Below are 72089 nucleotides of genomic sequence, written 5' to 3' on the forward strand. Positions count from 1 at the left end.
TAACCCTTCCAGCTCACTAGCAGCACCTCACCAATACCAACGGTAAAGGTGGTTTGTGACCGCCTATCGCATGGCACTCAGACTCCTCAGGGAAGTTGTGGTAGAACAGATCTAACCCCTTTCTCTCAGTGATACAAGTCTCACACACGCAAATACAAACAGAAGCAAAATCTTGGTTCAATATGTTTTATTGAAGCAACTGCATTCTATGTAAAAAGGCTGGAATTGCGATTATGAGGATGATGAAACACAACACAATTACAGCAGTTACCAGAAAAATGAAATACAGGAAGAGTCCCACCAATTTGTTACAATGTCATCCCAAAAATCTGAACCTACCTTATCTACTAAGTTTCTACATGAGAGCTGTTGGACCTGGCCCTTTTTGCAGGGTCATCCCCAAACTTTTTGCCTCCTTCCTTTTTCTGACCTATTTGTTCGGCTTTAGGACTCTGGACACTTTACCACTGGCCAGCAGTGCATATGCGCTCTGTCTAAATTGTATTGGTGATTGGTTTATCGATGATTGCCATATTTTATTTGCTGTTAAGTCCCTAGTAAAGTGCACTATGTGTGCCCAGGGCCTGTAAATCAAATGCTGCTATTGGGCCTGGAGCACTGATTGTGCCACCCAAATGAGTAGCCCTGTAAACATGTCTCAGACCTGACCCTGCAGTCTCTATGTGCTCAGTTATGTACTGCCAATTCGACTTGGCAAGTGTCCCCACTTGCCAGGCCCAAACCCTCCCTTTTACTACATGTAAGTCAACCCTAAGGTAGGCCCTAGGTAGCCACATGGGCAGGATTCAGGGTACTTAAAAGGTAGGACATCTACTGGTGTGTTTTACATATCCTGATAGTGAAATACCGCCAAATTCGTTTTTCACTATTGCAAGGCCTATCTCTCTCATAGGGTAACATAGGGATTGCCTTTAAATCTCTTTTGAGTGTAGTTTCCCACTGGGAGCAGAAAGAAATATAAAATTTGGGGTCCCTGAACTCACAATTTAAAAATACATCTTTTGGTAAAGTTGGTTTTTCGATTGTCTTTTTGAAAATGCCACTTTAGAAAGTGGACATTTTCTTGCTTAACCATTCTGTGCTTCTGCCTGGCTACTGAATACACATCTGGGTCAAACTGACAGTGGGCTGTTTGTGAATTCACTCTAGACAGTGACACAAAGGGAGCTGAGGCGTTTCCTGATGAATGTTCCTGGGCTAGATTGGGAGCGAGGAGCTGATACCTGGACTTGAAAAGGGTGTGCCTGCCGTCACACAATAAAGTCTCCACCCCCCAAAGTATGTCTGGGGCAGGGCAAGGAAGAGGCAGAGTCTTGTACACTACAAAGACTTCCCTTTGAAGTTTGCCTACTTCAAAGGCAGAAATGAGTATAAGTACTAGACTGCTGACCCAACAGCTTTAGATTACGTCTGGATCAAGAGGAACCTCTGCCGAGGAAAAGAGCTTGATGCTTGATGAGGACTTCCCACTCTGCCTGTTGCTTTGCTGCTGCTTCTGCCTGAAGAGGGAAAGGACTGAACTTTGCTTTCTGAAACCCTGCTTGCTTGTGAAGTTTCTACAAGGGCTTGGACTGAGCTTGCCCCCTGTTCTGAAGTCTCAGGGACATCGTACACTTCATCTGCCAGGGCCTGGGTGCTTCTTCTGAGAGTCTTGACTTCCTATGTTGTGCCAAGTCCAGTCCTTTGGCCCTTAGAAGTGGAAGCTGGTAACCTGCAAGGAAAAATCCATGCAGCGCTGTGTGCGCGTCAGAAACTTTTACTCAGCTCCCGTCCCATGGCTGAAAATTCGACCCAGCTCCTGTCTCGAGGCTGGATAATCGGTGCAGTGCCTGTTCTCAATGCGGACCCTTCACACAACGCATCAGAATTTTCCACGCATCATCCCTGAGGGTAAAAATCTTCAACGTCACCGCACAGACCTGAGGCTGCTTGTCCGGAAATGGACTTATCCCTTCCCTGCGAGGAAAGAATTGATGCATCGCATACCCGGCGGAGAAAGAATTGACGCACAGCCTCATTTGCCGGTAAAGAACCCGATGCATTGCTTTTCCAACACATGCTCACCCGTGCAACTTAATTTTTGATGCATACCAGGTACTTTGTGCTAAAACAACTTATCCATTGCTTTCTATGTTTTAAGACACATTTTACTTTAAAAATTTATATGTTTGCTTGTGCATGTTAGATTTTGTCATTTTGGTCTTGTTTGATTGGCCATTTTTCTAAACTGGTGTTGAGCCCTTTTGTGGCGTTTTCACTGTTTTACTGTGTGTGTTGGGATAAATACCTTACACATTGCCTCTAAGATAAGCCTGACTGCTTGTGCCAAGGTACCAAGGGGGTGAGCAGGGGTTATCAGAGCTGGGTATCATCCCTTACTCTAACTAGAGTGAGGGTCCCTACTTGGACAGGGTGTAAACTGACTGCCAACTAGAGACCCCAATTCTAACAAGAGCAAATAGCAGTGGTAGCCTTAATCTGCCCTCCTAGTCCCGGGAAGGAAGCCCCATACTTGTGTTAGAGGTAATGAAGAGGTCTGTTAATCTGCTGGGATTCCTTCCACGTAGCCAAAGAGGAAACATGAGGGTTTCAGCAGAGACTGCGATGATGTGCAGCATGAGATGGCAAGCTGGCTGGAATATCCCCTCTAAGTTGGTGGTGTGAACATGTTGTTTTATAATAAAACATCTTGTTGCTCTGAGAACTGCTCTGATTTGACAACATGCATTATTCTATATTGGGGAGACAATACTCTCTGGACTGGCAATACCCGGTAAACTATCGTGTATAGCCTTGGAGTGAGCACAGGAGGAAATGTTGTGCAGAGAAATGAATAACAATTCTGCGTGGAAAGGCAATTGATATGAAATAATAAAACATCACCACTAAAATGAAGCCTTGCTAAAATAATAGGAGGAATAAAATGACAAGCAACTAAGTGAGAGAGTACAGGACTCAGACGCAAGTTAAAATAAATGAGCCTACATAAGTGCTAAAATAACCTCAGAACACCCTTCCCATTGTCGGGTTGAGAGTGCCAAGGTCTATAAAAATATAATCTACTGCTAAAATCACTATATCTGCACCAAGTCTTATTAAAGCCAGCTCAATTAAATGTATATAAAAGGAGATAAAATGTCCATGTTGACAAGCAGGACAGACCAAGAGCAAGCCATATTCAAACAGTTAATTTAGAAGTTTGAGAAAAAAAATCTATGAAATTAAGGCCAAATGTCAGCAACAGTCATGATCTTTTAAAGAATCACCAATGTCATCAATTAAAATAGAATTCAGAAAAGACTCCACTTCGGCAGGTGACAAACTAATCAGGTCATTGACACGAAAAGTGAGGGAGCACTTATGTTCCTTTGCCTCAGCCACAGCTCAAGCTGAGTGGCAGCACCCCGTGTAGTGCCAGGTGTTGTAGCTCCAGGGGCCACTTGATCCACTAAGGGTGACTCATAGGAAACTTCTTTTTGCACCTGCAATTTAAATGTGCAAATCTGGTAATGAGTCCGCATTGAGAACATCGACAGATCTGAGTCAAAAGAATGTATGCGCTGCATAGGAAGGCACTCTTCCGGTGCATGGTAGAATGGGCAGCACAAACATTGAAAGATGGGCTGCACGCAAATCAGAAGCAATCTGAATGACAGTGACCAGTTGTACTCCAGTTCTTCCAGAAGTGGTGCTCCGAAATACGGCATCATGCATTCAGGACACAGTTGGGCTGATGGGAGTCCCAGCAGTCCTCCTTGTTGAAATGGGGCAGCCATTGCAAATGAAAAATGAATGGAAAAATGGCAACAGCAAAATACATCTAGTTAATGCCAAAGTTGAGTGTATGGAGTGTAGGGCTGAAAGCATTATGACAAATATAGTGGAGAAGAAAGAGCTGACAAAACCAGAACCAACAGCCTTAAACAAAATGTACAATCCCAGCGGTCTTAGACGCATTAAAAAAAGTGATTTATGAGTTCACTGAAATATTTAGGAAAGTTTGTATTTAAAACGGACTGTATCTCTGTGGATGACTTTGCCACTTGAAGGCCATAAGTCTCACCTGCAGATGTGATCTCCTCGTGTTTTTGAAGCAAAGGAGCTTGTCAAAATTTACATTTGAAGTAGCAATATGAGGCCATACTTCTGCTACTTTTATGTCTTATGTGGGGTGAAAAGTACATTTCTGCAACAAGTTACAGTTTGGGGGACCGAAACTATGTAGGCAATTCTGGCTTGCATTCCACAACAGCTTTCTCCATTGAGCATCACATATCTCCTGTCAAGAGCACCTGGAACCCTAGATGAATCAAAGGGACATGAACACCCTTAAGATAACAAGCTAAATTCACAGCTGATGCTTTACATGCTCTGTGCAATGACAGCTGTTTACAAGTCATCAAATGACTTACAAAAGTCTTGCTTCACTCCTGCTAAGAAAGAGCCATTTCATGCCATTGAAACATTTGTACATATAGGGTAGCTCCCACGCATCATGTACCTATCTCCTAGCTTTTCATATCTGCCTACAGGAATGTGCTTCAAACACGAGGTGAACTGAAGTGTTGAAATGAGCAAATTAATAACCTTGTGTATGAACCGAACTGCAGATGGTAAAGGCAGCTTTCTATCTTTTCGATGTTTAACATAATATAAGTTGCTTCTTTCTTAGCCATTATTTGTTCCTTTCGTGCAAATTAAACACCAAAACCAGGTCCCTGGAGCTGACATGTTGCAAGGAACTTGTAAGGTCCAACCTAACTTGAAAATGACCAAAGTTCACTCTGCCCATGGTTCAATAATGACATATCTTTTTGTACGATGTCAATTGCAGATGAAACTATATTGTCTAGGGTATAAATGTGATTGGACAAATTGTTCATACCATTATCTACAATGGCTAGAGCTTTTTGGAGGTTTTCCTGATCTATTTGCCTCAACTGGGCAGGGGCTTCTTTTTGTGAAAATTTCCAAATTTCATTATATATTGCATATAAGAAGCACTTTGTGTTTGGTATTCTTGGACCTCACAAGAAATCTTGAATGTCTGTGTTTTCTGAAAGGGGACTAAGGTGTTCTTTAACAGCTGCCAATGTGGAAGATTTCAACCATTGTTGACATCATTTGCCCACACTATGGGGGTCATTACGACCCTGGCGGAACAAGTCCGCCAGGGCCGTGGGACGCGGTGGCACCGCCGACAGGCCGGCGGTGCCCCGCGGGGCATTCTGACCGCGGCGGCTCAGCCGCGGTCAGAGAAGGGAAACCGGCGGTCTCCCGCCGGTTTCCCTCTGCCCCAAAGGAATCCTCCATGCCGGCGCAGCATGCTGCGCCGGCATGGGGATTCCGACTCCCCCTCCCGCCATCCAGTTCCTGGCGGTTCTCCCGCCGGGAACCGGATGGCGGGAGGGGGAGTCGCGGGGCCCCTGGGGGCCCCTGCCGTGCCCATGCCTATGGCATGGGCATGGCAGGGGCCCCCGTAAGAGGGCCCCTAAAAGTATTTCAGTGTCTGCAAAGCAGACACTGAAATACGCGACGGGTGCAACTGCACCCGTCGCACCTTCCCACTCCGCCGGCTCTATTACGAGCCGGCGTCATCGTGGGAAGGGAGTTTTCCCCTGGGCTGGCGGGCGGTCTTGTGAAGACCGCCCGCCAGCCCAGGGGAAAACTCGGAATACCCTCCGCGGTCTTACGACCGCGGAGCGGAATTTCGGAGGGGGGAAGCCTGGCGGGCGGCCTCCGCCGCCCGCCAGGCTCGGAATGAGGGCCTATATGTGGTGATGATATCAGAGTGTTGTGATGATATTAATGAGGATCATGTCTACTCTAAAAACTCCATTGAGTTTACAAAATGTGCATGACAACCATTGTGTCCACTGGCCACAGTAACAACTTGTTTGGACCTAAAAGTGTCAAATGAAATGTTTCATTTTGGACCCACCCGTCAAGCTGTTCTTCAGTGGCATTTAAAATCTGTTGCCATTTGTCAAATTTTGCTGGTGATGGGATACTGGGTGCATTCAGTTTCCTAATCGTTGCCAAGGCTAAACAACTTGTTTGTTACACAGTTTCATTTAAGAATATAATTTGCAACAGAATAAGACATGCTTTCCTTCTCTGTATTTGCCAATTTCTAGTTCCCCAAACACTCTTTAAGTCAACCGACTGCAACCAATATTCATAGCCTTCAATAGCCAACTGGGAAACAAAGGAATCACAATAACTTGATTTGGCGTCTGTTGACAGAATTTTCTTGAATTTCATAGAAGGCAGTTTGAAATAATAGGACTCAGCATTTTTAACCTCATGTCCAGAAAAATATGCAAACTTTTCTGCATATTTTTTAGAACTCCCCTCTGGTGGAGTTGCACAATGTTCCCATTGTTTGTAATTGTAAACAGTTCTGGGGGTGCTGGCTTTATGTATAAAGTGGTGTCCAAAATGATGGCAACAGAACATTTCCCCATAATTTGTCAATCAACTGTTTTCACATCCCAATCATTAGAAACCACCCCATTCGTTGAGACTTTAAATATATATGGAATTTGAATACTTTCCGTTTGCCTGAATATATCAAAAGGAACCTTATACCAAACAATCTCATTAGGAATTGGAATTATTGAAATGTTCACTAGGGACAAAGGTCTGCAGACCTTATGTGAGGATAGGTGAGGCTTCAAAACCTCATCAATCAGTTCAACAGCAGAGCATTCAGGAAGGTAATGATCACGTATCAGCAGAAAGAAAATGATAACAAAACCAATCTGAAGAAGGAAGGCAAGCACAGTTAACAAGACCCATATATAACTCCAGTTAAGGAGGGCATTTGTTGTAGTCTCTGCTTCATGACAGCAGCTATGTCCACCTGAGACTGCTGGAGTCCACATAGTGGGTGCCTCTGATGGCAGCGGAGTTGTCCTTATTTGGACTGAGGCACGTCCTCACTCCCTCTAGGCTGCCTGCCATGGTCTCCATCCCCACCCACACCTGCTTGGCCAACTCCAGATGGACTCCTACCACTGTCCTCTCAAAGCTAATCTCTGGGCCCTCGGAGTCCAGGGCTGTGTGAGTACTGGCTGGTGGCATGTGTTGGTGGCTGGGTGGTTCATGTGGTGACCTGCAACATTGTGTGTCCTCCCTGCAACTGGAGGTGGTGTATGGAGTGATCCTAGGACATCCTGGAGACTATGTTCATTGATTATTGGCAGCCGGCTATCCATGACATCAGAAAAATTCAGGACTGGCAGGTCGTCAGGAGGTAAGCCATCACCCCCTGCAACGAGATAGTGTAAAATCAATATTCAATTGTATTATCTGTTGACATGGGACATCATGTATTTGCCACTGGAGGCTCAGTGTCATGTCGCTGACCCAAGTTTGTGGTTGTAATTATGAGTAGCATTGTGTATCACACATGGATCAAGCTCAATAGTAAAGGAAAATGATGGAGCTCAATGCTGCACCAAAAATGGCAGCGCCCCGCTGCGTCATTTTCACAACACAGGGCTGCACCGTATTAATTTGCATACAGCGCACCCTTGTGTCATACCCTGCGCTGGCGCTAAATTGAGCTGCCTAGCAACAACGCAGGCATCCTTGCATCATCGTGCAAGGATGTCTGCACTGAAAGGTCTGATTGTTTATGTGTGAAAAGGTGTCCCTTCCTGCACTTTCACAACCACTAATAGTGATTTGGGACTTCTGTGGCAGAATGCAGCACACGCAGAAGTACCAAAACGTCTTTTTTTAAATTATTTTTTATGTGCAGTAAAGGACATTTTCCCGCACATTGACAATCATGTCTGGCATTTTGCTGTTTCTATCCATGCTGCAGAATGCATCACACATAGAAAAAGCAAAAAATTAGGAGGTATAAAAGTATACCTCCTTGTTGCGCTTTGCTAACGCCACCCCTGGGGTGGCATTAGATTTTGGCACTGCCTCAGGTTTGCTGCAACTTATAAATCTGAGGCAGCGTCAAAATGCAATATGTGTTGTTGTGGCGCGCCCACAGAAACACCCATTGCACACCCCTTCCATACAAAGGGCTGCATGTGAGGGGGCCGTATTTACAGGGTGAAATTAAGCCAAAACATGTCACTTAACGCCACCCTGTACATACGGCACGGGGCATTGTGCCACCGGAGCGTCATGAAAAGTGATGCTCCGGTGGCACTAAGGGCTCATAAATATGCCCCTAGGTATTTTGGGGCATATGTAGGTGCCCCAAGTGCTACCTGAGTGCAAATTTTGGTGAGGCTCAGGTGGCACAATGCCCTGCCCGTATGTACTAGGTGGCATATATAACTCCATGGATGAATCAGATAGTTAGTTTTAAGCCAGTTGTATAGCTTATGTGCTTTTGATACAAGTGCTTTTAAAGATGCTCAAGAATTAGAAAAGGAATCATTGATGTTGGCAAATTTTACATAAACGGTTTGTGCAAATACTGGAGCCGATATTGGAGAGGGAGACCTAGAAGATGTACCCCTTGGTGGTTAAAAAATAAACAATTCCATCAGTTTGTGTAGAGTTAGGGATAGAGAAAGATAACTCAGAACTTTGGACTTCTCTTGTTGATGATATAGAGACAGCCACTAATGAAAGTTCATTTTCCACCCTCCCCAAGCTCTGGGAAGCCTCATCATTATTGCTTAAATATTTAAGAGGTACATCCTGGCTTGCAGTGAGAGGGGTTTGGGAACAGCTTAGGAGTCCTCCTGGTCTACTGTGTAGGAGTGGTCACATGGCATAACTTGACATTGTCAATTGATACAAAACGGTTTTCTTTGCAACCAAGCAGCAGTGGTAGAATGACAGTCCTGGTACCATGTTTTCCCAGGACTGTAACCAGTGCTCGAAATGCACTAAAGAGACTTCTTTACACCAGTCTCTTCACACACTAGATCCCCAACTTTTGTGATCTAGTCAGTGGATGTTGTTGGTGAATCCTTCATTCCCAAGGGGGCAGCACATGCAGGTAAATTTTCATCACTGAACTGTTGTAATTCCTGCAAGACAGTGACAGGTTCATTTATGTCTAAAGGTGTGTCTGGGCCATCAAGGTAGGGACACACATAGGGGGTTATTCCAACTTTGGAGGAAGTGGTAATCCGTCCCAAAAGTGACGGTAAAGTGACGGATATACCACCAGCCGTATTACGAGTCCATTATATCCTATGGAACTCGTAATACGGCTGGTGGTAAATCCGTCACATTTGGGACGGATTACCACCTCCTCCAAAGTTGGAATAACCCCCATAGTTATGCTGAACAGAACCTCATATGGGGTGAACCCTCTCAAGGACCATCTGGGCAGATTATTTAGGGCTCTCTGGACTCCATATAGATGTTTAGCTAATTACGACCAGTACCTAGTACCCTTGCTGTTAAGGATTGTTTTAAGTCTCCTTTATTCCGCTCCACCACTGTGTTTCCCTCGGAGTGATAAGGTGACGAGAAATGGAGTCCGGCACCTATTAATGCCTTGGTATCCCTGAATGACCTTAAGGCAAAAGCAGGGCCCTGGTCTGAATGGAATGCTGCAAATGTGAATATCCTGTGAAGATTTGCAAATCCTTAATAACAGTTCGAAAGTCAGCTGATTGTTGTGGCCATACCCATAGAAATTTGGAGTAAGAATCAAATGCGACTAGGATGTATTTGTATGCAGCATCAGGTGTTAAGGGACCACAATGGTCGAGGTACACACATTGTAGTTGTTTGTTGGAAATTAGGAGGGGTGTCTGCGGTGGGCATTTTGCAAAGGACCCTCTTATTTGGTGGCAGATGTCACAACAAAGGACATACTGTTGGTCTGCTTGTATAGACCTGGCTACCATTAGCTTTTCTGCAATAATGAAATTGTAGCTGCTACACCTGCATGGTTTTGATCTTAAACTTGTAGCCTATTTCAGTGAAACCCATCATGATGAGGTCCACCCATTTTAGGTGTGTGACGAGGTTGTCGTCTGTCAGGTAGATGTCATCTTCATAGGACAATGCCTCACGGTCAATGTCATGTAGTACGGATGTCACATGTGCTGAGAACAGTCCAAGACTGTTCTTATACACGTGTGGGAGTCAAAAACATTTCTTTTGCAAGCCTAAAACGCTGAAGGGGGTTAGATCCCTGCTTTTAGGCACTATGGGGGTGATTCTGACCGCGGCGGACGGCGGTCGCCGCCCGCCAAGCGGTTCCCGCCGAAAGACCGCGGCGGTCATTCTGGCTTTCCCACTGGGCTGGCGGGCGACCGCCGAAAGTCCGCCCGCCAGCCCAGCGGGAAACACCCTTCCCACGAGGACGCCGGCTCAGAATGGAGCCGGCGGCGTGGGAAGGTGCGACGGGTGCAGTTGCACCCGTCGCGAATTTCAGTGTCTGCAAAGCAGACACTGAAATTCTTCGTGGGGCCCTCTTACGGGGGCCCCTGCAGTGCCCATGCCATTGGCATGGGCACTGCAGGGGCCCCCAGGGGCCCCGCGGCACCCCCTACCGCCATCCTGTTCCTGGCGGGAGACCCGCCAGGAACAGGATGGCGGTAGGGGGTGTCAGAATCCGCGCTCCGCCGCCATGGAGGATTCTCAAGGGCAGCGGGAAGTCAGCGGTACACCGCTGACTTTCCGTTTCTGGCCGCGGCTGAACCGCCACGGTCAGAATGCCCAGCGGTGCACCGCCAGCCTGTTGGCGGTGCTACCGCCGACCTCCGCCATGGCGGTAATTACCGCCAGGGTCAGAATGACCCCCTATGTTTTGTATTTGTTTGCACACTAAATTGTTGATGAGTGCTGTGCTGTGCTGTGTGCATTTTGTATAGCAAATGTGCAAGTGTGACTGTTTAAATGTTGGTAATCTAAGACTATTCAATTTGAACGGTCCAGCTTAGCTAGAGGGAACAAAGGACTGTTCATTGGTGATAAGCAGAGTTCTATTACACCCTAGTACTCAAGTTGTGTGAGTAAGTCCCTCACTGGTGCTTTAGTTGCATTTTTAATGAGGTATTGTGGTTGTGGTAATGGTGTCCATCTTATTGGTATCATGTGGGAGGGGGAATCTTTATCCCACCCTACATGGTTGTAATACAGCTCGAGGCTTGTACCAATGCCCAAACCTACTGCATAAACTTGTGTTAATTCTTCAGGAACAAGGACCGAGAAAGATGGCAGAATGACATCTTCCCAGAGTGGGTGTTTACAGATAAATTCTGGTGACCAATCTTTTTCTGTCAATAGGATGCCATACCATTACGTTCGTTTTTCCCAGAATATAACTTTAATTGTATGATCTGTGTCTCCTTCAATTTGTATTTTCGCTTTGTAAACTCTATCTTGGTGGTAGACTTGCATGTCTGCAGTTTCGACTTCTAAAAAGTTGTTAGTTGTGTCATATCCAGAAGCTCTTGAAAATTACGGCAAACTAGTGTGACCTCCGTGGTGCTGTCTAGCAGAGTTAACTTCCACATCCTGTTCTTCAGTAAAGATCTCATTAAATGTGGCATTTCTAGCTGAAATTGCTGCCACTTTTTTCTTTTTAAATTGTGCTTTCTGTTGTGGAGGTTTCTTTTCCTTTTTTATGGAAAGTTCAGATGAGCCTTGTGAATCTTTTCTCGGTTTCATATACTCGTTTCATTATTTGGAATGCCCACCTCTCTCACTGCGTTTATCTAGTGAGTCCTGGAAGGAACGAGATTGGCGTGTATCAATATGTTGGTATCTATCAGGAGTTTTTAAACTATCTCTATTTCTCAAATTATACTGTTTCTCAGAGGTCTCCAAATGCAAAGATTCTTCTCTTTGTTTTGCATTATCTTTATTTTGCTTTTGTTTCTCCCAACATATTTTAGAACCCTCAGCTGCTTGGTAGAATCCTTATTGGATTTACCTTGTAAGTGTGGTTTACCTGGTCTGGCCTGCAGACTATTACGACCTATACTGCTACATGTTTTGGTAATATTCTTTGCCAGCTCACACTCTAGATCCTGTACAGGAACATTCGGAGCTGCTGGCATATTGCCAATGGTACTGCTTCGCCTTTAAGGTTACTTAATATTATTGAGGATACTGTGGCAAAATTGCCCATTAATTGCATCCCCGGATCTAGGAATGCGGCATCCCCATATTCCTCCTGAATTAGTTTAAACAGTTCCGAAAGATTCACAAGTTTCGGTGTACCGGGTGCAGTAGTGTAGAGTGCAGCAAACACTGCACCCCAAGTGGCACAGTTGTCCACTAAGGGAACCATTCTGAATTGCAAGCACATGGTGAGAATTCAGTGTTTATCTTGGGGTCCATCCCATATGGGGAAACACTGCTTCCTAAGTGCTAATTTTTTATGCTAACCACAGCGGAACCTCTTCACATTTAGTGGGTACTTTACCCATAATTGAATGCACTGTAGCAGGATTAATGCCAGCTGTGGCCACATGTGGTTGTGCTGGAGCAGCCCTTGCTGGGGTGGTGTTCAAAGTCTGCATTGCAAATTGTATTATTTGTCTATATATTTCTACTAATTTAGCGTATAGGCGGTGTATGTCTGATACTGCCATTGTCCCCATGTTAGGATGTAGTGTATAGGTAGCCAATTCTGGCCATGTAGGTCCATCTCTACTTAATGGACCTAGTCTAACATTCTGTGGAATGTGTGACAGGGCACCATCAAGCCAATTTTGGTGTTCTTGATAAGATAGTGGTATTTCTAAATATGTGCATGGTCGGCATTGTTCGGGTGCATTTGCTGGAGTGTAGTGATGAAATGTATGTGTGGTTCCATCTGCTTCTGGAAAGGTGACCCAAGATTAAAACATTTCTGTTCCATATACTGCGTGAGCCTCAACTGCAAATTTAACTTCTCCTCCTTCACCTGTGAGGCCATTATTTCTTAAGCGTGTTGTGAGGGGGAGTCTCATGTTTTCTGCAATTATGACACTGTTTTGGTCTGTCATTTTTTTAAATGGAAATGAATGGTTTAGAGATAGAAACACCAATTGGGGAATCCTTTTGAGAGTCCTGGCTTGAACAACCTACAGCATCAAGTAGCTGAGGAGGATATTTCCTAATACCACGGAAGTCTCCCTTTAAGGTAATTAGGGTGCCTTTTCCATTAATGAGACAGAGATACTTGGGAGATCCGTAAAGTTAGTGCCTAACCAACGTTGTTGGCTCTATGTCATAGGCTTCCTGTACAGTAACAAGAATGTAAGATTTTGGGTGACAACATCACCAACTATGGGAGACTGAGTCTGATCCCACACTGTGTGACAGCTGTTGGCCTAACCCTTATGGTTAGCTACCAGCAATTCACCAGTTCCAAAGGTAAAGGTGGTTTGTGGCAGCCTATCGCCTGACACTCAGACTCCTTAGGGGAGTTGTCGTATAACAGATCGAATCCCTTTCTCTCAGTGATACAAGTCTCATACATGCAAAGACAAACAGAAGCAGAATCTTGGTTCAATAGTTTTTTTTGAAGCAACTGCATTCTATGTAAAAAGGCTGGAATTTTGATTATGATGATAATGAAACACAACACTAGTGTCCCTAATATCCCTACCTACAGTACAAAGTTTCTATAGGAGAGCAAATAGTAGTAGTAGCCCTAATCCACCCTGCTGGTCCCAGGAAGGGAGCCCAATCCCCATACCTGTGTTAGAGGTAAAGAAGAGGTCTGTTTGCCTGCTGGGAACCCTCCTATGTAGACAAAGAAGAAGTGTGAGGTTTCAGCAGAGACTGCAACAATGTGCAGCATGAGATAGAAAGCTGGCTGGAATGTCCCCTCTGAGTTGGTGGGGGCAGCATGTTGTTTTAGATTAAAACATCTTGTTACTCCGAGATCTGCCCTAATGTGACAACAGGTATTATTCTATGTTGTACTCTCTGGACCGCAATACCCAGTAAACTATTATGTATGGCCTTAGAGTGAGCGCAGGATGAAATGTTGTTCAGAGAAATGAATAACAATTTTACCTGGAAGGGCAACTGATATAAAATAATAAAACATCACCACTAAAATGAAGCCTTGCTAAATTAATAGTAGGATTACATTGACAAGCGACTAGGTGCGAGGGCACAGGCCTCATTCCCAAGCTAAAACAAATGTGCCTACATAAGCGCTAAAGTAACCTCACAACATCCCCATTGTAGCACAGCTAGCTCTGTCAGCTAACATAGGAAGAATGTATTACATTTTAATAAAGTTTGATTTTTGACATGAGTGAGCTAGAACAGTCATTCAAAGTGTCAAATTAGTTATAATAAAACAAACAGCTTGCCAAGGTTAGATTTATGATAACTATTAGAGGGAAAGAGTTTTAGAACTCCTGAGAGAAGGGCAATTTCATAGTCCAGTCTAGTGAGAATGAGAGAATGAACCACTGTTTTGAGGTCTTGTTCCGGAATCATTAGTCTGATACCCCAAAGCTGCCTAAGTTGGTGTCATGCTCAGTTGGCCATGACTACTATGTGGCTCTGGAGAGTAAGACGATTGACCAGGATGATTTTGCGTGATCTGACACTTGTGACAATGGCAGGGCAGCCTATGAAGGCAGGAAGGTTGGCCATCCATTCTTTTACTTGTGTTTTTGCATTGAGGGTTTAGATCAAAAGAAATTCTGTTTTAGCTGGGTTGAGTTTTAAATGGTGGTTAAACATTCAGTTTAGAATATTTGAGAGTGTATTTGAAAGCAGGGCAATGTACCCAGGGGATGAGATTTGCAACTATATTTGGGTATCATCAGCGTGATAGTGAGACAGCAAAGAGAATTCCAGATTTTCTGTAAATCATGCATAGTGGTTGTAGGTAGAGGTTGAAGAGGGTTGGGGAAAGGATGGAGCCTTGGGGGACACGTTGGTGAACGCTGACTGGTATCAAGAATGAGTTGCCCATTTACACAATTTGGGAATGGTGGGATAGGTAAGAGGAAAACCAGTTGAGGACCATTCCTCCATATCCCATGCGTAGTTGAAGAACACGAAGGAGGTCATGATGGTTCACAGTGTAGAATTCAGCAGATAAATCCAGGAGGATCATGAGACAGGAGTTGCCAGAGTTGAGTATTCTAAGAGAATCATCGACTATTTGGAGGATCCCAATTTCAGGGAAAAGGCCCTGATTAAGACAGAAATTAACCAAGGGGGTCCATATGGGGAGTAAGTGTGTGGCAAGAGATTTGCTGATAGATCCTGGAATAGCATCCTGATGATGGTTTGAAGGTTTTACTTTGGAGATAGTTCGTAGTAGGTCCTCCTCAGAGACTGGAGAGAAAGAAGAGCATGGTGGTATTGATTTGCACAGTGGAGATTCAACCGTTTCAAGGGAGTCGTTGATCAGAAGCAAAATATCTCCAACTTTTTTATCAAAGAAATCCACAAAGTCATTGCAATAAGCCACAGATGGCTTGGGAGCTGAAGTGATAGCAGGGTTTGTGGACTGTGCCCAAACCTCGAACAGGCATGTTGGTCTATTCTTTGCAGAGTTCACGGGGGCTCTAATATGAGATGAGTTAGCTCTGAAGATTTAGGGGGTTATTCTAACTTTGGAGGAGTGTTAATCCGTCCCAAAAGTGACGGTAAAGTGACGGATATACCACCAGCCGTATTACGAGTTCCATAGGATATAATGGACTCGTAATACGGCTGGTGGTAAATCCGTCACTTTTCCGTCACTTTTGGGACGGATTAACACCTCCTCCAAAGTTAGAATAACCCCCTTAGTGTTGTTGTACTGTTTTCTCACAATACAAAGCTTAGTCATACTCTGGAAGGATGGTGCTTTTCTCCATCCTTTATTGTATTTTCTGATAAGCTTTCGTTCTTCATAAAGCTCTTTAGAGAGCCATGGCCTAGAGAGTTTTGGTCTGGATAATTTGAACTTCACTGGTGCACATTTGTCAATAAGGGATTCCATACAGGAGTTGAACTTGTCGGTGGCCTTGTTGAAGTCAAGATGGGGTGTGATCGTAATTAAGATGGGAAGGGCATTGACGGCCATGGCTTCTCTGTCAAGGTTAGATCTTTCTCTAGACTATATTTTCTCTTTCTTGGGCTGCCCATAAGTTTTGGTGTAAGAGCCGGTTAGAAAGAATGGGGTCTGCATGTGATCAGACCAGTCGACTGGAATGGGGTTGCATGTCTTTATGTAGGGGAAATTGGAGAGTACCGGATCCAGAATGGCGCCTTTGTGGTGTGTAGGTTTATGGCAGTGTTGCTGGTGATTATTTGCATTGAGAAAGGTGGTGAAAGTGTCCACATCACTATTGTCCACATCTCCCCAGTGGATGTTGAAGTCACCAAGGGAGATATTGTTGTCAGAGCTGATAAGTTGAAAGGTGAAGAAATCTTTGCATTCATGGTTGTTTTGAGAGTCCACCAACATCAGGAAGGCAGAGCTGGTAAGGCCCCTTAAAGCTTGGGTAGAGACCCAGGTAGCAGAAACACCCTCTGAGACAGACGAGGCTCCAGAGAATGAATGAGAAAGGAAGAAAGACCCTTTAGACCTCAGTGAGGATGAGGCAAAAACATATGACCCTTAGCACCATAACTGGGGGCCTTAACACAGTAACTGAGCTAGTCAGGGGAGAGGATCCACTACAGGAGGAGTTGGACTGTCCCTCAGGCAGACAGAACCTAAGGCCTAGTTAGCCTACGTAGTTCTAAATAGCAGAAATGTGATGACATTGACGAATGGCTAGCAGCATTTGAGAGAGCTCTTAGGATGAGGAGGGTTAGCCCGCAGTATTGGGGTTCACTTTTGTGGGAGTTGATTCCAGTAGCTGGGAGGGATAGGCTCCTGACTCCAGAGGTGAAAGAGGCAGAATCGTACCTCACATTAAGAAATGTCTGATCAGGAAGATGGTCTCACCTCAGAGCAAGATAGAAAGAACTTCAGGAACACCCAGAAAGTCAGCAACCAGTCCTGGGCTAACTCTATAGACATCTCATTTAAGACACTAAAGGGTTGGAGACAAGGTAGCAAGTTCCTATGGGGGGTACTACAATTTGTTCAAACCCCCCATTTGCTGATCTACAAAATGAAGGCTGGTGCACCAAAGGCAAGTCCCTCTGCACTGTCTGTGCCTGGGCCACTCCTAGCACCAGAACTCTGGCTTTCTACACCCGCACAGATACTTTGCAGTGGACCTCATCACCCTGAACTCAGGGCACAGCAACAACTGCTACCTAGTGTCTCCTCACAGCACAGCAGGACCATTTAACCTGCATTCATTGCCTCTTCACCTCCACTGCAGTGATGTATGCCATGCCACCCCCACCAGCCGACTCCTACCCAGAGCAACTAAGCTGTATACTGATCTATGCCAGATCACGTTTCAAAAACACAATTCGAACAGGGACTCCATATTCACCCTCGCACTTGATGGAACCTTCATTGCAGAGACCTGGCTCACCCCTGCTTCCTCCTCGGAAGGCACCACTGCCACACCCAGGGGCAACAAAATGAAGCACCACAGCCACATCAACAAACACGTAGCTGTAGTCGCTATCATTCAGAAAGAATCCATCATCTGCACCACCACAGAAGACAAGACCATGCGAATTATGATATACGTGAACTCTTAGCTCCGCCCCGATGGCAACACAACTTTCAAAGGCACACTCACAAACTTGTAGGGGGCCGATCTGGCATCATCAGATGACAAATTCGTTATCCCACTTGCCATTGAATCCCAAAACAACCTCTTCCTGGGAGATTTCAACTTCAACCTTGATGACCCTACAGAAACCAACTCCACAGACCTCTTCAAACGAATATACAACTCTGGCCTCAAACAACTGGTCACAGACCCCACGCACAAAGTAGGTCACACGCTGGACCCCATCTTCACATACAGCAACAGAATCAGCTACAGCCACACCATGGAACTCACCTGGTCAGACCACTCCATTGTGCATTTCACCTTTGCTAGACCACACCATCCCCAACAACCACAGCACCCCCTACCGCAGCTGAACCATAGTCACCCAACACAACTGGAAACTGCGCCTCGGCATCACCCAACTCAACACCACCACAGACCTAAAACCGGCAGTGTAGAATTTCAATGCCTGGATCACCTGCGCCGCAGGCAGATTAGCACCCATCAAACTGGCCAGACAACACAGACCCAATAAACAGGCCAGTTGGAATACCCCAGAACTCAGCACAACTAAACGCGTATACAAGCAACAGGAAAGAAAGTGGCGGACCAGCAGAAGCAACGTGGACCGAGCAACATTCAAAACGGCCCTCACCAACTATTACCATCAGCTCAAAGCCACCAAGAAGGAGGCCCTGACATGCCGGATCAGGACCAGCGCCAACTACACAAAGAACTCTTTACCATAGACAATGAGGTCACCAACCTGTGAGCCACAGAAAACTCAATCACCCCGAGGAGCTCTGCAACGTCCTCGCTGATCACTTCCACAACAAGATTGAGACCATCTATAAGAAATTCGACCCCCTACTTACTGAGCATTCGGCACCACAACCATCACTACTGCCATCCACCCGCTCACCGCATGGGAGCTGCTAACCACACCGAACACACACAACCTCACGAAATCCATCCATTCAGGTGCACCCACCAACCCTTGCCCTCACCAACTCTTCAACCTAGCAAGTGATGTGATCAGCCTTTGGCTAATGACTATCCTCAATACCTCTATCACCACAGTCAGCTCTACCTAGGGCTCAGAAATACACGAATGTATGACCCCTCCTCAAGAAACCATCAGTAGACCCCAGTGAGCTCCAAAACTACTGTCCCACCAATCTGCTTCTGTCCCACACCAAAGTTTTGGAGAAAGCCTTCACCCTCCAACTCATGCATCACCTGTATAGAAACAACCTACTGGACCCCTCACAATCAGGATTCAGAGTCAATCTCAACACCAAGACAGTCTTCATTGCAGCTATGGATTAAATATGCACCCTGCTCGACATAGGAGAATCTGCTGCTCTAATACTACTGGCCCTTTCCACAGCCTTCAATACCGTCTTCCCCAACACACTTATCCACTGACTAAGACAGATCGGAATCACAGATGATGCGCTCAAATGGATTGCATCCTTTCTCTCAAGGTGCACCCAGAGAGTCCAGCTACCTCCCTTCACTTCACAACAGAAGCACACCATCTGCGGTGTCCCTCATTGCTCCTCCCTCAGTCCCACTCTCTTCAATATCTACATGACTCCTCTCACAGATATTGTCTGAACCCACATTAGCAACATATTCAACCCATCCCGACACATAGCTCATGTTCTTGCTCTCATCGAACCTCACAGCAATCAATACAAACTTCCACAACTGCAAGAAAAGCGCCTCCACCTGGGTGAAGAACCAATACTTGAAACTCAACATAGACAAAATCGATGAACTGATCTTTGGCAGACACCCCTCCCTCTGGGACGACTCCTGGTGGTCAGCAGAACCCAGCCCCAATCTTACCCCAAAGATTTGTCTCCATGAAACACCAGGTCAACGCAGTCACTGCATCCTGCTTCCACACCCTCCGCAAGCTCAGCAAAGTCTTCAAGTGGCTCCCAGTCAGCACAAGCAAAACGGTGAGCCAAGCTCTCATCACAAGCAGACTGGACTACCACAATGCACTCTATGCTAGTACCAACACCATAATCATGAGAAGACTCCAGCCAAGCCAGAACTCGCAGTCAGGCTGATCTTCAACTTGCCCAAAAGTACCCGCATCTCCCAGCACCTGAAAGACCTCCACTGGCTCCCCATCAAGAAAATATGTAAATTCAAGCTCCTCACCAATGCCTACAAATCCCTCCATGACCTAGGACCAGACTATCTGAACCACCACTTGAGCTCCAATCTACCTCCCAGAAACCTCTACTCCACTCACCCAGCCCTTGCAGATTTACGTCAAACCAGGCACTGCCACAACGGAGGTCCATCCTTCTCCTACTTAGCCACCCAGTCCTAAAATGCCCTCCCACTCCACCTGCGCACCTCTTCCACCCTGACCCACTTCAGGAAGGGGCATAAAACCTGGCTTTTTGACAAGCTCAGCAGCACAGTGCCTGGATACCCGTCCAGGTGTCAAGCAGCTCTCTAGAAATACAGCCTGACTGATTGATGAAGGAGCGCATTTTGAGTAATTGTACCTCAGAAAAGTTTTACCAGTATATGGTTGACTCTAAGCTGTCTAGTGCTAGGGAACTGGGCGAGACAGCTGATTAGAGGGTTTAAACCAGGGTTGCCAAGAAACACAAGAGTGGTGATCAGCATAAAAGACAGCAGATGCCCTCCCAGGGGAAAGCCCTGGATAAACAAGATAAAAAAGCAAAAGAGTCCTCTAAGGTAGAGTTTTTGACTCTTCAAAGGCAGGGAAGTGTTTTGATTGTCTCCAGTCAGGACACAAGAAGAGATGCTATCTGCACAAAGAAGCTGCCCATTGGAGGGCAATCACAAGGGATTGCTTGGGCAGGTGTGGGGGTGGAAGTTGGCCCAGAGATGGGGAAGGGATACGCAGAGGTAACCTTACTTTCTATGGGTGGGGTGGAAGTTGCAGCTCTGGGAGCCGTACCTCCAAGCATGGAGAAGTACAGACAGGGCCCTAAAGTACCCAGGACTGTAATTGAGGCTCTGAGAGATACAGGAGCCAGTGTGACCATGGTCATAGACAAAGTGGTTTCTCCAGAGCAGATTCTGCATGGGGTATTTCACCAGGTAACATATGCAAACAGCTGAGCCAAGCTCCATCCAATGGCCGTTATGAGCTTAGAATGGGGAGTTGGGACTGCCCCTATAAAGGTACTTGTGTGTCCTGCCCTCTCAGGAAAGTGTCTACTAGGAAATGATATTGAAGATTCTGATTGATCAGAGGTGGAAAGGAAGGTCCATGCACAGATGCTGGACCTCCCTGAGTTGGTATGTGCTGTGACTAGGTCACATGTGGCACATTAGGGAACTGCTGGACACTTGGACGCTGGAACAATGAGCCAAGCATCTAGAAGCAAAAGAAAGGGCACAGGCTCTGGTGAGCCAGCTCAAAGAACTCCAGAGGTATAGGAGAAATCTAACCCTTAGGGGGAGGATCTGGTCTCTGATGTAGGGACTCTAGCACTGTAAGATCTATCCAACTTGGCAAAATTGCTAGGAGCCAGTGGACCCAAAAGAGAGGAGTTGTATCAGAGACAAAGAGAGTGTTCCGCTCGTAACAGCCTGAGGCTGACTGCCTCCAGGCAAGAGCAGAGTGATGCCAGTGGATTTCAGGGATGGGTGGGAGGATGCAGACTTCTATTCTGAGGCAAGTTACTCCAAACTTGGGTCAACCAGGAGAGTGGTGGTCCCGCAGAGATACAGAGAATTCCTCCTCACTTTGAGCCATGACATCCCCTTGGCAGGACATTTGGGTTAGGCCAAGACCTGAAATAGGCTGGTCATCCATTTCTATTGGACCACCATGTCTGCCAAAGTCAAGGAGTTCTGTAACACCTGTTTCACTTATGATGCCAGCTGGAAGACGGGGGCAAGCCAAAGGCTCCTTTAGTACCACTGCCAGTTGTTAGAACTCCCTTTGAGAGGGTGGGAATCAATATTGTTGGTCCCCTAGACCCACCAACTGCCTAGACAACAGATATATCTTGGTGGTAGTAGACAATCCCACCAGATATCCAGAGGCATCACCTCTTAGGACAGTCACTGCCCCCACGGTGGCTAGAGGCCTACTTGGTGTGTTCAACAGAGTGGGTTTGCCAAAGTATGTGGTCTCAGATAGGAGCACAAACTTCATATCTGCCTATCTGAAGGTAATATGAGACTAATGTAGTGTTATCTACAAGTTCACTACCCCATATCATCCCCCAGACAAATGGTCTAATGGAAAGATTCAATAAGACCCTGAAAGACAAAATCATGGGTTTGTCTGACTCTGGAATAGATGAGATCTTTGCCTTCCATGCCTGCTGTTTGCATAAGAGATGTGCCACAGAAATACGTTGGCTTTAGCCCTTTCGCATTACTGTTTAGACACCCTGTAAGAGGGCTATTGTGTTTGGTAAGATAGTCATGGGAGAAACCTCTCACGGGATTCAACAAGAATGTCCTGGACTGTGTGCTAGGACAGAGGTCTTGCATGGCAGAGTACATAGGCAGGACAAGCAGCAATCTGGAGGCCAGCCAAGTGCCCATGAAGCTCTGCTAGGACCATAAGGCTACTATGCCTGAGTACAATCCAGGACAATTGGTATTAGTGTGGGTTTGGAGCCTGTGGCACCAAGAGACTGCCAGGAGAAATGGAATGGACCCTACCCCATTTTGGAGAAAAAAGAATGAGGTAACCTACTTGGTGGACCTTGGCACACTCCCGGGAATCCCCACCTGTAAGTCAATAGACTGAAACCCCACCAAGACAGGGCAGGCATGCCCATCTTGATGGTCTCAGAGGAAGGAAGAGAGGAGGAGAGTGAGCCTCCGCCAGACCTCCTCTCTACCAATGTGCAGGATGTGTCAGTGGAGGGAGTTGTACTCTCTCCCAAGCTGATGGACCATTAGCAAAAAGAATGAAAACAAGTGTTGGAGCAGTTTTCTGGGCTGTACTTCCTGACACCTGGACCCACCACTTAGTGTGTCTATTACTGACACTAGTGACAGCCTACCTGTCAAAAACAAGCTTTACAGCTTCAAGACTGAAGTAGCCAGGATGTGTGCAATGGGGGTAATTGAACCATCTGCTAGTTCCTGGGCCAGTCCGGTGGTACTGGTACCCAAACCAAATCCCCAAGAGGTGGAGAAAGAGTTAAGATTCTGGGGGTGATTCTGACCTCGGCGGTAAAATGCCCTTACCGCCGGTCAGAAGACCGTCATAACACCGCCGCGGCCGCGGTCAACCGCCACGGTCATTCTGACCCACAACGGCCAAACCTCCAAAAATCCGTCCTCCACTGCAGCCCGCCAAATCGGCGGGCAGCGATAAACTGGAGATGACCAAACCTCCACCGTCACGCCAACAGAAATACGCCCATGCCATTACGACCCACGAATCCACACGGCGGTCATTCAAACGCGGTATTCCATTGGCGCTACACACCGCCGCGGTCAGAATACACACACATCACCAAAACACAGCCACATTGGACAATTTGAAAAACACACACCTGATACACATACACACACCACTCCCACACAATCAACCAACTATAAAACACCCACCCACATCACCCACAAACCCCTGCGACCCCAATTACTGAGAGAAGGAGAGAGAGACACAGCAGACAATCCAAAGCAAGACACACTGAGGCACACTACACCATCACACACACCACATAGTAGCACAAAGCACCACTCACCAACACACTCCTCATCACATACACCACCCCACACCTCACCCACACCACCCCATGGCACCCCAAAGGCATCCACGATTTTCGGACCAAGAACTCCGGGTCATGGTGGAGGAAATCCTAAGAGTGGAACCCCAGCTCTTCGGCTCGCAGGTGCAGCACACCAGTATAGCCAGGAAGGCGGAGCTATGGCAGCGGATCGTGGACAGGGTCAACGCGGTGGGACAGCATCCCAGGAATAGGGAGGACATACGCAAAAGATGGAACGACCTACGGGGGAAGGTCCGATCGATGGTCTCCAGGCACAACATCGCGGTCCAGAAGACTGGCGGCGGACCCCCACCCACCCCTCCCGAATTTACATCGTGGGAGCAAGAGGTCTTGACCATCCTGCATCCTCAGGGCCTCGCAGGAGTAGCCGGAGGAATGGACTCTGGTAAGTCCCATCTCAACTACTATATCCCCCACACCCCACCAGCATGCCAACCCACACCCCCACCCTCACCCCCAACCCCCCAGCACACATCCTTCCTGACAATGTCTCACCAGCACAACCCACCCATCCCAACACCAACTCCTGCATGCCAACACAAACCATGGGCACCCATCACCTAAGCATGACCACTGCACTAACCCCTCCCCCCCACTAAATACCCTCACAACACCTCCCTCCAGGGAATGCCTGCACTGGGGGACAAGGGCACCCACAACACGCATGCTATTGCACACACAGAAACAATAACCAAACTCTCTTACCCCATGCAGGACCCGAACGACAACACACCAGCCAGGAGGGTCCAGAAGTGTCCATCCCACCACCGGAACAGGCCCACACTGAGGATAGCAGCTCTGTCGACAGTGAACCTGATGACCAGCCCGGACCATCGGGGACCTCTGGGCAGTCGGTTCCCCTCACCCAGACACAGGCCACACCAGACCCGACCCCCTCTGCCGACACCAGCACAGCTCCCACCCAGCGGGCCCATGCCTCTGTCTCTAGGACAGCTCAATCAGCGGTGTGTCTGCCACTACAGGGCACCCAGGCTAACCCGACACCCCAACAACAACAGGGACCTGGGGGCAGTGGGAGCGGGCACACCGGCCAGGGGACAGAGGCCGGGGGAAACCGGGCAGCTCGGAGGGCTGCTGTGCGACAGGGGGGGGGGGGGGGAGGAGAGGCCCAGGGAACCCACTCTCCAAGAGGCCCTCACCACCCTCATGGGGGCATACCACCACTCCCAAGAAACAATGGCGACGGTACTGGCCAGGTTCACTGAGATCCAGGCACAGCAGGAAGAACGCTACATGGGGTTCAGGGAGGAGCTGAGAATCATTGGGACCGCAATGGGGACCATCGTCCTGGCCCTCCACAGGATAGAGGACGCGTTGCGGGACCATGGTGCACCACACAGGGCCCCTGTCACTAGGCCGGACCAGGAACAGCCTACCACCTCCGGCGGCGCTAGTGGACAGGAGGTCCCAACACCTCGACAGCCCCCCAGAACCCCACCTCCTGCTGAAGAACAACCACCCCGTAAGAGGAGCCTGAGACCAAAGAAAAAGACAGAGTAGGATGTCAAGACCTCCGCCAGCAGGACATACCCCCTCAAGTCTTCCCACTGTCCCACATTGCCACCCTGTCCAACCATGAACTGCCTATGCTCCATCCTTCCACAGGCAAAAGAACAATGCACCTGTGAGACTGAGAACTGGACTCTGCCATGGATATTCCTCCACCCCCACCCATCACCCTTAGAATCACATGTACCGGTATCTAGCACTGTAAATAAATCACATTTTGCACACAAACCTGTTTTGAGTCATGCTGTATTATTAACAAATGGATAACATCTTACTGTTCAATTTCTGTTCTGTCAATTAGTCATGACAACATACCAATGTCAATACGCTGTATTTCATGGGCGAACCAAGCAGAAGTCAGGTACTGAGTCAGACAGCACTGAGAAGGGAAGGGAAAGGCATAAATTAATAAAAAACATCTGTGGGGAACTACAGAAAGTATAGATGCAGGAGGCTAGAAGCAATTGTGAAATGGCGTGGGTGATTCTTACCTGGGTGTTACTGGAAATACTGTTGTATCACTCTGTCCCTATTGTCTGTGTCGTCCTCAGAGTCTTCCTCCTCTTCACTCTCCACAGGCTCCACGGCTTCTACAACACCACCATCTGGACCATCCTCCTGCAGGAAAGGCACCTGGCGTCGCAAAGCCAGGTTGTGAAGCATACAGCACGCCACGATGATATGGCACACCTTCTTTGGTGAGTACATTAGGGATCCACCAGTCATATGCAGGCACCTAAACCTGGCCTTCAGGAGGCCAAAGGTTCGCTCAATCACCCTCCTTGTACGCCCATGGGCCTCATTGAAGCGTTCCTCTGCCCTAGTCCGGGGATTCCTTACTGGGGTCAGTAGCCACAGCAGGTTGGGGTAACCAGAGTCACCTATTAGCCACACACGTTGTCTCTGTAGCTGCTCCATCACATAGGGGATGCTGCTATTTCGCATCACATACGCGTCATGCACTGACCCTGGGAACTTGGCATTTACATGGGAGATGTACTGGTCAGCCAAACAGACCACCTGGACATTCATCGAATGATAATTCTTTCTGTTTCGGTACACCTGCTCATCGTCTTTTGGGGGTACCAAAGCCACATGGGTCCCATCAATGGCACCAATGATGTTGGGGTTATGTCCAAGGGCATAGAAATCACCTTTCACTGTGGGCAAGTCACCCTCCTCGGGGAAAATGATGTAGCTCCGCATGAGTTTCATCAGGGCAGACAACACTCTGCTCAAAATCTTAGAAAACATAGGCTGAGACATTCCAGATGACATGGCCACTGTGGTCTGGAATGACCCACTGGCCAAAAAATGGAGGACTGACAAAACCTGCACCAGAGGGGGAATCCCTGTGGGTTGGCGGATGGGGGACATCAGGGCTGGCTCCAGCTGGGCACACAGTTCATGGATAGTGGCACGGTCAAGTCGGTATCGAAGTATTATATGGCGTTCTTCCATTGTCGACAGGTCCACCAGCGGTCGGTACACGCGAGGATTCCTCCTTCTCATCCCAAGTCCCAGCGGACGGTGCCTAGGAAGGCCAACATGGAGCACAGAGTCAGCCAAACCACAGGTACGTACAGACAGCTTGCACAGTTAAAGAATGGCAATGGGTTGAAAGGCGTGTATGTGTGTCAATGCAAGGCCTAGGCCTGTGTGTCGCAGTCAAAATTAAGCCATGTGGGCCCTTGAAATGGCGGCTGCATGACCTGTGAAGTGGGACAATGGGATGTGAGGTCACTGCGCTGGCGGGGCACACCGTGGCGGTAGGCGGTCGAAGACCGCGGCGCAAAGCCGCATTGGTTAACATTGAAGCCTATGGGTTTCAGGAGCCAATAACGAAGTGCGCCGGCGGTCGCGGTACGCACCGCCGCGGTACGCACCGCCGCGGACGTGACCGCCATTTTCTATCTGCTTAATCACTCGAGACCTGATCATCCACAGGAGAGGACCTATACTGCAAGTGCTACTGTGACCTCGGTCTGGAAGATACAATGGCTGCTGCGACTGGGGAAAGGGCCCCTGCCTTCACGTCTGAAGAATTGGACAAGCTCGTGGATGGGGTCCTCCCCCAGTATGCGCTACTCTACGGTCCTCCAGACCAACAAGTGAGTACCCCGGGTGCTAATGGAATGGGCTATGCCTGTGTGGATTGGGGTGGATGTAAGTTGGTGGGGTGGGGGGCGAATGAGGAGTGCAACGCCCGTCAGATGAGAGCATGTGCCATATGGCAAAGTGGGTGGGGGGGGGCAATTACATCTAACATGCAGGCCATTGATGATTTCCTCCTTTCCACCCTGTACATGTCTAATAGGTCAGCGCCCATCAGAAGATCGACATTTGGCGTGCCATCGCCAAGGAAGTCCGGACCTTGGGGGTCCACAACAGACGGGGCACCCACTGCCGCAAGAGGTGGGAGGACATCCGCCGCGGAACAAGGAAGACCGCAGAAACACTGCTGGGGATGGCCTCCCAACCTAGGAGGGGTGCCAGTCGCACATGACCCCCCTGATGTCCCGGATCCTGGCGGTGGCCTACCCTGAATTGGATGGGCGCTTTAAGACATCACAGCAGACACAAGGGGGTGAGTATCAGCACATTCTCCTATCTTTCTGCGCAGTGGAGGCGTCTGGGTGGGGGAGGAGGGCTGTGGGTGACATTAGGCCAGGGCGCTTTCTGTAGTGTAGTCCTCTCCCTTAGGCATGGCCCTGTGCCCCCGGCCCCCACCTCTGTAGGGTGACAAGTACAGCCATTGAAGGTCCAGCATCTCCCATGTGCGCGTTTGACGTCTCTTGGCCTGTTGTCTTAGTCAGTAGTACTGAGTAGTGTACCCCGAATGCGCGGCTTAGTGCATTAGGCACCTGTGTCTGTCCTCTCCGCCAACGGTGTTGACATTGCATGCACTCAACCTGGTCTTCTTTTTTCTCCCCCCACCCTTTCTCTTCATCTTCTTGTGCATGTGTGCATTAGCATCATCAGGCGGAGGAGATATGGCATCGGAGCACGAGGGAGCTGCAGGACACAAGGCCCCGGTGGGCCCAGGAACAGACACCGAGGGCACCAGTGATCCGGAGGGCGAGGGGAGCACCACGACAGGGACCGCTGGTGAGAGCAGCGAAAGCGACACGTCCTCGGATGGGAGCTCCCTAGGGGTGGCGGCAACATCCGTGCCCCCCGCCTCTACAGGTACAGCCGCCACCCAGCGCACCAGCCCCGCCCTCCCAGCAGCCCCTCAGTCTTCGCTCCGTGCCGGTTCGCCCAGGAAGGCGCGCGTCTCCTTCGCCCCAGGCACCTCAGCCCCTGCCCCTGTTGCCCCTGCTGCCCTCAGTGCGGAGCTCATTGACCTGGTAAGGACGCTCATTGTTGGGCAGACGACCCTTTTGAATGCCATCCAGGGTGTGCAAAGGGAGGTGCAACAGAGCAATGCGTACCTGGAGGGCATTCATTCGGGTCAGGCTGCCCATCAACGAGCGTTCACTGCTCTGGCCTCAGCACTGACGGCAGCCATTGTCCCTGTTTCCAGCCTCCCTCTTCTGACTGCCTCCAGCCTGTCTATGTCTCCTGTTCCTCAGCCTATCCCATCCACACCATCAGACCAGCCTGCACACACCTCAACACCCAAGAGCAGCTCATCCAAACACAAGCACCACAGATCCCGCAAACACTCACCCGAGCAACACCCAGATGCAGACATGCCAACAGCCACTGCCACCCCTGTGTCCCCCTCCTCCTCGTCTCCCTCCTCCCTCCCTGTGACGTCTACACTCACACCTGCATGCACCCCAACATCAGCCAGTGCTTCCATCACCACCTCACCCTCCAGTACAGTCCACACTCGTGCAGTCACCACCCCCACTGCCATGTACACGTCCCCTGTGTCCTCTCCCACTGTGTCTGTCACCCCCTCTTCCAAGACACACAAACGCAGGCAGCCACCCACCCAACAGCCATCCACCTCACGACAGCCTACAGCACCAGCACCTTCACCCAATGACAGCACACCTGACTCTCCTACAACCACCTCCTCTACCTCCACTTCCATCTCCACTTCTCCTACCCTTTACCTTGGCCCTAAAAAACTTTTCCTGGCTAACCTTAACCTCTTTCCCCCTGATGACCTCCCCCATCCATCTTCAAAGAGTCCCAAGAGCACCGCAGCTACCACCAGCCCAGCTTCGGGTGTCACTGTTGTGCCTGGGTTCTGGAGCCCACCCTTTGCCAGCAGTGACACATCGATCAGCAGCAAGGACACGTCCAGCCCCCCCCCGGGCAAGAGGACCCGCAAAACCAAGGACCGCCGTGCGAGGACCGACAGGGCTGCCCCCAAGGAGCAATGTGCGGCCACTTCACCACCCACACCATCTGGGGGAGGCAAGAGCCCGAGAGCCCCATCAAAGGAGCGGAAGGGCAGCAGGAGCGCGGAGAAGGTGGACCCCACATGCCACATCCCAGCTGGGAAGGAGGACACTAAGGAGGCCAGGAGTCCGTCCCCGAAGGGTCCAGAAACGTCACGGTCCGAGGGCGACTGAACAGGGAGTCCAGGCCAGGTCTGGCTCCCTTGACCTGCTGGATGAGCACCGCTGAACAGGGCCCGCGGTGCAGAAGAGGACCGCTGAACAGGGCCCCGCCGTGGAGATAGGCACCGCTGAACAGGGCCCCGCCGTGGAGATAGGCACCGCTGAACAGGGCCCGCGGTGCAGAAGAGCACCGCTGAACAGGGCCCCGCCGTGGAGATAGGCACCGCTGAACAGGGCCCGCGGTGCAGAAGAGTACCGCTGAACAGGGCCCCGCCGTGGAGATAGGCACCGCTGAACAGGGCCCGCGGTGCAGAAGAGCACCGCTGAACAGGGCCCCGCCGTGGAGATAGGCACCGCTGAACAGGGCCCGCGGTGCAGAAGAGCACCGCTGAACAGGGCCCCGCCGTGGAGATAGGCACCGCTGAACAGGGCCCCGCCGTGGAGATAGGCACCGCTGAACAGGGCCCGCGGTGCAGAAGAGCACCGCTGAACAGGGCCCCGCCATGGAGATAGGCACCGCTGAACAGGGCCCCGCCATCTCAAGCACCGCTCCGCTGGGCCCCGCCATCTCAAGCACCGCTCCGCTGGGCCCTTCCTGTCAAGCACCGCTCCGCTGGGCCCCGCCGTCTCAAGCACCGCTCCGCTGGGCCCTTCCTGTCAAGCACCGCTCCGCTGGGCCCTTCCTCTCAAGCACCGCTCCGCTGGGCCCCGCCGTCTCAAGCACCGCTCCGCTGGGCTCTTCCTCTCAAGCACCGCTCCGCTGGGCCCCGCCGTCTCAAGCACCGCTCCGCTGGGCCCTTCCTGTCAAGCACCGCTCCGCTGGGCCCCGCCGTCTCAAGCACCGCTCCGCTGGGCCCTTCCTCTCAAGCACCGCTCCGCTGGGCCCTTCCTCTCAAGCACCGCTCCGCTGGGCCCCGCCGTCTCAAGCACCGCTCCGGTGGGCCCTTCCTCTCAAGCACCGCTCCGCTTGGCCCCGCCGTCTCAAGCACCGCTCCGCTGGGCCCTTCCTGTCAAGCACCGCTCCGCTGGGCCCCGCCGTCTCAAGCACCGCTCCGCTGGGCCCTTCCTCTCAAGCACCGCTCCGCTGGGCCCTTCCTCTCAAGCACCGCTCCGCTGGGCCCCGCCGTCTCAAGCACCGCTCCGCTGGGCCCTTCCTCTCAAGCACCGCTCCGCTGGGCCCCGCCGTCTCAAGCACCGCTCCGCTGGGCCCTTCCTCTCAAGCACCGCTCCGCTGGGCCCTTCCTCTCAATCACCGCTCCGCTGGGCCCTTCCTCTCAAGCACCGCTCCGCTGGGCCCCGCCGTCTCAAGCACCGCTCCGCTGGGCTCCGCCGTCTCAAGCACCGCTGAACAGGGCACCGCCGTCTCAAGCACCGTTGATGGTTCACTGTGCCCACCATGCCTCCTCCTTGACCAGTGGAGACTGTCATCCACCTGATGGACTGTGGCTTTGCACTCCCCAGGATGGTCCAGTGGGCAGCCCACCCACTGTAGAGACATTGAGAGACTGTGGCTTTGCACTCCCCAGGATGGTCCAGTGGGCAGCCCACCCACTGTAGAGACATTGAGAGACTGTGGCTTTGCACTCCCCAGGATGGTCCAGTGGGCAGCCCACCCACTGTAGAGACATTGAGAGACTGTGGCTTTGCACTCCCCAGGATGGTCCAGTGGGCAATCCACCCACTGCAGAGACTTGAGAGACTGTGGCTTTGCACTCCCCAGGATGGCCCAGTGGGCAGCCCACCCACTGTAGAGACATTGAGAGACTGTGGCTTTGCACTCCCCAGGATGGTCCCATGGGCATGGTGGCTCCTCGTGGATCTGGCGTCGTGGACTCATGTGGCTGTGGTGCCCCCCCCTTCCCTTCCCCCTAAGGTGCCTGTAGTTTTTACATCTGATGCCCCTGCAGTGTTCTCTCCAAAGGACTCAGGTCCCCTGTGTGGGCTTTGCCCTTGTTTCTCAAGACTTTGGCCCACGGACATGCTGAATTCGTAGGATGTGCAGGACTTGGTACTTCAGTTATACACTGATGTGTATGTCATTTGTTTTGTTGTGGATATCTTTCATGGTTGTACGCTAATTTTCTGGAGCTTTTTGGTACATAAATATTTATTCCAAATATGATTATGTCCTAGCATTTTTCAGGGGTGTTTGGGTGGTGTCACTGTGACTTGGTGCTCTGCATTGGTGAGTACATGATTGGGGGGGGGGGGGGTCGCATATGCGTGTGCCCGTAACCTTTCGTCCTCCCCCTCCCGTGTGTCGTAGGTGCAGTACTCACCGTTGTCGTCTGCGCCGGACTTCGTACTCGTGGTAGATGAGAAGGTAGACGAGAGCAGGTAGGATGTTTAATTCGGGTTCCATGCTGTCCTCCGTACTCGTGGAGTGTGTTTTGGTGAGCGTTTTCCCGTTCGTAGTCTGTTTCCGCCGTGTTTTTATCGGCGGTGCTCCCGCCCCGGAAAAGGTGGCGGATTGGTGAGTTATGATAGTGTGGGCGGTACATTGTCTGCCCCCTGCCTGTTGGCGGTGACCGCCGCGCTGTTTGTCTGTACAGCCGCGGCGGTCGGAGTGTTAAGTTGGCGGGCTGTGTTGGCGGTTCCCGCCAGGGTCAGAATTCCATTTTTTGGACCGCCAGCCTGTTGGCGGGTTGGCCACCGCTTTAACACCGACCGCCAGGGTTAGAATCACCCCCTCTGTGTGGACTATAGAAGTTTGAAAGCAGTCACCAAGGCTGATCTCACCACATACCTAGACATCATGAGCTCATTGAGAGGGTTGGTGGGCTGCAAAGTAACTGCTTACATTTGATCTGACTTCAGGTTATAAGCAGATTGCCCTACGCCTGGCAGCAAATGAGAGGTCAGCATTTTCCACTCCAGAGGGCAACTTTCAATTTAAGGTCTGAATAATGTCTCTGCCACCTTCCAAAGGTTGTTGAACAGAGTCCAATCTGGGTTGAGATATTTTACTTCAGCTTATTTTGATGATGTAGCTGTATTAAGTTCCACCTGAGAAGATCACCTGGTCTACCTCCAGGATGTGCTTCAGGCCCTGCAACAAGCAGGCCTGACTATCAAGGAAAGCAAATGCCAGATAGGGCAGAGTTCAGTTATGTTCCTGGGACACCGTGTGGGGGTAGGCCATGTGCAACCTCTCCAGCCCAAGATCTAGACCCTTCAGTATAGGGATGCTCCTAAAACCCAGACACAGGTCAAGGCCTTTCTCGGCCTGGCTGGGTACTACAGAAGGTTTGTGAAGAATTATGGGATCAGTGTAGCTCCCCTGACAGAACTCACCTCAAAGAAGCAACCCAAAAAGGTAATTTGGGCCCCAGAGTGTCAGAAGGCCTTTGATACTCTGAAGGAAGCTATGTGTTCAGCACCAGTATTAATGGCCCCTGGCTACAATAAGAACTATATTGTACAGACAGATGCTTCAGTGAGAGTAAGGGACAAATATAGTGTTGGCACAGGTAAATGAAGAGGGCCAGGATCAGCCATTTGCCTTCATTAACAGATGACTACTGCCCAGCAAACAAAGATGGTGTGCCATTGAGAGGGAAGCTTTTGCTGTGGTCTGACCCTGATGAAACTGAGACCATACCTGTTTAGTATTCACTTTCATGTTTAAACTGACTACAATCCTCTCAGATGGCTCATGCAGATGAGGGGGGAAAATCCAAAACTGTTGAGGTGGGCCATTTTCCTACAGGGGAATGGACATTGCAGTGGAGCACAGACCTGGAAGTGCCCATGCCAATGCAAATGGCCTTTCCAGGTTTTTCCACTTTGCCGATGAGGACTACCATGGTGTAGGTTAGTTACTCATTACCTTTCGTTTGAGTGGGGTGTGGAAGACAGTCATCCTTTTTGCCCTGATCACCCCCATTTTTTGACTGATACTGATGGTTACTCACTCTGACTTTGCCCTGGGCTCTGCTAACCAGGCCCATGGCCACTTTTCTATATTAAAAGGTATATGGTAATTAAGCATAATAACAATTATCTCTGACAACCTACCTGTAAGTCTCTAGTATATAAGGGCATATAGATGTAGAGGCCCAGTAGATTTAATTCTCTTAATTGTGCACTACGGTGTTACCTGCTTTCATTTCAAAAGCCAGCCCTGCCTTGCAGGCTGCTAGGACCAAATTCAGCTTCGGAATTAAAGGTACTTTCAAAGGTTTAAACTACCTTACTTTTACAAATGTCACACAAAGTCTACCTTAGGTACTACATGGGGAGGGTGCATTGTATTAATAAGCAGGGACCTTATAAAATATGTTTACTATTCCCTGGTGGGGGTAAAAAATGGCAATTTTGTTTTCCCAAATCTAGCAATTCTAGCTCCATGGGCTAACAAGGGAAGACTTTATTGTACTTTAGTAAAGTCTAATTGTTGACAGGAGTGAGCTAGAACAGTCATTCAAAGTGTCCAATTAATAATTACAATAAATCCAACAACTTGCATGATTAAATGTATTATAACTATGACAGGAACAGAGTTTTAGAAGTCCTTCCTAAAGTTATCTAAAATCAGTCCTGTGGCAGCTACTTCTGATTGGTCAGCCTTTGACAGGCTGAGTCAAGCTGCTCTGATGAGGTGTGAAATGGCCTGGGCTGAGACAAAGGAAACATCTAGAAGGAGAAGATCTGTGGTAGCAGATGCCAGGACAGAAATGGGGATGGGTAGCCAAACTGTTCTTCAAATGGAGAAGGACAGATAGTGAAGTACCCAGGCACACCCCCACTTCCTTCACCCCCTGTCAATTGGGAGCCCTTGTAACTGAATTAGGAGAGGGCCTGGAAGGGAAGTGCAGGAGAAATTCGCCACACCTGTGGTGCGACCAGATAGCCGTGGTTGGTACTTCCACTTTTAGGCTCTAGAAAGCACATCTTTGAATTATTATTTAAAAATGTATATCTCTGATTCCCTACAATAGATTTTTGTTGTTTTGGTGTCATTTTAATATTCCTTATCTTCATAAATTGGTGTTGGATTTTTATTGTGTGTTGTGTTTTACTCATTTGCTCTTTTGTTGGTATTAAATGCTTTACACACCTGTCTCCAAGGTTGAGCCTGACTACTCATGGGCCAAGCTACCAAGGGTTGAGGAAGAGTTAAGTCATTGAGATGTTGACTGGACATTATTTATGATTGTGGCGTTATTGCTAAGTGTAGGTACCTACCTGGACTTATTAAGAAACCACTTTCCAACAAAGAGTTTGTATTTACCTATGTGAATAGTGCACAAAATGTTTTAGGAAGTGTTTCTGTATATATCTGTGTGTTTGATGAACATGGAAAGAGAGGAAGAAAAAGAGAAGAAGAGGGAGAAAGAAAGAAAAAAGGACCCAATTAAGGATTACATTGATTTGTGTATTAAAATATAGATATATGTGTTTCGGAAGTTGTGAGATGTTTGTATTGAAGATTATTGTAAGTGCTGTTTGTGAGAAAATAGGTTGTTGGTTGAGGGTGGGTATGAGCCCTTCTCAAGCAACAATCAGGGTTCAATGTGAATCACAAAAATCACTAACCTAATCCATGCTTAACCTTCTGGTTGCTTGGCACAAAAGCAGTCAGGCTTAATTTAGATGCAAGGTGCAAATTATTTATGCAGCACTTCAACAGCAATAAAGTGAGAAGATAACACTAGGAAAATTCTGCACCAATTTAGAAAAATAGAGTAAGATTCAGTAAATTATTTGACACTAAAACAACAAACATTCAATCAGTAGAACCAGAGCTATGCAATTTTAAAGATTTAAAGTGAGTATAGCACCTAAAAGCACAAAGCACTACTTGCAGTTATCTGGTCATGCCGGACCGTGTGAAAGTCACAGATTCAGGCTAACCACAGTGAAGCGTGGGTCGGATACAGGGACTAGGTTAGCCTTACTGAAAATGCTACCTCCTAAATTCTAGCACAAAGAGTCCAACTCACGGTGTAGTATGCTGTAAGAAGCAGTGATAGTGTCATGGATGGTCCTCGCTGAAGAGTGAAGAGTAGGCCGGGCGTCATGGACAACCATCGTCGTACTGCAGAGATCATGTAAGGCATTGCAGAGGGTTGTTTCTGGAGATTCATGCTAACGGTCACCATAGGCTGCCTATGCTATTGCATGAAGTGCAGATCTTGTGTTGCCGGTCATCGCTAGCAGTTGCTGTAGCGTGTTCATTGGAGCTTCGTGTTAGCAGTCAGTGGAGGCGGCAACATCATGGTACGAACGGGCCCAAAACTTAAGGATTTCTTACTTTTTTCATGGAGAAGCTCAAATGATGCCGCATCAAGTGTACAGGACCTGGGATGCACCTCTTGGGAATCAGGAGCTCAGTCCAGCAAAAGCCAGCAGGGATCAGGCAACTCCATTTGAAGGTTCAGGCAGATCCAGTGCAGCAGGTCATCTGGACAGCTGCATGAAGGACTTTGAATCGTGTTGTGTCCCTGTTGCTCAGAACAGGAGGTCAGTCAGCTGAGCCTTGGAGTCACTTCAGCCTGGGATGAGGGGAGCAGGTCTAGACTTCCTCAGCAGGTCAGGCCTCCAGCAGGTCTAGTTGCAGGTTCAGTGCAGCAGGTCAGCTCAGTAGTCTTTCTTCTGTAGTAATCATAGGTCCAGGACTGTACTTAATGGTGGGTCATTTTTATAGCTGATGCCCCATTTGAAGTGGGAGAATGCTGGAAATGGTCTTCTATGTAGGATCACCGCTAAACTTTTTACCTTCCTCCTTCCCTTTTTTCCTGAATTCATTTTTGTTGACCTTAGGACTCTGTGTACTTTATCACTGCTAACCAGAGCTAAATGGCTTGTGCTTTCTACTTAACAGATGGTAACATTGGTGTATACCCAACTGGCATATTTAATTTACTTGTAAGCCCTTAATAAAGTAGCACTAAATGTGCTGGGGTATGCAATGTAGATGCTACTAATAGGCATGCAGCACTGATTATGCCACCTACTTTAGTAGCCCTTTCAGCATGTCTCAGTCATGTTATTACATAGCCAGTGTGTACACTTTAAACTGTCATGACAACCCAGCAAGATAAACCTTTTGGAAGGCCCCAACCTTCATTTTTAAATACATATGTCACCCCTACGGTAGGCACTGGACACCCCAGAGGGCAGAGTGCAATGTATTTAAAAGTTCAACATGTACTTGTAAATGTTATATGTCTTGGTAGTGAAAAACATTCAAATTAATTTTTCACCTCAGGAAGGTCTATCTCTCCCATAGGACAACATTGGATTTGCCTTATTTCCTTTAATAAGTATAATTTCCAAATGAGAAGAGACTACTGGTTCATGTTTGGTATCCCTGGAATCATGATTTAAAATCCTAACTTATGGCGAAGTTCCATTTTAAATTACAATTCTGAAAATGACCTTTTTAAAAAGTTGTCATTTTCTAGCTATTTGGTGCCTACAGCCTGTCTCTGGGTCACAAGACTGGGTGGCAGTTGGGCTATGTGTATTCCTCCTAGACAGCCGCACACAATGGCAGCTTAGATGCGATTGAATGGGCCATCACTGGCAAGATGGGAGAGAGAAGCTGAGCCCAGACTCACTTACACCTGAATAGGCTGTGTCCTGCTCCACACAAAGGGCTTAACAACCCTGCATTGTCACTACCACAAGCTTGGAGCCAGGGCAGGGGAGGTAGGGAATTCCATGCACTTCAAAGACACTGTCTGGCAGCCTCTCTCATCTCCAAGAACCAGGGCATCTGTTTATAAAAGAAGGACCTCAGACATTACCTCTTCGGTATACTCCTGAACCTGTGGATACTCTGCCAGGAAGAAGGACTACTGTGCTTCTGAAAGGACTGCCACTCTACTGGCCTGCTACTCGGAAGGAGCTGCTGCGTTGCTGTGCTGACTTGCTGCCAGCTGCACTCCTGCCTGGAGCGGAAGAGCTGGACCTGCAACTCATCTTGAACCTAGGATCCCACAGTGGCTTAAAGAGCTAGTCTGCTGGCCTCCTGATCTGAACCTCCGGGGAATACAACAGCTCCCCAACAGCTCCTAGACTTGTTTTCAGAGGGCCCCTGACCCCAAAGAGGTGGCTTTCAGGTTCTGGACAATTGGTGTGGGTCTTGAACATTTACATTAAAGCTTTTGGGCTCTTCGTGACTTTGAACGTGTCAGTTCACACTGAAACTGCATCGCTCACATTGAAATTCAGCACGATCACCTGCACAGCCCGCCAATGCAAGGCTCCAACCCGGCCCTCTGCAACACCCTGCCTGCTTTTCATGTCATGCCAGTCACCGCTAATGGTCCTCTTCTAGCTCCCAGTGACTTTCTTCAACATGAATGGGACTTTTGCCACAAAAGTTAAAAGGTAAACCTTCAGTTGGACTAATCTGAAACTGTATCTGACCTGCATTCTATCGTGGTCTGCTTGAAATTTTAAGGCCCATATTTATACTTTTTTAGCACCGCCTGTGTGTAATTTTTTAACGCAAAAATTTTGCAAACTTCCAAAATGCAATTGTAGTTTGTATGTTTGCGCTGTTTTTGCATCAAAAGGTGGCACAAATGCTGCACTAAAGAAGTATAAATATGGCCTTAGTTTTTACCTGGTTCAGTGTGACCAGATATACTCGGCTGGGGCTTTATGTTTTTAGCTGCTATTTTATAGTTTATTCTTACAAGATTACTTCAATTGATCAGGTTTTTTTCATTTCAGTCTTGCTTTATTTATTACATTAAGAGCTATTTTTCTTACCTGGTGTGAGATGCATTTTGTGTGTTGTTTCCTCTGTTTTACTGTTTGAAGTAGTGCACAAATACTTTACACATTGCCTCTAAGTTAAGCCTCAGTGCTCTGTACCACCTTTGTAGGGGGTTCATCACAGGTTCATATGCGGTTTGCTTGTGTCTTAGCCTGACTAGGATTGTGGTTGATGCGTGACCTGCGCTCCCATCCCAGTTAACCAGTAACCCATTTTCTAACAGAGAAGCATCTGGAGATTTTCCCCTACGGAAATGTCTGAGAATTCCTGCGTCCCTGTCTTGGTCCCTGTTTGTTTGGGGGCCTTAGTAGACTAATATGAAGTCCTTTGTGTGTGAGCTCAACAGTGCCCTTTGAAGTGCAATGTGACAGGTGACAGCTCCACCCGTCTCATCAATTACAATTCCAAATTACAATTCCTCAAACACCAAACATGACATTCCTCCTGCTACCAAACAGATGTTATCACTTATTAAATATAATAAGGTAAACCAATGTTATCCTATAAGAGAGGTAGGCCACACAGTAGTGAAAAACAAATTTAGGACCTTTCCATTATCAGGACATGTAAAACCTTAGAATGTGTGTCAAGCTTTTTAAAAAACAATTCACCCTGCCCTATGGGCTGTTTAGGCCTACCTTAGGGTGACATATGTAATAAAAGGTGGGTTTAGCCTTGTCATAGAGGTTCTGTTCACAAGTCAAACTGACAGTTTAAAACTGCACACACAGGCCACAATGGCAGGCCTGAGACAGGTTTCGACAGGCTTCCTGCATGGGTGACACAATGAGTACTGCAGGCCACCCAGTAGCATTTAATTTACAGGCCCTGGCTACATGTTTTACCACTTTACTAGGGACCTATGAGTACATTAAATGTGATAAATGGGTGTAAGCCAACTGTACCATGTTTAAAGGAGAGAGCACAAACACTTTAGCACTGGTTAGCAGTGGTAAAGTGCACAGAGTCCTAGAAGTCAACAAAAATCAATTCAACAACACAGAAGGAGTGAAGGCAAAAAGTTTAGGGGAAGAGCACGCCAAGGATGTCAGGTCTAACACTGCTGCATAGATTTGTATTTATGTATAGATCAGATATGTGAAGGATTCTGCATCTGAAAGATCTGTGGTTTTTGAAAGTTTGTTTTTACATTTAAATGTTAGTTTATATGTGTGTAGAGTGTGTTTGTATATGGGTATGTATGTATGAGTGTTTGCCAATTCATGTGTGTGCATGTTCCAGAAGAGTGTGTGTACGCAAATTAGTGTTTGCATCTCATTGCAGAGCAGTGTTGCATCTAATTTTAAATGTGAGTTGGATTTGGTATGTCTGGATTTGTAGTATTTCTTATGTGCTTGTGTAATTGTGTGCATGTGTGGTGTGATTGTGTAGCAGTGTGTGGGTGTTTTGTGTATGTGTGTGTGTATGTGTGTGTGTGGCATGCAGAGGATTTTTACTCATTTATAAGGTCCAAGTGTGTACAAGAAATCAGAGAACACCGACTTCCAAAGAGTTATCATCTATGAATTTTGTGGCTTTCTGAGTATGAAATTGTTGTTTTTGTGTTGGTGTGGCATTCCTTGTACTTTACTGTATCATTTATATAGTGCTTTATAACCGTTACAGGGTTGAAAAGCATTTTAAATTACATTGTTCCTGTGCGTGTCACTGGAGTGCATGTTTAAAATGGGACTTTTATGGGAGTTGTAGGTGAGGTGTGTGCGATTTGGAATCATGCTCTAAACATGATGCAACAGCATTGCTGTGTGGAAGCATGAAGGACTGTAAAAAGCATGAAAGTAGATGTAATTGTCCAATTGGCTCCTTACCAACATTGGTATGGACTCTGTTGACACAAGCCAAGATATATGGTCGCATGGTTGGGATACCAGATAAAACCAAATGCAATCTACCAGTCAACAGATGCTTTGGTCCAGGCGATATGTTAAGGTGACACACAAATTTATGTGGAGACCTCTCAGGAACAACAAAATTCCAGACACTGGAATCACATTTAAGCTACCAGTAAAAATCATATGCCAGAGCTCTGGAGGCACAAGAGTAAATTATCTGGAGTTCATCCAGGAGTGACCGAAGCTCCACCACTGGCAGCATTATTAAGCTACATTTATGAGAAGTCTAAACAGGCATGACACAGTTCCACTTCCAAGGAGCAAAGATAAACCAACATACTACACTTACTAAAGAAAGGAGAATAGCGCGGCAACCAATATGCAACTAACCATAAAATAAGGATTCAGAAGTACATTCAGGGAAGAACACACATGACCTCAAAGCGATTACATTTGATCAGAGGTCCTGTTGACATCAATTGCGCTAGGTGCAATTCTCCTTACGCCATCTTTTTTTGCTGTGGTCTGGCAAAGCCCCATGATTCACTTGCTTGGGATGAGTGTGACTGCCTGTCTGGGAGAGTTACCTAACAGAGAAGCAGGCCTGCCTGGTGGGGGACTTTCAAGACCTAAGTGTGAGAAGGCCAGAAAAAGATTTCTTGATTTAACATTGGTTTTAGCAAAGAGATGTATCACAATGAATTGGAGGTCACTGTCTGCCCTCACTGTAGATAAATGGTGCAGCAGCTTCAAACTTTGAGCCAAAAGAGCAGGGGCATAGCTTTGGTGGGGAATTAGGGGTGTTACATAGCCCTAAAAAATGAATTCTGTAGTAAGTAGTTGGTTACAAGGGCTCTGGGCATGATGCTGTAGGCGTGTGACCTCCTAAATTAGGCTTAGGGGATATGTAATAGGGCAGTGACATCTAATACCCTCAAAGGTCGACTCAAATCTTTTGACAGGAGTAATAAGATCATCAAATCAACAATAAGAATGAGGACCAATAGCCATGAACAATTTCAAAATACAATAAGGAGTCAGTAATTTACACTCACCATGACCTATGTGGTCATGAATCACCACACAAATTTAATAAAGTTTAAACATTTATTGCCCTTTTATTAACACAGCTAAGGCCAAGTAAATGATGCGCAAAACCAAATGGTAGCAATACAGAAACAACACAGGCTGTCCAAACCTTCTGAAGAATCTCAATCTTATAAGAGCAATCATCACTAAATAAAGAATTATTTGAGAAATAACAATAATCTTCATACGTTGTGCAGTTGAATCAATCATTCTTATTCGAATACTTGTGTGCGCCTGGGCTTTGCACATGCAAGAATTAAAACATAAATTAAAAATTAGACAAAATTAATTTGGAAAACATCTAACTATGGTGCAACAAACATAAACAGCAGTTTGTTCTAATGGAAAAAAAATGCAAAGGAAAAACAAAACGCACATTGGTTATACCTCCCCTATATGAAACAGCAGCCAGCAGAGCCTTCATCAGTAGAGCACAGGAACAGCAGGTCTTCAACAGTCATCATCAGGAACAAGGAAAGGGCAACAGTTCAGTAATGTTGGGCCTAATGTATCTGAACTATTAAGTAACAAAACATTAGAGATGAACGCAATTGAAACTGCAAAGAAGTGAAACTGAATAGAAACTGACTTACATCACCTAAAGCTTTGCTAAATAAAGTCCCAAAAGTTACTAGCTAGGTTTCTATTGAGCAAGACTATGAGGTGTGATAATGTGCAACCAATTGAATTTAAATTTTTCTCAGTTTGTATCTTTTCTTCATTCTTCTCCAAGATAGGCCCATGTTCACACTTCTCTCCAGTCGGCAGTTTCCGTAGAATAATAACATTGTAGAAAACTGCACAGAACATGACATTTAGTTAACATTACTTCCTACAAGAAACTAAAACCCGTTGTTAAAACTTTCAAATATTATCACAAGGAAGTTCAAAATGAGCAGAATGCCAAAGCAATAGATTTCCACTGTTAGCTTTTCAAAAGAACAGCTAATAAACAATGTTTGCAAAAGAATTTCAGTAAAGTCAGCTTAACATTTGAACAGTGTGCTTCTGGACAATACAATCACATAGGCCTTTTTACTAATGCTGATACATGAAGAATACTAGGATTTCTAATAATAATTTTACATCATTAGTTTTGCTCATCAATACTAATTATCTTTTGTCAGTACATCTGGTTATGATTCACCAAAATGCATTTTCACAGTTATTTATTATTTTAATATAAAACTCAAGGTGGCGGACACCATGTCAACCACATTTTTTAAACATGCACATTTTACTTTTCTAACACACAATATTCTAATTAAGCTCTTTTAGTACATGTTAATTATAATTAGAAGATTTGTCTACTCATATTTTTATTAATAATGGTTGCGCTCTAACATTGTAGTGTCTTACAGATTTCACCCTGGATTTTTACATGCCCACACTGAAAAACACCCATATTCTCACTCTCTCCTTTATGTTTTGAAGGAGTTAAAAATGCTGATTAACTAGCAATCCGCCCTCCTCTCTCTTTCCACTGCCCCTTAAGCCCACCTGGTGCCCTGCTTCTCAAATAATAGCCCTCATTTTGACTTTGGCAGTCTATTTGTCAAACCGCCAAAGCCAAACCAGTGCTGGGGGTCTGCAGACCACCATAATACGACTGCTGGCAGCTGTCTGCCATACTTGAGGCAGAAAGTTGCTAGCAGTCGTGCTGGCGGTGGCGGTGCAGAGTCTGTTCCATCTCCACCACGCCAATAGGACTCCACCAGTTGTATCACGTTCTGTGATACGGCGTGGTGGTGTCCTGATGGTGGGGTGCTGCCGGCAGTGGAAGCACCGGACCCCGTTCCCTCCCGGACGACCCCCTTGACGAATGAGGTAAGTGGATCTTTGAGGAGAGGAGGTGGGTGTTCGGGATGTGTGTGAGTGCGTGTATGCAATTGTTGTGAATGTGGGGGGTGTCTGTGTGAATGCAGGGAGTGTGGGTGTTGCGTGGGGAAGGGGGTTAAGTGCGTGAATGCAGTGTTAGGGGAGGGGTAAGTGCGTGTATGTGGTGTGGGGTTATGTATGCTTGTGCGGAGGCAGGGGTAGGAAAAAGGGGAGTGAATGCGTGCATGTATGTGGATGTGTGAGCATGAATGAGTGTGCGTGGGTGTGAATGAAGAGGAGTGGGGGTGTGTGCCTGTGTGCAGGGGATGCATGGATGTGTGTGGATGAGGGGTGTGTGCTGGTAACAGGGATGGAGATTCCTGTCGGCGGGTGCGTGACCACCAGGCTTTTCATGGCAGTGCGACCACCACGAAAAGCCTGGCAGTGTGCCGCCTCGTAATGTAGCTGGCAGGATAAGGACTGCCACCGGCCTGCAGGGGCTCACCACTGGCTGCGATGATGCAACCGCACCGGCAGGCCAGGTGGCGTTGTGGCAGTATGGCTTGATCCAGACCCCACTTCTTGAAATGCAGTGGTCTTTACCGCTGGCTCCACAGCGGTAAGACCACAGCAGCGCGGCTGACAGTCTGTTGACCACCAGACTCATAATGAGGGCAAATGTGTTTTAACAAGGTAGTCCAGCATGACTGTTGGGAAATCTGAAGCTCACATCCCCCAAATCTTATTGACCAAGCTACGTCTCTGCAAAAGAGAAAGGTCCTCCATGTAGTAGAGTAAAAGACCATCCCTAGACGCCCCATAGATGCAATGTTGTTTGAGTTTTCAACTCCCAATGCTGCTATATATGATTAACATTTTTAATTGCTAGCTGAAATATTCCGTTGCAACGCTTACTATACCGTGCTGTTTAACCTAACCATGCAAAATTATTTCAAGATTTTGATGGTTTTAGTGTTGTTTACTACAGGCTTGTTATAGATTGGAACTTGTGCTTCACAATATTCCAATGGTTTATGTTTTCACTTATACTTTAATGCATATGATGCTACATTCGATGATTTTTTACATTAGTGTATATGGTCCCCGGAAGCATAACTGTTACGTACTACTGCTAAATAAAAAGAAGGAAAATTAGATAAACAGATTTAAAAAAAGAAGTATGTTCAAGATTGGAACAAGCAAATTATGGGAATGAGCATTTTATATTCAACTATGACAAAATGGATGTGGAATCAAGCAAGAAGTGGGCGTTATTACCGGTTGCAGTCAATCATTCTGTCAAATGAATGCATTTATGTTATTGAACTAAGACAAGAATTCAAAGAGAATGACATTTAGTGAAAGTTAGCAGAGGGCCTAGCCCTATCTGTTATCCTGACCTGGCCAAAAATGCCCAAACAGAGGAAAACCCTTTGAAGATGTACGTTACCACTCTCCCATTTACCTTGATGCCTGGGTTGGATGTCTTTGGAAGAGAGGTTAATGGGCAACAATAAGGAAGAGAAACATAAACTAAAGAAGGTGTGACTGGGAAAAGAGACTGTCCAGGGTAGGTGAGAGAAGCAGCAGGTATCATGCCTAGATCACAGACACATACTGGAAGTCCTATGATTGGAGGCAGTATGAATGCATGCACCAACAAACACATTTATTGATAAAATGCCCAAGTAGAACCCAGAAATCTTAAAACATTTTGAAAATAAAAGGTACCTGGACAACAGATCAGTCCTAGATCAGAACTGGAGGTGTAAGAGTGCCTGCAAATCCCTCGTCCTCTGTTTCCTCAACATCAAACAGATTTGCTGGGGGTATTTTTTTCTTCCAAAACACTGGAAAGATGAATTATGATTTATACTTACTAAGATGAATATATGTCATGTGCTTATGTGCACCTGTGTGTGTATGTTTCAGAAAACAAGGAAAAGCTACTTAATCAGAATGAGTGTGTCTGTGTGGAGCAGTTAGAAATTGGGTTTCTGGTTGGCAGGGGTATGCATTGTTCATGCAAGAACCACAATCCTAGTCGGAGTAAGTTACCAACACGCCCTAAATTAGCCTGTGCTCACCACCTGGTATCTTGGCACAGAGGAGTCAGGGTTAACTTAAGAGGCAGTGCATTAAGTATTTATGCAACACTTCAACCTGTAAAACAGTGAATAAAGCAAGACATTCATGCAAAAGAATAACTCAAGGTCAATTTACAAAAATACTTTTTTAAGACCAAGATCATAACGATCAGATAAGTACTTTTTAAGTTATGAATTTTTAAAGTTCAGAAAATGTTTCAATTCTGTACGTAATTAAGCACCATGGGAATCAATGGAGAAATACTTTAAGAATCAGGCAATGTGGTTACCAAGGTCTCCTATTGGTTTTAGGCCAAGTTCATCAGTGGGCCCTGCGGACAAGCTGGAGAAGTGCTGGTGGCTCACAGTTTTGGCAGAAGCAGCTGCAGAAAGTTGTTGGAGCTGGTGCAAGGCCACTGCGGGGGACCACTTGAAAAATCACTGCACAGGTGGACTTCAAGGTGAGTCCAGTGGTTCCCCTTGGAGGCTAATGATTGCAAGGGTTTGGGGACCTTTATAAGACAGCTGGATCTTTGGTGCAGGGGACAGGGTAACCGGGTACAGAGCGAATCAGTAAGCCAGGACTGTGCACAAAGGTGCCCTTGGAAGCTGGAGGTAGGTAACTTTGAGGGTCACTTGCAGGTCAGCAGGGACACTCAGGTCCCTCGACTGGGGCTCCCTCCTGGTTGTTTTTCAGTCCAGGGTAGACTTTCTCTCTGGGTGTCTAACGTGGTGTGACTAGTATCTGTGGCTTTTGCACAGTTTGGTCACTGGAGGTCACAATGTCACAAAACTTGACACAATGGTAGGTTTTGTCCTTGCCCATTGGGTGAGATTTGATTTCACTGCATCAGTGGTTCCTTGGTCAGCAGCCGGTCAGTGAACTGAACTTCACTGGTCTTTTGGTCTTTGTTGCAGGAGAGTGATGCCTTCACACTGGAGGGAGATCTTAAGTGATTTTTTAGAAAAGTGGAGGTCCTCTGGTGGTTTGTAGAACCTGTCCAATGTCTAAGCAACCCCTCAGCAGTGATTGTTGAGTCCTGGGTGCAGCAGGCAGGGTTTGGTGCCTTCTTCTTGGTGCAGCAGAACTTCAGTTCTCGAGCCTTGGGTCTTCTTTGTTGCTGGTCTTCTTTTGTCCTTGGAATCTTAATCACTGGTCTAGGGATGCCCACTGCATACTATATTTAGTGGGCATTTAAGGGAGTACCTAGTATTGACCAAAGGGTCATCTTCCCTAGGGTGACTACACCCACTAAGTGACCACTTCATGTGGGTTGAGGTCACTTTCCAACACCTGATTGGATATTTCCCTTCCATACAAGATGTAGGAAAATGGAATGGAGGGTCACCTTGCATACAACACCTTCGGGTTGGTGCAAGCTGGGGCTGATCACTTCTCCTGTCCTTTGTGTGTTTTCCCACCATTGGTACCACCAAAAGTGGGGGTTTGCAATGGTGGTGGCCATCTGTTGCTAGCAGCAGACTTAGGGGTTGAGTTTCAAAGGCAGTAAGCCCTTTGAAGCTCATTAGTAGGGCAGTGCACATTCCTGAGGAGGGTGGTGTGACACCTCCACCCAGGAAGGGCTTTGTTCTGGGACCCAAAGAGCAGGAGCTCTCACCCCAGGGTTCCAGAATCCTGTCTGGTAGTGGCAGGCTGGTTGTAACTGGCCAGCAACCATGCCAGTGCTCGTTAACTTTTCAGGGGTCACCTCTAAGGTGGCCCCTTGGAACATTTTGCAATAAATCCAATACTGGTACTAGTTTGGATTCATTACTCTGAGTTGTTTGAAACCAAACAACCCAGGGTTCAGAGTGGCCATAATGTAGCTGTGAAACTCGTTCTGACCACTGTCCAGCACATGCATTTAAAATGGCTGTTCTGTTCACTTACTATATCCTAGGTTTGGCAAGGACACAGTAGGGGCATATCGTTCATGCATCTATGCCCGCACACACAGTATAGTGCCCCCTGCTTTAGGGCTGGAAGGCCTACCAGAGGGGTGACTTACATATATTGCCTGCAGTATATAGTGGACAGGGCACACAGGCTGTGTGCCATGTCAAGTTTGAATTTTAGGATTGTACCAGGACACTCAGCCTGCAACGGCAGTGCTGGGTGCACATGGATGCATTGTCCTAGAGGGTGGCACAATCTGTGCTGCTGCCCTCAGGATCGTACTCTGAGTACCGATGCCCTGGGTACCTAAGTACTATTTACTAGGGACTTATAGTGACAGGTAAAGGTGTTGCCAATTGTGCCAATGCATCATAACAGTTTTGGGAAAGAAATCTGGGCCATGGAACCTGGATAGCAGGGGCCCTAGAAACTAACAACTTTGAGACCACAACAAACACCAGACAAAAAGTGGAGGCTAACTATTACAAAAGAGGTATTTTCTCACAGGTGGTGTCTCTTTGAGTGCGGAGTTGCAGGGAGGTGGCAGCCTGTTTTCAAGCATTCTAAGTCTTGTGGTTTGTGAGACTTCGTTACTTGGCAAAAGGTTGAAATAGGAACTGGTCTCTTAACATGACTTAGGCCCTCATTACAACCCTGGCAGTCAGGGATAAAGCGGGGTAATACCGCCAACAGGCCGGCGGTAACAAAAATTGAATTATGACCCAGCAGAATCAACAAGCACCACGGTGGTAACCGCCAACAGCCAGGTGGAAGAAAATGTACCGCCCACACTATTACGACAGGCCTATCTGTCACCTATTCCAGGGTGGTACCAACAACATCAAAAGTACGGCAGAAACAGAACATAGAAGTCAAAGGACTCACCTCTGGAGACTCAGGGAACAACCACAACGCCATGGAGTCTGAGCTGCACATATTTCCAATGCCTGTCTACCTTTTCCTGCATTATGAACCTCAACACCAGTGACGACGACCACGGTGAGTACTGCCACCTAGCACACAAGGGAGGGGGAGGAAAAAGAGAGTGACACACACATGCAACATAGAAACGTGTATACATATTTACAAATGTAGGAACACTGCCCAGTCCCCAATGTCCGTGGGCCACAGGGCCACAACACATAGGCCAAGGCCCGCCTCACTCCTGCAACAACACGGAGAGAACACTGCAGGGGCATCAGGTCAAAAATAGACAGGCACCTCAGGGGGATGGGGAATGGGGGGCACCTCAGCCGGAAGATGGTACAACACCACTGGACCTAGAGGGGGCAACATGCTTTGTGCGCTGTCCTGGGGGTTGCAAGGCCACAGTCTTTCTAGTGGGTGGTTTGCCCACTGCTTTGTCCTGGGGAGTGCAAGGCCACAGTCTCTCTAGTGGGTGGTTTGCCCACTGCTTGGTCCTGGGGAATGCAAGGCCACAGTCTCTCTAGTGGGTGGCTTCTCCACTGGTTCTCGAGGGGCCATTGTGCCCTGTGATGCAGATCTTGGGGCGTGCAAGGTCTCAGTCTCTCACCTGGGTGCCAGGCCCACAGGATTTGCAGGGGCCAGGACGCACAACAGCCCATGGAGGCAGTACTACACACTGTCCGTCGGTGGTGATAGCTGCTCAGTGGTGGCAGTGGCGGTGCTGGTGTCGGTGCTGGCAGTGGTGGGGGGAGGCTCCAGCCCATCCCCTGCAGCCTCAGATGGCTGCCCACTGGGGCTGCTGCTGCTGGCAGTGGTGCTGGTGGCGGTGCTGGTGGTGGCAGTGGTGGAGAGATGCTCCAGTCCTTCCCCTGCAGCCTCGGATGTCTGCCCACTGGGGCTGCTGCTGCTGGCAGTGGTGCTGGTGGCGGTGCTGGTGGCAGTGGTGGGTAGAGGCTCCAGCCCTTCCCCTGCAGCCTCAGATGGCTGCCCACTGGGGCTGCTGCTCCTGGCAATGGTTCTGGTGGCGGTGCTGGTGGCAGTGCTACTGGCGGTGCTGGTGGCAGTGGTGGCAGTGGTGGGGGGAGGCTCGAGCCCTTACCCTCCAGCCTCAATTGGCTGAACCACCATGGTTGGTGGGGGGGGCTCCGAATGAGTCCCAGCACCAGGCCTCCTGTCCTTCCTGCCTGCTGGTGCAGGCCCCTTGCCCTTCCTGACAGCAGCCGTGGATTGCCCCCTGCCCTTCCCTCCTGCAGCTGGTGGTGCCTCCATGCCCTTCCGTGTCGCAGCTGGTGGTGCCTCCTTGCCCTTTCTTGATGCACCTGGTTCAAGCACCCTGTCAGTGTTGCTGCCTGGTGCCTGAGATCCTCTCCCACCTGCAGTAGCTGTCAACACTACTGTGGCCGTGGACTGGGTTGCTGAGGTACTCGCCTGGGTTGTGACCACCCTGGCCCGACGAGAAGGACGGGGGGTGGTAGGGAAGAGGTCAAGGGTGGAGAGGAAAAGCTTCTTAGGGACAATGGGTGGGGAAGAGGGTGAAAGTTTGGGAGTGGAGGAAGAGGTTGTAGGAGGTGTCTGCTGTGTTTGGGTGCAGGTGCATGGGCTGGATGCTGTTGTTAGGTGGATGGCTGTTGGGTGTCTGAGTGCTTGTGTTTGGGTACTTTGGGAGGAGGGGGCACAGACACAGTGAGAGAGGACACAGGGGACGTGTGCATGGATGTGGGGGTGGTGACTGTCAGTGAGGGGCGTGTAGTGATAGGCGTGATAGTGGTAGTGGATGAGGATGTAGTGCATGCAGGTGAGTGTAGACGCTAATGGGAGGGAGGTGGACGAGGAGGAGGAGGGGGGCACAGTGGAGGCAGTGGATGTTGGTATGTCTGTATCTGGATGGTGTTTGTATGAATGCCTGTGGGATGATGTGTGGTGCTTGTGTTTGCCTGAACCACTCCTGTGTGTTGTCCTAGGTGCATGCTGGTCTGCCTGTGTGCTTGGGATAGGTTGGGGTTGAGGGGAATGAGATTGGGCAGAGGAAGTTGGAGGGAGGAAGCTAGAAACAGGGACAATGGCTGCCATCAGGGAGGAGGCCAGAACCTGGATTGATCTCTGTTAAGCCGCCATGTCAGAGTGAATGCCTTCCAGGAATGTATTTGTTTGTTGCAAATGGGCTGCCAGCCCCTGGATGGCATTCACAATGGTTGACTGCCCCACATAGATGGATCACAGGAGGTCAATAGCCTCCTCACTCAGGGCAGAAAGGCTAACTGGGGCAGGGCCTAAGGTACCTGGGGCAAAGGAGATGCCCACCCTCCTGGGTGGGAGGGCACGGGAAACATGCTGAGGGGCTGCTGGGAGGGCGGTGCTGGTACGGGGGTGGCAGCTGTACCTGTAGTTGGAGTGGGCACAGAGCTTCTATCGGAGGATATATCACTATCAGAACTGTCCTCTCCAGTCTCCGCTGTTGTGCTCCCCTCGCCCTCTGTCCCAATCGCGCCCTCACCGTCTGTGGATTCAGACTCCTGGGCCCTGTGGGATGCAGCTCTCCCCGTTGCCAGTGCCTCTGCTCCTCCACCAGATGATGCTAGTGCACATAAGAACAGGGTGACAAAACAAAAAGGGGGGAGAGACAAAGGATACACTTGGTCATTGGCGGCAACAACACCACCGTTGGTGTACACGACACACACACACACACACACACACACACAGGATACAGCCCTACGCAATAGGCAACAGTCACAATGCAAGTCATCAGCCCAGAGACAGGGATACCTAACTCCAATTGCAGCATACCTGAGACCCACAGACCCCTGCCCAGTAGTGGATGCCTACGAGCTTGGTTGGAGGACTTTCACATCAGACCCTGCCCAACATGGGCCCTACCCTGCAATGTCCTGTCTGGCCAAGGGGCACCCACAGCCCCCACCCGGATGCCACCCCACCACACGCAAGCAGTATATTGGGACATTGTACTCACCCCCTTGTGGCTGCTGTGATGCCCCCAAGCGCCCATCCAGCTCCGGAAAGGCCACCACCAGTATGCAGGCCATCAGGGGGGTCAGGGTTCGACGGGCACCCCTTCCTCATTGGGAGGCCATCTCCAGGTGGGCCTCCACTGTGTCCCGTGCCCAGCATCTCAGGTCCTTCCACCATTTGCAACAGTGGGTGCTCCGCCTGCCGTAGACACCCAGGGTCCACTCGTCCTTGGCAATGGCACGCCATATACCCTTTTTTTGATGGGTGCTGACCTGCAGAGAACTACACATAGGAAAAGGTATCAGACAGACCGCCCTGCCTGTTACACTCATGTCCCACCATAGACCTCACATCCCCTTACGCACAGACATTGCCCACCTTACATGCAGCACGCAGCCCAGGGCACTTCCACCAACCCCCCTTCACGAGGCCCTCACACACAGCACTCCATGCATTTAAGCCCCATGCATTGTGCTCACAGTGTATTCACCTGTGGGTCTGGAGGCCCAAACAGCTTTCGGTACTGGGGTAGGACCCCATCCACCAGTCTCTCCAATTCATCAGCAGTGAAGGCAGGGGCCCTTTCCCCAATGACACGAGCCATAGTCGGTTCCAGACACAGGTCACAGCAGCACTTGCGGTGTAGGTCCTCTCCTGTTGAAGGTCAGGTAGCAAGTAAGTGAACAGCTAGAAAATGGCGGTCACGTCCACGGCGGTGCGTATCATCACTGCCGGCGTACATCACCATTGGCCACTGTAACCCATAGGGCCCAATGGTATACAATGAGGAGTTGCACGGCGGTTCTCGACCGTCTCCCGCAATGGCGCACAACATCAGCGGAATTACCACATGTCCCTCCATACAAGGCAGTTGAACGCCATTTAGAGGGAGGGCAGGCCATGGCACCGAACTGCATCACAGTACACATAGGTACCATTTGTGCCTATCTCCACAATATACTGTTACAGTCACAACAAGCAAAGCAGTGTAGTATTTTGGAATATGGAATACTGACCAGCTGCTCACCGTTTGCCTCCTAGAGTGCAATCCCTGCAGATGAATAGGAGATGGAGACATCCCCCCATGTACAAACCCCTGGTGGACTTGGCAACAATGGAGGACAGGCACATTATCCTGACCTATAGACTGGACAGGGCCACATTCACAGAGCTGTGTGCCCAATTGGAACCTGACATAATATCTGCTATCCGTCAGCCCACCGGGATCCCCCCTCTTGTGCAAGTGCTATCTGTGATCCATTTCCTGGCAACTGGCTCATTCCAAGTGACAGTGGGCTTGGCAGCAGGAATGTCATAGCCAATGTTCTCAATAGTGCTGACCAGAGTGTTGTCTGCCCTGATTAAACACATGCACAGCTACATCGTTTCCCCCCAGGTGGACGATTTGGCCACAGTGAAATCTGATTTCTATGCAATGGGACATATCCTCAACATTATTGGGGCTATTGATGGTACACATATTGCATGTGTGTCCCCCAGAAGAAATGAACAGGTGTTCAGAAATCGAAAGATCTTCACTCTATGAATGTGCAGATAGTGTGCCCGACAGACTAGTGCATCTCCCATGTCAATGCAAAGTATCCTGGGTCTGTGAATGATGCCTTTATCCTGAGGAATAGCAGCATCCCATATGTGATGGCTCAACTCCAGAGGCACGGGGTGTGGCTAATAGGTAAGCCCTGGTTCCCACCCAGTAGGTGTTGGTGTATGTGTATGGTGTGAGCCCTAAGGGTTAGTGTGTGTCTGAATGTTGTCCCTCGAAATATTAAGCTGACTCTGGTTACCCCAACCTCTCATGGCTACTGACCCCTGTGTAGAATCCCAGGACAAGGGCAGAGGAACGTTACAATGAGGCACATGGGCGAAAAGAAGAATCATAGAAAGGACATTTGTCCTCCTGAAGGCCAGGTTTTGTTGCCTCCATCTAACAGGTGGATCCCTGTACTTGTCACCCAAGAAGGTCTGCCAGATCATCGTGGCATGCTGAATGTTGCACAACCTTGCCTTACATCGCCAGGTGCCTTTTCTGCAGGAGGATGAGGCTGGAGATGGGCATGTGGCAGCAGTGGACCCTGTGGACAGTGAAGATGCGGAGGCAGAGGATGAGGATGAGGACAACAGGAGTGGAATAATCCACAATACTTCCAATGACACACATGTAAGACACTGTAAATTCACTTTACATTGACAGTATTGTGTTTGACATTGTCACTGGCAGGCTGGTTTCCCACTTCAATGGCCACTTACTGTACCCTTTGGTATAACTATTTTCAGATATTTGTGCCCCACTATCGCTCCTGGTGTGTTGACTGCAGCCAACTACAGGTCATTCCCATATATACATTACCGTACAGTTGTATTGCAGTGTTTAAAGCCTGTTAGACAAATACATAGTTCAATAATTTGACAGACTCCATACTTGTATTTATTCAAATGGTGTTTATTTAAGTGCTAATAAGTATAGGGGGATGTGCAATGGGCTGGGGTGATGGTGGAGGAAAGTCTAGGTTAGAGTCCAGTCTATTTGTATCACCGGTGCATTGTCCAAGAGGGCATAGGAAGGGGAGCAATGGCAGTTCAAGGTGGACAGGGTGACAGAGTGGGACACAAGGGTGACAATCAGGGGAGTGTTATTCCCTGGAGTGGGTCTTGGCTATAGTCTCTGGCTTCTGCCTAGATGGCAGGGACCGTTTGAGGGGTGGTTCTCCTTCTGCAGGGAGAGGGGTGCTGGTGGCCTGATGGTCCTGTGACGGGCCTCCTGTCCACTAGCAACAGTGGAGATTGAGGGCTGTTCATCAATTTGTCTTGTGGCAGGGGCCCGGTGGTGTGCCACTGCCTCCCTCATGGTGTTGGCCATGTCTGCCAGCACCCCTGCAATGGTGAGCAGGGTGGTGTTGATGTCCTTCAAGTCCTCCCTGATCCCTAGGTATTGTCCATCCTGCAGTCACTGGGTCTCCTGCAACTTGTCCAGTATCTGGCCCATCGTCTCATGGGAATGGTGGTATGCTCCCAGGATGTTGGTGAGTGCCTCCTGAAGAGTCGGTTCCCTGGGCCTGTCCTCCCTCTATTGCACAGCAGTCCTCCCAGCTTCCCGGTTGTCCTGTGCCTCTGTCACCTGAACCGTGTGCCCACTGCCACTGACCCCAGGTCCCTGATCGTCCTGTGTTTGTGTGGTGGCTTGGGGTCCTTGTAGTGGTGGACACACTGCAGATTGACGTGTCCTGGGGACAGAGGTATGGGCCCGCTGGGTGGGTACTGTGCTGGTGTTTCCTGAGGGGGGGCTCTGTGGTAAAATGGGACTGTGCCTGGGTAACCGAATGTCTGGAGATCACTGATGGGCCAGGTTGGTCATCCAGATCCAGGCATTCAGATCTGCTGTCATCACTGTGGGCCTCTTCTGGGGGGGGGGACTGGATTTTGCTGGCACCTCCTCTCCGGTGACGGTGGGAGGGGGACCTGTGGGGATGTAAATGCAGTGTTATTGTTTCTGCGTGTGACATCTTGTGCACGGGTAAGTTGCCCTCTGTGGTTGCTGTTGCCGTGGCAGCTTTGCCTTGTGTGAGTAGTTATTTTGTGGGCTAGGTGATTCTCTCTAGCGTGCATGCTTTAGTGAAGGGTGTCCATGCAGGTCTGTGATGGGGGTCCGTGCATTGGTGTTACATGCAGGGCTTGGTCTTGGGAGGGGTAGGTTGTGATGGTGGGGTATGTGGGAGGTGGTGGAGTGATGGGAGTGAGGGTGAGGTGGGGTTTGTGATGGCATGCAGGTAGGGGGTTCATTGTAGTAAAGAGTTGACTTATTAGAGTCCAGTCCTCCTTCTACTCCTGCAAGGCCCTCAGGATGCATGATTGCCAAGACTTGCTCTCCCCATGTTGTTAGTTGTGAGGGAGGAGGTGGGGGTCCACTGCCAGTCCTTTGTACAGCTATTTGGTGTCTTTCTGCCACGGAATGCACCTTCCCCCGTAGATCGTTCCACCTCTTCCTGATGTCATCCCTTGTTCTGGTGTGCTGTCAAACGGCGTTGACATTGTTCACGATTCAACACCATAGCTCCATCTTCCTTGCAAATGGATGTCTCCTGCATCTGTGATCCGAATAGCTGTGGCTCTACCCTGATGATTTTCTCCACCATGACCCTTAGCTCCTCCTCTGCGAACCTGGGGTGTCATTGTGGTGCCATGGGTTTAGTGTGAGTGAGGGTGTGGGGGGTGATGTGTTCGGGTGTGTGATGTAAAGTGCGTGAATGGTGTATAGGTGATGGTAGTGTGTAGCTGTGGTCTTGTCTGTGTCTTGCTTTCTCTCTTGTGGCATTTGTTTGTATTGGTAAAGGGTTGTGGGTAGTGTGGGTGTGTGTTTTATAGTGGTGTGGGTGTGGTGTGTGTATGGGTGTCAGGTGTGTGTTATTCGAATTGTCCAATATAGTGTTGTTTGTTAGTGTGTGTTTATTTCGAGCATGGCGGTGCATCCGCCGTGATGATTTGTGGGTCATAATGCTGTGGGCGTAGTTCTGTTGGCGTAACGGTGTGGGTTTTGCTGCGGCCAGTTTGTCACTGACCTTTGGGCTGGCAGACTTGTGTGTGTGGCTGTATAGTGACGGATTACTATGTGTGTGTCATAATATGGGTAGCAGTAATCTGCTGCGGCGGCGGTACGTTGGCGGCAGTAAGTGGGACTTGCCGCCAATGTCATAATGAAGGCCTTAGTTTCTGTTTCCCATTATGGAGTCCATAGATCAATTAGCTGTTGCCCCTGAGGGAAAGCCTGCAAACCAAAAAACTGAAGGGTGATGTTGACGAGGATATGGACAACTCACCTAAGGGCAAATATGTGCAAGGGAAAATTCTGATATGCAGGTGCATATTTGGAAGGTCCTACGTTTCGATCCCAAAACCCTTGAGGATGATGGGTTTTATTTGCAGTACAGTTCATCTGTTGCAGGTGATTTACCTGTGCATGACATTATTAGAGAATTTCTTGCTAAGGAATGGAAGGATGTCGATAAGCAAGGTATTCCCTGTTTCTTGAACAAGCAAGGTCTCCTTGCTCAATTTGAAGATCAGTGTCTGCAGATTCTGTAGGACAACTCCATAATATCATCTTTGGTGTCTTCTTCCTTTTTGTCATCAAAGGTGGTGACCCTGTCATACCCAGTTGAAAAGAAGGTTGAGGTGGATCTAAAGGGGGCTTACTGAATCTGTAATTTTGGAATATGAACTAGTACTTAGTCTGTCTATGCCTCGCAGGTTCTCATTAAGGCCCATATTTATACTTTTTGACGCAAAACTGCGCCAACGCAGTTTTGCGTCCAAAAAATTAGCGCCGGCTAACGCCATTCTGAAGCGCCATGCGGGCGCCGTATTTATTGAATGACGTTAGCCGGCGTTAGCCGCCGGCGCCGTCTGGTCTGCGTTTAAAAAAACGACGTACACCAGGCAGCGTCGGCGTAGGGGGATATGGGGCTTGGGCGTCAAGAAATGGGGCAAGTCAGGTTCAGGCAATTTTTTCGCCTCAACCCGATTTGCGCCATTTTTTACGACTCCCAACCCCCATAGAAATGACTCCTGTCTTAGCAAAGACAGGAGTCATGCCCCCTTGCCCAATGGCCATGCCCAGGGGACTTCTGTCCCCTGGGCATGGTCATTGGGCATAGTGGCATGTAGGGGGGCACAAATCAGGCCCCCCCTATGCCACAAAATTTTTTAAAAAAAATACTTACCTGAACTTACCTTAATGTCCCTGGGATGGGTCCCTCCAGCCTTGGGTGTCCTCCTGGGGTGGGCAAGGGTGACAGGGGGTGTCCCTGGGGGCATGGGAGGGCACCTCTGGGCTCCTTCAGAGCCCACAGGTCCCTTAACGCCTGCCTTTTGCAGGCGCTAAAAAACGGCGCAAAAGCGGTCGTACGTCATTTTTTTTTACCCGCCCACTCCCGGGCGTGATTTTTGCCCGGGAGTATAAATCCGACGCACATGCCTCGGAGTCGATTTTTTAGACGGGAACGCCTACCTTGCATATAATTAACGCAAAGTAGGTGTCCACGCAAAAAAATTAAGCTAACTCCATGGACTTTGGCGCTAGACGCGTCTAACGCCAAAGTATAAATATGGAGTTAGTTTTGCGTCGAAATTGCGTTAAAAAAAAACGACGCAATTCCGGCGCAAACGGAGTATAAATATGCCCCTAAGTACTTTGAGAGATTATTTGGTTGCCTCCAGGAAGGGGGGCACAGCACCTGTTGTGGCTCACATAGAGATTTTGAACACGTTCCTATCGGATGTCACATTTGATACTTTGTGGGCATTTTCCTCCTCTTCTGGTGCTGGCGTCTGGAATTGGCACAGAAGTCATTGATTCATAAGTTGCTGTTTGAAGGTCCTAATGTATTCGGTGACGAATTGAACACTACAGTTCAGAGATCGGCCAAAGAAAAAATGTATTACAATCTTTCCAGTCCATCCAAAGAAAGAAGTCTTTTTAAAAAAAAAACATAATTTCCAGAATGTGTTGCCCACCAATAAATGCTGACCCCAGAATCAACAGAACCATGGAGTAAGTCAGAAATGACAATCACGAAGCTGGAGCAAGACTGTTTTTTTTCAGGCCAGTGGCTCCAGTTGACATCGGACCAGTGGGTTCTCTCAATCATCTGCCAAAGTTATTGGATTATCATTGTAGACCTTCCTCCTATTGACCACTTTCCTTCTACTCCATTGTTGAAAGACCCTCAAAAATGAGAAGCAATGGTGTCAGGCGTAAAGAAGGCCCTAGGAAACCCATAGGTCAGGGTGCTGTGTAGATAAAAGGCAGGACATATACCTATATGTTTTATATGTCCTGGTAGTGGAAAACTCCTAAATTAGTTTTCCACTGCGATGAGGCCTGCTCCTTTCATAGGCTAACATTAGGGCTACACTCATGTGCTATTTGAGTGGTAGATTCTGATCAGAAAGGAGCAGACAGGTCATATTTAGTATGGTAAGAATGATAATACAAAATCCTGCTGACTGGCGAGGTTTATTTTTATATTTCTATTGTAGAAATGACAATTTTAGAAAGTGAGCATTTCTCTGCACTTAAAATCCTTCTGTGCCTTACAGCCTGTTTCCAAGCCATGTCTGGGCTGGGCTTGTTGACATCTGCATATTGAATGGGCTTCCTGGGCTGGGAGGGTGGAGGCCTGGACACTTACATTTTCATCATCATCATCAAAAAAATACTTTGTTCAATTGAGTTCAATAATCATAAAAGCAAATGATACATTTTAATGACATCAATCGATAATTAAAAAAGATAAAAGAACTCAGGATGTATCAAGCCATACCTAAATTAAAAACCATATAACAGGTTACATATCATTACGTTGCGAAAATTAAATATATGTTCACGTAAGAAGGATTATAAAATCGATAGAACAATGTATTTCATTGATGAAATATATAAAAGTTAAAAAACCACACTGAATTATCTAATAATGTGGTCTAACCTTAATCACTGCACATAAAAATACAGCTAATCTATTACAAATTGTAATTGATGGTAAAGACAAGAGGTAACTGAAGGCAGGGCGACATTGTTTAAAATGCATTTGTTTTTAAAAATGGGATCACGTACACTTTCCTTAGGTCTGAATAAAATTTACAAAAAAAGAGAATATGCGTTGAACTTTGATCAGATACTAAATCACAAGGACATTTTCCCAGGGCTAAAGTCCAGTCGTTCATATAAGGAAAGCTAACGAGATGATGGAAAGTTTCTAATCTTAAACGCGTAAGGACAAACCGATGCCTTGGATTCAATACGTTTCTCAAGTATGGTTCCATGCCATCCGTTTGTTGCAACATACAAATCCTTCTAACGCTAGATTTCTTTACCTCAGTGGCCCATCTTAAGTCAGCAAAATGAGTAAGACAGATCTTTCTCAATTCTTTCCTAGAGATTGTTTCTATGTTGGCCGGGGTAGAGTAAAATTCAGGATGGCCCAACTCGATAAAAAAATTCTTTATATAGTTTAACCATGGTATATTCGACAAATAAGTTAATGCCAATGCATCTTCTATAATAGCCCTGGTCAGCCTAGCAGAGTCAGATGTCTATACTTTGTGCCATAGTAGAATTGGTTGAATACGAATTAGGTCTAAAATGTATGTTACCCCCATTTCTAAATGGCATGCCAGTGTTGAAGTAGATTTTGGAACACTTAAAATGGACTTTAGGAAATCATTTCCGACTATCTGTAAAATGTTGCAATTCCTATATCCCCATAGTCCTGCCCCGTATAGTGCAGCAGAAACACATTTTACATTGTACAATGTCATCATATCCTCAGGAGTCGCTCTGCCAACCTTTTTAGAAAAGTTTTTTATAGCCGTAATAGTTTTTGTAAACAACAATTTCCTTGATTTGATGGCTTGTGACCATATCCCTTCATTATCAAACATAGGGGGTCATTACGACCTTGGCGGGCGGCTACCGCCGAAACATAGGGGGTCATTACGACCTTGGCGGGCGGCTACCGCCGCCCGCCAGGCGGTAACTGCTGTGCGGCCACCAATGTGGCCGCACTCACGCGGCCCCCATTATGGCCTTCCCGCTGGGCCGGCGGGGATGAGGCCGCAACATAGGAGCCGGCTCCTAATGGAGCCAGCGGTGTTGCGGCCGTGCGAGGGGTGCAGTTGCACCCTTCCCACTTTTCACTGTCTGCTATGCAGACAGTGAAAAGCTGGCCGGGGCCCTGTTAGGGGGCCCCAGGACACCCCTTACCGCCAGCCTCTTCCTGGCGGTGCAAACCGCCAGAAACCGGCTGGTGGTAGGGGTGTCATTATCCCCAGGGCAGCGCTGCCCTGGCGGATTATCACCGCCGGGGCTAAAACGGCGGGAAACAGCCGGCCCCGGCGGTGCGACCGCGGCGCTTCCGCTGCGTCGTAATAGGGCTGGAAGCACCACCAGCCTGTTGGCGGTGCTTCCGTCCTTTTAGCCTTGGCGGTCTCGGACCGCCAGGGTCAAAATGACCCCCTTAAGGCCTAAGTATGAATAAGTTCCTGTGTCAACTCATTTCGTGCCTTTTAACATGATCTGAGGTTTCTTTCTGGAGTTTCTGCCACTTGTCATCGAGAAAGTTTTTGAGTGGTTGATTCTGAGACCTAAGGCTTCCATATGCTTATCAAAGGTTGTTAGTAGCCGCTGCAAGGCTACAGGAGTACGGGCCATCAAAACGGCATCATCCGCGTACAGGAGTGCTGGGATCTTTCGATAACCAACTTGTGGGAGATCACCGCAGGCGTCGGATAACACCCCCTCTATTTTGTTGATATATAAAGCAAACAATAAGGGAGCTAATACACAACCTTGGCGAACCCCCCGCTCAATAGGAAAAGCTGAGGTACATTCTCCCTGAAGGTCAAAGCGCACCTTAGCTTTAGCTCCAGCATATAGCTCCCTAATGAAATAAGCTATGGTTGTGTCAACCCCCATGTTCAGTAAAATAGGCCATAATTTGCTATGAACCATGCAATCAAATGCAGAAGTCAGGTCGACAAACACTAGGTATAAGGCTCCTGCCTTGGCCCTCGTATATTTGCCAAGTATGATATCTAGGTTCAAAGCCTGCTCCATAGTCCCTATCCCGGCCCTAAAGCTATATTGCAAATCGGAGAGGATACAATTTTCCTCCGTCCAGTCTCGTAGCCTGTTTAGAACAATCCGTCCCGCAATCTTTGCAAAAGTGTCAAGGAGGGTGATTGGGCGGTAACACGCAGGATTTTGACGGTCTCCCTTTTTAAAGATTGGGACAATAATGGACTCGGCCCAGGTCGGGATAAAGGTTGTGGCACAGCAGGCCCGTAGAACCTGGGTTAATAGTGGGCCCCATAATAAGACGTTGGACTTGTAAATATCAATTGGGACTCCATCTGGGCCTGGTGCTTTCCCGCTTTTACTAGCATTAATTGCGTCAGTAACCTCTTTTAGGCTAAATGGTGGGGTGATAAGTTGAAAATCTAGACCCAAAGGATTTGGTTCCAGGGCCAAATGTTTTGCGGAGTATATGCTAGAAAAAAAAGTGACCCAGTCCTCTTCCGTGATGGCTATTTCAATTGTTGGAATCGTTACATCACATAGGAGAGTTCACAATTTTCCAGAATTTGGCATTGTCATTCTGGAGACTTGCTTCATGAAGAGAATGCCAGGCCACGTTTTTTAGGTTCTGTTTCCTTGATTTTATAGCCTTTTTGTACTCCTTCCTCCGAAGACTAATACCATGTTTGTCAGGGTTTTGTCTTTGTAAGTACTGTTTTAAGTTCTTGTGGGCTTGTGTACATTCCCTATCAAACCATCCTTTATCTGCATGTGGGCTAGGTTTACCAGAACTGACTGTAAGGGACTGCTTAATTCCATTTGTAATTGCAATAAAGGCTTTAATACAAGCCTGCGGGCTGATGCTATCTAAAAGACAGGTTTTAAACTTATTGGAAAATTTGCTCATTAGTTGTTCCATAAAACGCACGGGTTCAATCTGTGACCACCGAATAGTATAACCGTTTCTTGCTCCCAATTCAATATTCTCTACCTTCTCTGTTGGTTCCTTATGTTTAGTTATGGCTTGAGGGAATCCAAGACTTAGACTTTGAGGGTAATGGTCACTAAACAAAAGATCTTGAATTTTATACTCCACTACATAAGAAATAAAATTATTAGATAATAATATAAAATCAATTATTGTGTTAGTCTGTCTGCCATTAAATGTGGATTTTAACTGTGATTTACTATGATTTAAACTGTTACACAAGAGGAGATCAAAATTAAACAGTGCTTCATTCAACAGGTTGCCGTAATAATTATGTGTAAAATGGAATAGATCATCGTCTCCACCTGTGCCTAAGAGACAAGATTTCTCAGCAATTTGAGGGCACAGATGTGTGTTAAAATCACCCCCCTAGACAATAAAAGTCTCTTTGTGCGATAAATTACATACTCGATCCAGGTCTTCTTGCAGCAACTTGAGTACAGATAAAAATCTTTGTTGAGGAGCATTATTATAAAAGTTAATAATCGCCAATTGTGCAATATTTTTTAGTTCACATGTGATCAATTGATAAAATGTATTGGAGATTAAGGTAACGTCCTTAGTTAGATTAAATTTGTTGGAAATAAAAGTACACAGACCACCTTTTGCCCTACCCCGTGGGCAAGGAACAGCGGGGGTATGAAATGTCCTAAAGCCATTTATGTGGGTAGGGTCCACAGACCAAGTCTCTTGTAAGCTTACCCACGAAAATGATCGGATATATTCTAACCAAACCTTGTTCTTGATTTTGGAATGCAGGCCTGCCACGTTCCAAAATAAAAGAGAAAAAAACTCTCCCCGACTATTTGTGCCTTGCCTCACAGGAGGCTGTTTTGTTGCTTTATCTCTTAATTGGGCAGGCGGAAAACTTATTGGCACTACATCATCGGCACTTTGTCTCGGTGAAGGTTCCATATCCATCCATTCGTCTCCAATGCTCTCCACCAGACCATCGCCGTCCTTCGGTAAATCAGGGACTGAGGTTAGCATAGTAGTCATGGACCCACCCACTTCCTGATTAGATGGCAGTCAATCAACTCCTTCCGAGGAGCGAGCGTCAAATCTATTCTTGGTAGAAATCGAGTGGTGACTCTCGGACCTGCTTATTTGTTTCTCAAGATTGGGACCAGAACAATCATGGTCGGGATTATAGATATAAAAAAAAAACAGAGGTAGCAGTACGATGCCTTGGTCCGTGATCTGCCGTGAGCTTAAATGTCTCAAGATATTTTCGACCAATTTCGGGGTTTTAAACGAGAGTACCACACAGTCGCCTCTAGATGTTTTTTGGTTCTTGCCCACCCATTTTACCCTTCTAACCATCTTAATATCCTCAAAGAGTACTTCTGTCATACCAGAATTCATACGAGTTCCAATCCAATTCAAGGATTTATTCCTCAGCGCTGTCGATGATTCCCTGTGGTCCCCGGGAAGGGTAGGGACGTTTGCGAGGACTACCACATAGGGAATTGCCGCAGGAGGAAGATCTAAAATATCTCTTGATGTTAACGAGGAATCCTGAAGAAATTTCAGACTATTCGATGTTTCCCCTCTAATTGTCTTTACTTTTTGGTATTCGGGGCTTCTGGTACTAGCTAGTGGAATGTGAGGATCTACATATTTTTGGGTAGTCTGAGGCATAGGTAATGGCTGTTGGTACTCTATTAAGGGGTTGCTGTTTGGATCTGGATCATTGGTATATTGAGTAATAGCAGGTGATAAGCTTGAAAACTGTGCCTTCATTAAGTTAAACATTGTCTCCACTTTTTCCTCCAATTGTATTAAACGATTTTTCATTTGGTCAAAGAGTGACCTAACTAGATGTTCCAAAGCATTAGAGGACTCTGGGGGATTGATTTTCGCTTTCGCTATGGGTTGTTTTTTCCTCTGGCCAGGTTTGTTATTCACATGGACAGTTTGTACATATTGCGTAGATTCCTTGAGAAGAGCTCCAGGCTTAGCACATCTAGTCTTATCAGGTGGCTCTTGACTGGAAGCTTTCTCCTTTCAGGCTAATTTAGGTTTCCTTGAACGATTAGGAGAGGGTGAGTGATCATCATCATCTGAAATAAAGTCAATTGTATCTTGGACGCAACCATTTATGCCTCTAATTTGGGTGCCAGTTCCAGAAGGATTAGTTGGTGTTGGAAAGGTTCTTGCTGGCGGGGGGAGGTGAGGAGGACCCAACGGGCCGTTCTGAATTAAAATCTTTTCCTCAACATTAGTAATCTGTTTGTCAATTGCCCCCATGGCTCCTGAGATGAATTTGAGTATTGATGAATGATCTTTCTGGAAGGTGGCGTCTTTTGTGCTAGGTTGCTTCCTTTTACCCATTCTTACTAATTGTTTAGTCCTAAAAATCAGTTCAATAATAATGCTCTAAGAGCATTCCTTGCTGATAAAAAAAAAATTACGAACTAGGATGAGCAATCTCTATATAACTGTGACAGTACAGATTAAAAATAGTGAGTAAAAAAATTATTTTTCACAATACTAAAAACTATATAGCAGGGTCATCAAAAGGTGCGTGATTAAAACCCTACTACAAAAATCAAGTCAAATAAGAATAATAAAGAAATACCTGTCTAAAAGGGTTATTAGTCCAATCCAGTGATCACAAGAAAGATGTCAGGGGGGTGGCACAGCCTCTGCCAGGCGCTGACAGGCGAAGTACGGGCCCGCCGTTGGCCCAGGCTTTGCCCTGGTGCTGCCCGCGCACGTCCCGCGAGGCGGGAGCGCTCCTCCAGATTGAAAGGGCCTTCCCTTGGCCCGGCAGCAGCTGAAGCAATTAGCGCGACCCGCGAAGTGGACGCGCTACAAAGTATTTGAAAGGGGGCTCCTCCCTGGCGTCAGTGTCAGTGTCAGCTTCAGCGCGTCACTTACACTTCAAAGGACAGTGGCCTGCCTTCATACAAAGGACTGCCAACCTCCTACTGGGACCCTGGCAGACAGGATTGTACTGAAAGGGGACCATGTGCACTTCAAAAACCACTCTTGGAAGTCTCCCCCACTTGAAAGGCACTTTTGGGTGTGTGTATATATGCTGGGTCCCTAACCCCACCAATTTAGATACTTCTTGGGACAGACACTCTTTACCAGACCCTGCAACCTGCCAAGAGAAGCTGCCTGCCGGCCCAAAGGTCTATCCTGGACTGCTTTCTCTGAAGGACTGCTGCCTTGTTGTTGCCCTGCTGCCTTGCTGGCCTCTGGCTCTGCCGAGAAGTGCTCTCCAAGTGCTTGGATTGAGCTTGCCTCCTGTTTCCTGAAGACTAAGGGCCAAAAAAGACTTCATCTCTGCAAAGAAACTCCTTGTGCGGTGAAAATCGATGCACAGCCTGCCGGAATCGACGCAGAAGACCAATTCAGTATGCAGATGTGTGCAGGTGTGACTGAGCATCCTGTGTTTGTGGTTGACTGGTTGAAATGCACAAAGGAGCTGTCAACCAGCCCAGCTCAGATGTGGATTGGAGACAGGATGTAAGGCACAGTAGTATTTTAAGTGCAGAGAAATGCTCACTTTCTAAAGTTGGCATTTCTACAATAGTAATATAAAATTCAACCTCACCAGTCAGCAGTATTTTGTATTATCATTCTGGACATACTAAATATGACCTGTCTGCTCCTTTCTGATCAGAATCTACCACTCAAACAGTATATGAGGGTAGCCCTAATGTTAGCCTATGAGAGGAGCAGGCCTCAACGCAGTGGAAAACAAATTTAAGAATTTTCGACTAACAGGACACATAAAACACATAGGTATATGTCCTGCCTTTTATCTGCACAGCACCGTGCCCTATGGGTTACCTAGGGCCTACCTTAGGGGTGACTTACATGTAGAAAAAGGGGAGTTTAAGGTTTAGCAAGTATTTTTAAATGCCAAGTCGAATTGGCAATGAATATGCACACACAGACCTTGCATTGTCAGGCCTGAGACATGGTTAAGGGGCTACTTATGTGGGTGGCACAATCAGTCCTGCAGGCCTACTAGTAGCATTTAATTTACAGGCCCTGGGCACATGCAGCGACCTTTACTAGGGACTTACTAGTAAATTAAGTATGTCAATTTTGTAGGAGTCAATGTCACCATGTTTTAAGGTAGGGAGCATATGCACTTTAGCACTGGTTAGCAGTGGTAAAGTGCGCAGAGTCCTAAAACCAGCCAAAACATTGTCAAAAAGTGAAGGGAGGCATGCAAAAAGTGGGGGGTGACCACCCTCAGGCTGGCAGGTCTAACTTGTGTCCCCCCCAAGCTGAAAGTGGGGAGAGCTACCCAACCCCTTGGGAGCTCTCATCACTAAGGAGGAAGTATCTGGACAGACCATCAGCATTGGCGTGGTTAGTCCCTGGGCGATGCTCCACCATAAAGTCCATCCCCTATAGGGAAATGGGCCACCTCAAGAGTTTTAGGATTTTCACCCCTCATCTGCATGAGCCATCTGAGGGGCCTGTGGTCTGTCTGAACCCGGAAGTGAGTCCCACACAGGTAGGGTCTCAGCTTCTTCAGTGCCCAGACTACAGCAAATGCTTCTCTTTTAATAGCACTCCACCTATGTTCCTGTGGTAATAGTCTTCTGCTAATAAAGACTACCAGTTGGTCTAGGCCCTCCTCATTCAGTTGTGCTAGGACCACCCCTATGCCATGCTCTGAAGCGTCTGTCTGCACAATGAAATCTTCGGAGTAGTCAGGTGCCCTGAGCACGGGTGCCGTGCACATGGCTTCCTTCGGGGAGTAATAGGATTTTTGACAAGCCTCTGTCCAATTCACCAACCTAGGTTGCTTCTTGGATTTGAGTTCTGTCAAGGGTGGCCACTATGGAGCCATAACCCTTAACGATTCTTCTGTAGTATCCGGTGTGACCTAAGAAGACTCTCACCTCTGTCTGGGTTCTAGGTGGTTGGCAGGCCTTGATTGTTTTAATCTTGACCTGGAGAGGCTGCACCATGCCACCACCTACTAGGTGTCCCAAGAACACCGTGGAACCCTGCTCAATCTGGCACTTACTTGCCTTGCTGGGCAGGTCTGACTGTTGCAGGGACTGTAGCACCTCCTCCCAGCTGGAACTATAGATGGCGATGTCAACTAGGTAGGCTGTGCAGAAGGCATCCTTGCCAGCTAGGACCCCGTAATCCAGCCGTTGGAAGGTAGTGCAGGCACTTTTCAGTCCAAAGGGCATCACTCTGAACTGGTAATGACCCTCAGGAGTAGAAAAAGTGGATCTCTCTTTTGCCCCCTAAGTCAAGGCGATCTGCCAGTACCCTGACGTGAGGTCAAAGGTGCTAAGGAACGTGGCAGCACCTGGGCTCTCTACGAGCTCATCAGCTCGGGGAATTGGGTGACCATCTGTCCTTGTGACAGAATTGAGACTCCAGTAGTCCACACAGAACCTAAGCTCTGGCCTGGTGCCAGTGGCGGCAGCCTTGGGAACCAACACCACTGGGCTGGACCAGGGACTGCTGGACTTCTCTCTCACCCTAAGAGCCAGTATCTTGGCAACTTCCTCCTTGATGCTGGACCTCACCTTATCTGACACCTTGTATATTTTATTCTCTGCAGGGAGACTGTCTCCTGTATCAATATTGTGGACACACAAGTGAGTAAGTTCAGGGGTGAGGGAAAACAGGGAAGCGAACTGCTCCAGTAACTTGTAGCAGTCTCCTTCCTGATCTAGGGTCAAGGAGTCATAAGGATTGCCACCCTTCACTGACCCATTACTAGCCCTCCCTGGCAGAAAGGAGGTCGGGGAGAGGGTCAGTCTCCTCTTCCATACCCTCCTCTGTCACCAGAAGCATGTTGACTTCAGACCTCTCAAAATGAGGCTTCAGTCTGTTCTGATGGAACACCCTTAGGGGGTCTAGGCTCTACTGGCTCCATTACCCATACTTTGTCTCTAGGTGAGAATTCTACCAGGGTGGCCTTCTGGTTATACCACTGCTTCATCACCTCTTAACTGACCTCGAGGTTGCTCTTGGCCTGTTCCCAGAAGCGTTGCATCTGGTTGCAGAGGGACAGCATGTAACTAACCACATCCTAGGGGGGGGTTTCCTTGGAGCTTTCTCCCACCCCTCTTTTACTATGCTTAGGGGTCCCCTGACAGGGACTGAACCCCACCCCTTTCTGAGGCACCTCTCTATAAGCAAAGAGAAGGCATGGCAAGAGTATGTCCCACTTATGCCTCATGGCCTCAAGTAGATCTTTTAGGGTATTGGTAAACCTTTCCACAAGCCCATTGGATTGAGGATGGTAAGGGGTGGTGAACCAGTAGGTCACCCTACATGCATCCCACATGGACTTCATGTACTCAGGCATGAAGTTTGTGCCTCTGTCAGACACAACGGGGCATATTTATTCTCTGTTTGCGCCAAATGTGCGTCAAAATTTTTGACGCACAATCGGCACAAACCCTGCCCCATATTTATACTTTGACGTCCGACCCCGCGGGCATCAAATTCCACCATGTGTGTCATTTTTTGGAAGGGGGAACCAGCCTTGCGTTAATTATATGCAAGGTAGGCGTTCCCTTTCAAAAAATGACTTTAAGGCCTGTGCCCCATATTTATACTCTGACGTCATTTTGACGCACAGGAGGGGGCAGGCCTTAAAAAATGGCGCACAGCCTGATGTGCGCCGTTTTTTAACGCCTGGGTCAGAGCAGGCGTTAAGGGACCTGTGGGCTCAGAAGGAGCGCAGAGGTGCCCTCCCATGCCCCCAGGGACACCCCCTGCCACCCTTGCCCACCCCAGGAGGACACCCGAGGATGGAGGGACCCATCCCTGGGAAGTTGAGGTAAGTTGGGGTAAGTATTTTTTTTCATTTTTTTTTGTGGCATAGGGGGGCCTGGTTTGGGCCCCCCTACATGCCACTATGCCCAATGACCATGCCCAAGGGACAGAAGTCCCCTGGGCATGGCCATTGGGCAAGGGGGCATGACTCCTTTCTTTGCTAAGACAGGAGTCATGTCAATGGAGGTTGGGCGTCCAAAAAAATGGCGCAAATCCGGTTTGAGGCCTGAATTTTGCCTCAGACCTGACTTGCCCCATTTTTTGGCGCACAACCCCCATTTTCCCATACGCCGGCGCTGCCTGGTGTGAGTAATTTTTTTTGACGCACACCAGTCCGCAGCGCCGGCTAACGTCATTCCATAAATAAGGCTCCCGCATGGCACGTTGGAATGGCGTTAGCCGGCGGTAAAAAAAATTACGCACAACTGCGTTGGCACAGTTGTGCGTCAAAAAGTATAAATATGGGCCAACCTCTTTTGGGAATCCCACACGGGTAAATATTCCCATTAGAGCTCTGGTCACTACAGGTTCAGTCACTGTCCTTAGAGGGATCGCCTCAGAATAGCGGGCGGCATGGTCCACCAAAACAAGGATAAAACTGTTGCCTAGGGCAGTTTTTGGGTCCAAGGGACCAATGACGTCGATACCCACCCTTTCAAAGGGAAATCCCCCCTGGGATTAGGGGGGCCTTTAGCCTTTTCCCTGTCTTCCCACTAGTCTAGCAGGTTGGGCAGGACCTACGGAAAGCATCTGAGGCTACCCGCATTTAGGGCCAATAAAAGGGGGTGACAAGTCTGGCAAAGTTCTTGTCTTACCCCAAATGTCCCGCCAGGGGGATGTTGTGACCCAAACATAGTAGGAGGGGCCTTTAGCACTGGGGGACCACCCGCACACGTGCTGCCCCAGCTTCCAGTACCTTGGGCTCACTGTAAAGGAGATCATTTCCCCAATAGATATGGTGATTGCCAGAGGCTTCTCTTGCTGCCTGGGCTGTGGCCTGTCGCCTCAAACCCTCAAGAGTGGGGCACTCCTTCTGTGCTTTTCAGAACTCCTCCCTGGTTGGCCCACCCTCAACTTGCCAGCCAGCAAGCTCAGGCAGGTTACCCAGGGCGGTGATGTTCTCCCCAGTTGGCTCAGGGGCCTTCTCCACTGGGACCCCGTCAACCACCGCAGGAACGTCTGGGACCGGTTTCCTGCACCTCTTGCCCTTCCTCTTTGCAGCTGTCTGGGCCTTTGTTCTAGGCTCTAGATGCCCTAGACTCCCTTCCCGGGCAGCCATGGACTGTGTGGTCATGCAGGCCCATTCAGGCAAACCTAACATCTCAAGGTGAGATCTGAGCTCCACCTCCTTCCAGGTAATATACTTAGGGTTGTTGCCTAGCAGACAATCTACAGGCATGGCAGGACTCACAGCTACTTTTAGAGTACCAGAGGACCCCCTTCCCACTCAAAGGGAACGAGAGCCACCGGTAGATGACTCTCATGATTGTCAGCGACTATGACGTGGTGGAATGTACTTGGGATGATCTGCTCTGCTGACACCAGCTGACCCCTAACAGTAGTCATGCTGGCTCCTGTATCACACAGAGCCTCCACCCTTTGCCTATTAATGGTGACCCACTGCCTATACTTGGAAGTATTGGCAGGCATGTGGGCTTTTGGCACAATTTCTTCATCTCCCAGGGACACTAGGGTTACCTTTGTCTGTTCCCCCAAACTATCGGGTGTTGAAGTGGAAACAGCTCAGGTCAGCTCAGAAACCAAAGACCAGCCTGCTCCTGAGTTTAGAGATGAAGTAATTTATTTTGTGCACAGGAAGGACTGAACAGCCTGGGAGATCAAGCCAGAACAGTCTAAATAAGGAAGCAATTCACGATCTTTTATGCTATCAAACCACAAAGAAGTTTGTACACTTCATTTGTTCTTGACATTGACGTATGATCATTTCTTCAACATTGCTAAAGGTGTTACCGTTAACTCTTCATAACACACCATATATTGTAGATAAAAGCATAGACAGGTAAATAACAGAATATGTCCTACGTGTCTAATATTGGCGATACATTTTTCTACAGAGAACAACACGTACACAGGATGGTACATTTCTAAAGAAAGATTGCTTCAGCTAACATGAAATGCTATTTCATGGAGGCTGTTCTAATAGCAAGCCTTGCAACATAATGCATTCGGAGCAACAGTAATATATATATATCAGTAACCATAGTTTATGTAGGTCATGAGTTGTTCAAAAGAAACAGACCTAGTTGTCATTGGGCATCACAGGGCTCAACAGGCCCAAAATGGGTCCCAGGAAAATGCGACTCCACATTCCTTCCTCTGATACTCAATGACAATCTAAACTTCCTGACGGAGGGGTGTCATTTCTGTGGTGTCGCCAGTCCTGGCATTGACTTCACTTCCTAGTTGGCAGTGATGTGCAGTATCCTTGCTGCAGACATTCTTCATGAGGACTGTCAAGAAGGAGGGGCAAACCCTTAACAGTACACATAGAATTAGGAGTGCCACTGCCCCTATTACTAGCATTTCTATCAGCCATGATTCCCAACCACGGAACCAGGCCACAAGTGTCCCCAGTATTCCTCCTACCTCTGTTGAAACTGACACTTCCTTTGCCCCCTTTTCTACTTTCCTTACATTTTCTATTTCCTCTCTTATATTACCTCTGTTGTCTGGAATATACATGCAGCACTCTTGATGGATCACCTGACAGACACCACCATCTTTTGCTAGAATGATGTCTAATGCCATTCTATTTTGAATCACAACAGCTCTTAGATATGTAAGTTCCTCAGTAATATTCCCCAGGGCTGTTGCTGTGGAGCTCGCCAATGTTTCCACTAACCCTGCTAATTTGTGTATTTGATATTCAGAATGCATGACCCCTAGAGGTGGCATTAGTATTCCTAACATAGCAATAGCCTTATCTATTTAAGAGGGGGTTCTCCTTCTGTGTATTCTCCGGGTGGCCTTATCCATTATTTGGGACAAACTTGTCACATGTGAAATGTGTAACAATACAAACGCCGGGTAGAAGCTGCCCCGTCATCCTACTGGCAGCTTAAAGTATGCAGAATTTCCACACACAAAAAATATGCCCCATGGCCCTGAGAGGTTCACTTATAAGTCCTTGGGGCCATCCCGCATTTTGTCTAAATTTGAATATTTGTAGCATTTGCTGACGCCCACATCTATGTTGATATTGTAATATATACCGGCATTCATACATGTAACTAATGTTGGAGAGAACTGGTGTAAGTATGTAAATGCTGGGCATATTTCACTATTCAACTTATTTTCCACTGGGGCACTGCCCATGTGGTATCAAATGCACCCTGGTGCCTTTTTCTTCTAATTTATTCTAAGAAATTGGGTGTCCCCCTCTTCAGATGTCCAATCTTTTACATACCCCTTGTTCCTTCCTTCCTTAAATGTGGGGAGGAGTTCATTCTCTCCCGGTCGAGGGACCAGTTTCCCACATACTGTTTAATTTCCCTGTCTGTGTATTTTACAGTCTCTCTTCCTTTCTATACATGGTCTAAAGTAATTTTTATTTGCATATACTATTATTATTATTGTCAATATTATTCCTGGATCTGGGGTACATATGGCAGTCAATACTGCAGGCCACTTCCTTTCTTCTTTCTTTCTTCCAGGCATTTTCCTTCTTATTGATGAAACAGTATCACGGTCTGTAGCTGTTCTCGGGTCGTTACCCTGAGTCAAAAGTGCAGTCCTTATGCTGCTGTCCTCTCTCCTCTTGTTCCCTCAGTGGTACCTTGCAGTGTGATGTCAGAGGTTACCTAGCACTTGACGCCAACCAAGGTACTTTGTAGTTGTATGCAAACAGGACCCTCTTGCACCCTGTGTCTTCTGAGGTGTGCAGCACGAGCAGTCCTGTGAAGAGCCACCGCAGGACCC

The sequence above is a fragment of the Pleurodeles waltl genome, chromosome 5, assembly GCF_031143425.1.
Source record: "Pleurodeles waltl isolate 20211129_DDA chromosome 5, aPleWal1.hap1.20221129, whole genome shotgun sequence".
In the NCBI taxonomy this organism is placed as follows: Eukaryota; Metazoa; Chordata; class Amphibia; order Caudata; family Salamandridae; genus Pleurodeles; species Pleurodeles waltl.